At 58.1% G+C, this 60,948-nt stretch overlaps 1 protein-coding gene across 1 annotated transcript; it reads left to right on the forward strand.

Moving 5' to 3' along the window:
* Positions 1-9,673: 9,673 nt before the first annotated feature.
* Positions 9,674-53,586, forward strand: C2CD2 (C2 calcium dependent domain containing 2). Its single transcript, XM_058661255.1, has 15 exons — positions 9,674-9,697; positions 10,225-11,127; positions 19,034-19,135; positions 28,322-28,435; positions 29,902-30,006; positions 31,925-32,047; positions 34,209-34,332; positions 36,285-36,393; positions 38,884-38,945; positions 41,033-41,157; positions 41,490-41,664; positions 44,541-44,654; positions 45,469-45,596; positions 46,359-46,716; positions 53,301-53,586. The coding sequence occupies exons 1-15, from the start codon at positions 9,674-9,676 to the stop codon at positions 53,531-53,533; spliced, it is 2,799 nt and encodes a 932-aa protein (XP_058517238.1). The 3' UTR covers positions 53,534-53,586.
* The last annotated feature ends 7,362 nt before the right edge of the window (positions 53,587-60,948 follow it).

The raw sequence follows: 60,948 nt of genomic DNA on the forward strand, positions 1-60,948 counted from the left end.
GTGCCACGGATTTGCTCACCTGGCTGGGAGGGTGGGCCCACCGGGGAAGCTCAGAGGCTTCTCACACCTCCTTGTGGCCAATGTCCACAGTGGCCAGGGCACGTTCAAACTCAACCCTGCCCACAGGCCTGGATGGGTGCAGGACTCTGCATTCCCAACCAGCTCCCAGGCCAGGCCCAGCTGCCCAAGGCAGGGGGATGGTTTGGAAAAGGGGGCGTTAAACCTTCATTGCAGTCCCTGGGAGGGCCTGGCAACTTGCATTTTGCAGGACCAGACAATCCCAGCATGCATTGGCATGCCATGGAATTCCTCTAACTTTGCCAGTGGCTTGGTCCCAGCAGGGGGAAGAAGGCAGTGCTGGTTATGGGGTGCTCACTAGGAGACCCTCAGGTAGGAACTGGGAAATGGAAAGACCCCCATTTTCCCTGGCATCCAGAAAGTTCTGTTGCGTAGATGTGGCAGAGCCCCGGGGTTCCAGGTCTCCCACGTGGGTGCAGGGAGGGGCTCACACACTTGGATTGTGCTTCACTGCTTTCCCAGCTGCATTAGCAGGGAGCTGGATCAGAAGTGGAGTTGCCGGGGCTCCACCTTGCGCCCCACTCTGGGATGCCAGCACTTCAGGTGGCAGCTCAGCTGGCTGCATCACACACGGCGCCCCCGACCCTGTGTTGCCAGGTGTGGCTTCCAGATCGACTTACAGAAGGATTCCTCTTCAGGAAAAACTAGATCCCGCCTTCGTTTCAAAACCCATCTCAGCCCCGCCCAGCTGCACATGTCCAGTGCTCCTCCTACGCCCACTGGAACAGCTCCTTTCATTTCTTGGCCTAGAAGGTTCCACCCCCACCACCTCTTCCTGTGCAGCCTGGCTTTTTTTGGGTTCAGCCTTCCTCTGACCTGCCCCCTCGCCTGCAGCGTGGGACTGACTGCGGGAAGCACCCCCTGGTTGCATTCCCCATGAGGTCACCTCCTTACTGCGGCTGCCACTCATGCAGTCGCAGGGCTGTGGTATTTCCCGTGGCTGGAGCGTGTTCCTTGTGGCTTGTGTGGGCACCAGTGCAGGCTGGGAGGAGTGAAACAGGGAACAAGCATCACTGCGCTACCTGGGCTGCCAGCAACAGGTGTCCTCCTGCGGAGCCCATGGGAAGCCCTTGGGAGAAGGCAAAGGCAGCTTCCGTTGGTGGTCCTGCCTTCCCTGTCACCCACTCATCAGGGATGTCGGTCCGTGCAAGGCAGACCTAATGTCCTGTGGGGCACCTGTGCCCAGCAGGTGCAGAGCAGGCCTGAGGCCGCAGGTGTGTGCGGGGAGGAGACAAGAGGCAGGGCCACAAGCATCAGACATCAGCTGAATGCCTGGCTGAGGGCTGTGCCCCAGGGGCTGCTGGCTGGCTGACCAAGTGTATGGATATTCTGAATGAGAGAATCAGGCTGGGCCCTGAGAGCTCAACTGGCTAATCCTCCACCTGCACATGCCAGCATCCTGTATGGGTGCCGGTTTACGGGCTGGCTGGTCCACTTCCCATCCAGCTCCCTGCTTGTGGCCCGGGAAAGCAGTCGAGGATGGCTCAAAGCCTTGGGACCCTGCACCCGTGTGAGAAACCCAGTAAAAGCTCCGGGCTCCTGGCTTCAGATCGGCTCAGCTCCAGCTGATTCTCCCACTTAGGGAGTGAACCAGCGGATGGAAGATCTGTGTGTCTGTTGCTCCTCTCCATAAATCTACCTTTCCAATAAAAACAAAGAAGCAAATAAAAATAAAAACATAAGATCTAATGCTAAGTAGGTCCTGTACTATCTGCACCCTAAACCAAGCCCCAGCCACGCCCGGAAACCCACATGCTGAGGTGGCTGGCATGCGCTCACTCACAAGTCTGTTCTGCCTGTGCCGTCCGCCTCTTCCATGCTGGGATGCAAGCAGGCCAGGACAGGGAGCTCATGGCCTGAGCCATGAGGGGAAGACAGTGCTGGGAGGGCTGGGTGGGCCGAGGCGAGCCCGAGACGCAGCGCGCACCCTGCAGCCCATCCTGCCTGCTGGCTGCTCAGTCCTCTTGGAAACTCTGAGGACATAGGTACCCTCATCAGCCCATTTCAAGGATGGGAAAGTAAAATGATTTCCCTAAAATCACGGGAGGCAGAATTTGAACCCAGACCTGCGGACCCGGAGCTGGAGGTTTTAACCTGCCGTTGGGGAACTTCCTTTGGAACAAAGTGGAGGAAGACTGCAGGGGTGCCTCAGCCATCAGGAATCCCCTGGCCCCTGGAGACCAGGGGGACCTTGTGACAGTGGGACCTGGCCTTGCAGTCCCTAAGCTGGACTCAGCCTCCAAGCCAAGGAGTTCGACAAACGCCTCTGTGCCACAGAGAGGACTCCTGCCCCCACCCGTGTCCATGGGGAAAGCTGGGGACAGGACCATGGCCAGACAGACTACTCAGCTGCAGGGAGCAGCACCTGGACCGAGTCCATCATGCACTCAGTGGCCTTACATCTACTGCAGTGTGAGACTGGGCCCCCACTTCCCAGCAGCCCAGGACGCCTCTGAAATCCCGCAGCCTCCTGGGGAGGGGATTCAGGGGGCCTGCGCCTGAGCCTGCAGCATGAGGAACTCGGGTCCAGCCAGGGAGGCAGACACACATGGAAAAGTATATGTGGGTGAGGGGCCCGTCACCGCTCAGTACAGCAAGGGGGTCTCTGGATAGTACCGAAGGAGAGTTCAGCAAGCAGCTGTAGGCGGGCAGGTGGCCGTGGGCAGGCAAGTGGCAGTAGACGGGCTGATGGCTGTGGGCAGGCAGGTGGCCATGGGCAAGCAGGAGACCATGGGTGGGAAGTTAGCTGTGGCCAGGCAGGAGGCCGTGGGTGGGCAGGTGACCATGGGGGGCAGGTGGCCGTGGGCGGGCAGGAGGCCATGGGTGGGAAGGTAGCTGTGGGCAGGCAGGAGACCGTGGGCAGGCAGGTGACCATGGGTGGGCAGGTGGCCGTGGGCGGGCAGGTGGCAGTAGGCGGGCTGATGGCTGTGGGCAGGCAGGAGGCCATGGGTGGGAAGGTAGCTGTGGGTGGGCAGGGGGCCATTGGTGGGCAGGTGGCCATGGCAGGTGGCAGTGGAGGTACAGGTGGCTGTAGGCGGGCTAGTGGCTGTGGGCAGGCAGGTGGCTGATCCGTGAGCTGTGGTGACTGGGGCAGGCGCTAGTCAGACAGAAGAGACAATGTAATAGCCAGCACAGGCTGAGGAGGAAGGCTCAGGGCATGGAGCGTGGGTGTGGACAACCACGGACATGGAGGAGACATCAGGGAGCTCCCAGCACCCACACTTAACCCCGATGGCCCAGGGAGCTATGGACAATTGCCAAGGGAGGCAGGACCGAGGAGCCTTGCTTCCTGTGTGGGTCGCACGGGGCAGCAGACACAGGCTGCTGGGGCTTTGGCTGTGCCCTGGCCGGCATGCTGCAGGAGGAAAAGGAGTTGTCCATGGCCCCGCCCCCCGGCTCTCACCATCTGCTCTGCTGCGTTGGGCAGGGCGGTGTGACTGAGAATGCGGCTGCCCTGCCAGCCCAAGGCAGGCAAGGGACGCAGGGTGGTCTCTGATGTCGTAGAAGTGGTGTCAGTTGTGTGTGTTGCTGCCCTGACACCCACAGAGGGTACCAGGCCAATCCGTGCATATGGGTCCCGCTCATAGCCTGCAGGAAGGACTGAGTTCCTGTTTGCTTTCGCTGAGCCCCTGATTAGTGCACTTGAAGTTGACTCAGTTCTCTCATCTCTCAGATCAGTTGCCAGAGTACCTGTCTGTACTGCTCACAGGCTCCTGCTGGCTGCCTTGGGGGCTCACGGTCCCTGCAGCCCCCACAGGGGCCCCTGTGCACAGGGGAGGGGGGACAGCGCCAGTGCCCTCCTCACCTCAGGGTCGTGGGCGCCTGAGGGTGGCTCAGGGCAGCCCAGGGCAGCTCCACTTCAGCCCGAGGGACAATCATACAGTGGTCTCCTCTGGGTGGTCCCTGTTGGCTCTGCTCCAAGATGCGTGCCCAGAGTAAGAGGCAGAGAGAGAGTCTGAGGTGTCTGGAGTAGCCCTAGGTGCCTTCGGTTTTGCCCGTGACCCTAGCACGCAGTGGCCAGCAGGTGGAGCTGGTCCAAGGTAGGATTTGGCCGCTCGCTGGGTTCCCCCTCAGAGGCCATAGCCCCACACTATGCACACCACTGGTAACCACAGAACTTCAATTGTTGCATCAGATTTGCATAAAATTTCTGGGTCACTGAAAACGAAGGTGAACTCCTCATCACCATCACTGTCACCATCGGCAGCGTGGTGGATTACTCCGCTCAAGCCGCTAGGCACTCGGGAGGTGCCCATGCCCGCTGCATGGGAGCTCCGGGAAGGAAGCAGCTGGTCTGGGTGGGGGTGTGCTGCAAACTGGAAGCTGTCCCCCAGGGACATCTCCTGGGGTCCCTGGGCCCACACACCCCTGCCCCCGCCACGTGACGGCACGAGGAGGAGGGACTTCAATGAAGTGCTTGAGGGCCAAGGTATCGCCTCACACGGGATGTCCCTGGTGTGGAAGGTCCAGCCAGGTCAGACCTGCACCCTCTTCCTGCCCAGCAAGGGTCCCCGCCAGCCCCCTGACCCTGAGCTCAAACCGCCAGCTTCCAGAACACAGAGAAAGTGCTTCCTGCTGTCCGTGCCACCCGACTGCTGGGAGTGTCCATGTGGAACTTTCGGGAACATTCTTTCTGGCTTCCCTCCGAAGAGCTCTGTTCAGTGGCAATGAGCTGGCTGCTCACCTGCGCCTTGTGGCCTCCCTGTGGAGAGGAGAGGTCACCAGTTCTGGCCAGCCTGACCTGGCCAGCAAGGACAGGTGCACAAGCATCCTGCGCTTGAGGGGGAGGCAGTGTTGACACCGTTCTGTGTCAAGAGCCTGGCTGTGGCTCCAGTGCGGGCAGCTCACCTAAATGGGGTGAGGGGGGACATCCAGGACCTAGCAGGGCACACAGCGTCGGTGAGCAGTGGGCAGCAGCACCTCACCCGGGCCTTCGGCGGCCACAGGGAGAACCCAGAGGGAGACATGGGGCCCTTCCTTCCTGCCCTTCTCTCAGCTGCTCCTTACCCCCAGGGGCATGAGGGTGACCCGGGCAAGGAGATGTTGGGATCACTGGAAGCCACTGATATGCCGTGCAGGTGACCAGCAAGGCTCGTCCTTCCCCTGGGGCCACATTCCAGAAGGTGACTTTTGAGGGAAACATCTCCCGCGACCTCAGGAATGCACAGGGACAGATGCCGAGCCCGTTCAAAGTCACATGGGGACAAGGTGACATCAGTGGAACTGGGGGAAAATGAGACAGCGTAGTAACTCCATGTGGGTGCTGCTCCATGAGGAACTACTCTGTTTAAGATTGCATTGTTGATTGGCAAGGCCAAGTTACAGCGAGAGAAGGAGAGAGAAATTGAGATTGCCATCTGCCGGCCACAGTGGGTCAGACTATAGCCAGGAGCCAGGAGCTTCTTCTGCGTCTCCCATATGGGTGCAGGGGCCCAAGCACTTGGACTGTCCCAAGCACAGCAGAGGCAGCTGGGGCTCGAACTGGCACCCCATGGGATGCCAGCATTACACGCAACAGATTTTACCACTACACCATGGCACTGGCCCCAGAGCTACTCTCCTTATTCTACAGGAGCCCCACCTGGACTTGCTGCATCAGACGACAGGACCCACTGAGCAGGAACACCTGCAGTGCAGGTCTGGCTTCCCGCTCTCGGCCACGTGGGCCCTGGGAGCCCAGGAGCACCTCCGGGGTTGCACCCCTTTATCATGCATGTTCCTGCATTCACTGCAGAGCCGGGAAAGGGCGCAATTGAATCCCCCCCGCCTGCAATGTTGTTCTCTTTGTCCTCCTGGACTCTGTGGGGGGCCAGCAGAAAAAAATCCTACTCCAAAGTGTCAAGTGTGTTCATTATCTGTAGACAAGCAGAGACTCCTGGGATGTGTCAGAAAGCGCTCTAATTACAACTTTCACCTCTGAAAGAGACTAAATATCTGCCTCCGAGTGATGTCATCGACTCTATTCCTGCTGCCAATAAGTCTTAAAAAAATAAAATAACATAAGGACAGGCACAGTGACGCAGTTAGCTGAGCGATGGAATGAGCCAGAGCATTCCATGGGGAGCACTGGGTTGAATCCCGGCTGCCCTGCTTCCTTGCCAGCTTCCCGGTAAGGCCCCTGGGAGGACGGCGGAGCACTCAAGCGCTTCGGGCCCTGCCACCCGTGTGGGAGATGAGCTCCTGACTTCTAGCTTCGGCCTGGCCCAGCTCCGGCTAGTGCAGCCACTTGAAGGATCCTTCTCTGTCTTTTATTTTGATTTTCAATATGTATATTAATAGCACCAAGTGGAACTTCAGACCAGAGCACAGGCAACGCATTCGTTACAAAGGAGGAGAATCGCTTTCCTACGTCTGGCAAGGCTAGCCAGGCGTGGCTTCCCCCCAGCACGGCCACTTGCAGGGAAGGCCCACAGATCCAGCCCGGTCACCCTGGGGGGATGCTGGTGAGGGGCCACAACAGCAGATACTGGGCACGGCAGGTGCCTTAGAATGCTTTTGGGCCAGGCTCCCCCGCCTCCGGGCTGACACCCAGGGTGAGGAGGCCACGGCCTGCAGTTGAAGAGGGTGCAGGCCGCTTCGGGTAGGCCTCGTCACCCGAAGGTGTCTGTCCCTGAGGCCGGCTCTAGCCCTGGGTCCAGGCACCATGCCCAGGCAGTCCCTCGTCTTACCCAAGCCACTAGCAGCTGACCTGGGGGCTGTCATCTGGGTCACATTCCTCAGCCCACACTAGGTGTGCAGAGTCCAGTCCGAGGGTGAGCTGCCCAGGTGCCCGGGGCGGGCTCTTGGCAGCCCAGGCTGGCAGGCTCTGCCCCAATGCATGACTCAGGGTCCTAGACAGACAGGTTGTGGCCCAGGGACAGCGGTAGTGGGTGGTGGATGTGGGGATGTGGACTCGTGGGTGTGTGGGAGACGGCAGGCTAGCCCTTCTCTGAAGGTATGCTGACCACTGGGAAATTATCAAGTTGGTTACCCAGTTGCCTGCCTGTCTCCACGGCAGGTGCAAAGGCTCAGAGAAGGCCTGGAGCCTTGCAGACCCCACAGGGCCTGCACTTCACCGTATTTTTAATTTTTTTAAAGATTTACTTATTTTTGTTGGAAAGTCAGATATACAGAGAGGAAGAGAGACAGAGAGGAAGATCTTCTGTCCGATGGTTCACTCCTCAAGCAGCCGCAACAGCTGGAGCTGAGCCACTCCAAAGCCAAGAGCCAGGAGCTTCTTCCTGGTCTCCCACGCGGGTGCAGTGGCCCAAGCACTGGGCTGTCCTCGACTACTTTCCCAGGCCACAAGCAGGGAGCTGGATGGGAAGTGGGGCAGCTGGAATTAGAACCGGAACCCATATGGGATCCCGGTGCGTTCAAGGTGAGGACTTTAACCAGTACGCTATCTCACCGGGTCCACTGCATTTATTTTTTTTTAAAAATAGAACTTGTTTGCAGAAACTGTCTGCAAATTGAGGTTCACTTGTCGGGGGGGAGAGGGGGCACCTTTGGCAGAGGGGGGCCAGTTCAAGATGTGGTCACTATGAGTCAGTCTCGCGGGGGGAAGGGGCGGCTGGCCCGTGCTGTACTCACCTCCTCCAGAGTTGCCGCAACCTCTGCGGCTACTGGCCGGGCTCTAGTCGGCCCATTTCCACCCAGGAAAGCATGGAAGGAAGTGAGGATTGATAAACCCTGGACCGGATCACTGGAATTCCAGGCCCTGACAGGGAGGTGGGTGTGTCCGGGGGGACCAGGTCGTGTCTGCTTTTGCCAGTTTACAGCACCAAGGCCTCAGGCACAACAGGAAACACCCCCAGCCTGGCCACTGGACTGTGGAAATGACCTGGGGAGGCCTGAGCCCAGTGTCTCCCCTCCCCCGTCACTGCTGAGCCAGGGATTAAAAGCCCTTGGCTAAAGAGAATTCTCGGAACATCTTCCTGTAAGTGCCACCAAGCTGAGCTCTGCCAGTGGCCGTTGCAGGGCACCAGGCTCCAAGAGGCTGGCTCCTACCGGTCTCAATGATTGTGGGGGCTGGGTCCTTTTCCACTTAGGGACAAATCGAACCCCTCCCCCAGTAACACCCACCCCCTGCCATTTCCTTTGCCTTCTAGAAACTTCACATAAACTGGACATGTATGAAAAGCTCTCATGGTGGGGGAACAACACCCATGAGAATATCTGGCATGGTGGGGCTTTGTGCCAGGCTTAGGCACAGGGTGCTGCAGCAAGGCGTGGAGAGGGCACCCTACACACACCCTTTAGGGTAACTCAGCAGTCTTGGGGAGCACCTGCCAAGCCAAGAGCCTGCCGGGAGAGGGATTTGGAAAACCAGGTTTCTGAGACTTCCACCCTTCTCGTGGATAAAGACATAAGCTGAGTCAGGTCTTCCTGATGGCAGACAGGGGGCCGACTGTGCCTGTAGTATCCTGTGGGCTGTTGGCGTGTGTGTGTGTGCGAGAGAGAGAGACAGAGAGAGAGAGAGAGAGAGAGAGAGAGAGAGCGCATGAACAACATTCTCCCCACACCATCCCTGCACCCCTGTGAGGGGGTATGGCATGTCCTCAACCACAGAGCCTTCCTTTGGTCAGTGCTTAGCAACACACTTGTGCTGCAGAGCCCAGTGGAGCACCCCCACGCATCTGAGCGCTCACAGGGGACTGGCTCCCTGGCCAGAGCTGCCCTCAGCATCCTGGAGCAGAAGGGAGCTGCTGTGCAGGGAGGAGGGCAGGCTCTGGGCTAGGGACCTGCACGGTCGGCCAGGGGGCTCCTGCTCCAGCAACCTCAGTGCCCTCCCTGCACTGGGCGAGGAGCCGGCTCGGAAGTAAGCGGTTCTGGTTCTTTTTCACAGATTCAGTTCTTGTTGCAGGTCCTGGCTGTGCCTGCGTGGGCCTGCATGCCTGCCAGAGTTCTCTGAACACAAGCAAATATTGACCTTGTCTTGGCAAAAAAACACACACGGGCAGGGGCGACACCTGCCAAGCCATGGGAGGCTGCTGTTTACCGGAGCGACAAGCCTGTCAACAAGGCAGTGGGGTGAACACGTGTTGCCTCCAAGACACGTCTGGAGGAACGCGACCGGTGCGACCAGTTGCACTGGATGGGAGGCTCCGCACAGGGAGCCCCGGCTGGGCCGCCACGTGCGCCCTCAGAAGTTTCTGGCATTATCCTGGCAAGGGGACCAGCATGGCTTGAATGATTGCTGGGATGTGCGTCAGGACACCAGGGGAGTCTCCTCTAAGGAAGGAGAGTGGAGACCTAGATTCCCCAGTGCTCCGGAGGGCTGAGTGGAGGGCGAGGGTCTGGGGGGGGGCGGGGTTTCTTGTCCAGAAGCAGCCCTGCCCCACACCTGTCCGTCCTCTTACTCACCCACCTGGGCACCTCCTCCTCTAGGGAAACCAGGGCCCAGTGGAGTCCCTGCTGATGTGACCAACTCCCACCTGCACACCCCTGCTCGGGCTAAGGCCAAGGGCATGGTCTGTCAGAGACAAACACACACACACACACACAACCCAGCAGTGCCTTCTTCCCTCCCCCCCTCCGCCCGCCCCACCACAGGCTTCCTCTCCCCTGCTGAGGCCTGGAGCGCCAGCTGGAGGCTTCTGGGACCCTTCCCGAGATGGGTGTTCGTGTGCAAGGCAAGGTCAGGAGTCTAACACACACACTTACTACCATATCACACACCACACATGCACATGTCGTTACACACATGTCATACACACCACACAGCACGCACAGCCACCAGACAACATTCCACAGGCACTACAGAATATATCACACATCCACCACACACACGTGCTACATGTCATACACACCACCTACCACGCACATCTGTCACACACTGCATGATAAAACAGCACACTGTCTAGAAGGGGGTCACCTGCAGACCCCTCGGAGGTGGGCCAGAGGCCATCTGTGAGGGCCAGTCCTCGTGGATTTCCAGGGACTTTCCAAGGACTTAACCCCACACCTGCTGGCGCTGCCTGGCAAGAGGCTACCTAGGACTCTCCCTCAAACTGCCTAGTTCACACGCAAATCCACTCGCACACACACTCAGCTGCGTGTTACTGCAGGTGCAGACACTCAGGCACACGTGCACACACGCGCACACGGGTTGTGCCCCGCGGCCATACAGCAGTCCCGGAGATCAGGCTGGTTCAGCGCCCACAGCCGCGTCCCCACGCCGGGCCTGTCCGCTCGCGCGAGGGGGAAGCCCGATTGCCGCGCCCAGGGGTAGTCGCAGCACGGGGCGTGCGGTGCGCGCACGTGGAAGGCCAGGGGCCAGGCCTGGCGCGGGAAGGGCGCGGGGCCTTTAAGGGGGCGGGGAGGGCGGGCCCTGGAGCGCGGGGCCGCCCCGGGCACCCGCCCCTCGCGCCCCGCCCCGCGGCTCGCGCCTCTTGCGGCCACTGCTGGGCCGCGGGCGGGACGCCCGGGGCGGCGCGCCCAGGAGGAAGCGCGTCCCGGCCGCGGTCCCGGGAGCTGGCAGACGCTGGAGTCAGGAGCGCCGGCCACAGGGTCATCTCGCACGGATCCCCAGGTGTGCTGGGCTCCCGGCGCTCTCCCGCACGCTGTGGCCACCGTGCGCCCGCCGGCATTTCCTCTCCCTCTGGCTCTCCCGGACTCCAGCCTCTGGATCCTGCGCGCCGCGCCCCCTCCACGCCCCCTCCAGCTCCCGGCAGGCCGCCAGCGGATGTCCTGAGCTCGCCACTCTCTAGCTGCGCGCGTCCCGGCCGGCCCCAGAGCTGCTCGGAGAAGTCGGGACCGGGCGGGGCATGCGCCATCACCATGGCCCGGCTGGGCTCGTGGCTCGGTGAGGTACAGTGGCTGGTCTTGGTGTCGCTTTTCGTCGCTGCCCTGGTCACGGTGGGACTGTACCTGGCGCAGTGGGCGCTGGCGCGGGCACGCCCTGCATCTAGGCGGCGGGCGGAGGCAGCAGTGGCTGCGCACTCTGGCAAGGCGCATCTCCCGGAGCCCGACGCGTTGCTCTCCTGGATCCTGACGTTGAGCAGCTGGAGACGCCAGTGGCAGACGGCCTGGGTGACCGCCCTGAACGCCGAGGCCCAGAGGAAAGGGGTGAGTTCCCGAAACCCAGGCTGGCGGGAGGGGGCGTCGGGGGCGCCTGGCGTTCTGGAGGCGTGGCCACCGCCCTCATCCTGAGGGAGCATCCTTCAAAGTTGGGAGGGCAATCGGTGGGGAGCCCGGACTGCAAACCTCTGAGTGCAACCCCCAGGCTCCAGGCTGCCAGGGACAGCTTGCCTGTTCGCAGGTCCCTGTGAGAGGGTCCCCGGGTCCGGGTCATTTCGTACCTGCTGGACTGCAGGACCCAGCTGAGAAAGGCGTGCGTGGGACCCACCGCTGACCTGGCCCTGGGTGGCTGTCTGTGGTGCTCAACCTTGGCGTTGTGGCTTGGTGCTGTGGCCTTGGCACCCACGGCCATGGAATGAAAAAGCGAAAGAGCACAGTGTGTAAACCAACATAAATCTGGCAGCTTGGGAGGCTTCCCTCCCAGAAGTAACCATGCCTTCGATTGAAAAAGCCTTCAAGGTCAGCTAGTTGACCCACGTCCGCATTGGCCTTGGAGCCTTGGCTGGGGGCCCCCTCAACTGCACAGGTGATGGTGGGGGGCGGCCAGCCGGCTCGGGCAAGCAGCCCTCGCTCCCCAGAGCAAGCAGATTTTGCTGCATCTGACCCCTGGTTGACCTGATGTCACAGGCCTGCATTTTGGCACTGAACTCGCTGCAGGCTGATGGCTGGAGCCTTGCCACAGGCTCCCTAGCAGGATGGGAGCTGCTGGGGGGTGTGATCTGTGGTGGCCCCCCTCACACGCCAGGCTGGACCTCCTGTCCACATGCCCAGCTCCCTGCGGGTTGGGGGTGGTCCTCATCTCCCCGCTTCTGCTCTCTTGCCTGACACTTCTTGATGGACTCCCCCCAAAACGCCACTCCTTTGCCTCAGTGCTTCCCAGTTGCCACACGCCTAGAAGGATGAGAGAGAAAGGGAAGGAAGGCCCTCCTCTCTGGCTAAGTTTGGGGTTGGGGTCAAGTTCAGTCAAGTGTCTGAGGGTCTGTGTGGGGACCAGAAGGGTGATGGATGCAGTGGTTAGAGGCAGCGCCCAGCCGGGCTGTTTTTGGGGTCACGCCACGCACTCCTGGACCCGAATGTGCACTGAACTCTGCCTGGCAGAAGCCATCATGGTCATGGTTCAAGTCCAAACTGCCTGTGAGACCCTGTGTGGGCTGGCTCTGGGTGGGGTCACTGGTGGGGAGGGGAGAGCGTCTTGTTGTACCTGCTGGGTTAGAATTCAAATGGAGGCTTTTGTGGGTGATGGAATTTGGGGTAACCCAGCTCCCTACTCTGGCATGGCCATCCTGTCGGTGACAGCAGGGAGCGTGTGGGTGAGCAGGTGTGTGTGTTTGTGTTCCTGGGTGCCCGGGCAGCAGCTGCCCTTCCTCTCGGCCCTCCCCCACCCCCAGGCCCACTAATCCTGGATTAAGGCTGATGGCTGCAGGCCTGGAGAGTCCAGCTCACGGCCCTGCCCCCACCCTGTCCTGGCCAGTGAGGACCGGGCGACACTGCTGATCTATTTCCAGCGTCTTCCTTGAAATGCGATGCTTCCTGTCCAGAGGAGACCCCTCTAGGCCTCTGTGCCCTCCTAGCCTTGCCTTTTTAACATGCAAAGAGACCCTGAGCTCTTCTTGCCAGAGGGGAGACCCGGGCCCAGGTTCAACCCACTGACTGGCATGTCTTGGTCCTTCTCTGGCTACAGCCATGCCCCCTGCAGAAGACTTTTTTTTTTTTTTTAAGATTTGTTTATTTTTATTGGAAAGGGAGATTTTCAGAGAGAAGGAGTGACAGAAAGATTTTCTGTCTGCTGGTTTACTCCCCAAGTGGCCACAACGGCTGGAGCTGAGCTGATCCGAAGCCAAGGAGCCAGCAACTTCTTCCAGGTCTCCCATGTGGATGCAGGGTCCCCAAAACTTGGGCCATTCTTTGCTGCTTTCCCAGGCCATCAACAGGGAGTTGGATCAAAAGTGGATCTTCTGGAACCTGAACTGGTACCCATATGGGATGCCAGCATTGCAGGCAGAGATTTAGCCTACTAGGCCATGACATTAGCCCCTTCCAAGAAGTGTTTGAGGTTCCATCCTGGCGTTATACATACAGGACCAGGTATTGCTCAGACACAAGGGGAAGTCATGGTTGATCTGAGGTCGGACACAGGGCACTGGGAATCACCCGGGAGCTGGGCAGTGCTGGGTGTGCCTACTGCCTGCCACCTGCCCACTGCTAAGCAGGGGTATGTGAGCACTCTGGAATTTTCCCAGGTTCCTCAGGCACTTCCCCTGGGTGGAGAAGGACTTGTGAGAAGATGCCAGCCCCAAGCCTGCTGTCGGGCAGAGCCCCTCGCCCCACAGCAACTTCACGTGGTGATTTGACCTCTGGCTCCTGCATCTCCTGGTGCTGCAGGTGCTGTGGCCACAGACCAAGGACATTCCCTGCACCTGCACAGTGGCCACTCCGGCTGCTCCCGCCCAGCTGCCTGTCAGCCCGGCTTTCCCTGTTGCTGGCCTACTTAGAGGGGAACATTTGCAAAACACGTGTGACTATAACCTGTCATGCCAGGAACGCTTCCTGCCTGCCACCCACCTTGGGGTGTGGAGAGAGTTGTCGCCATCATCACAGCTTCACCGCCCCTGTGTGCTAGCAGCCATGCAGCCGCGTGCCAGCAGCAGCCCTGGGCCTGGAGCTGGCGTTGTGTTCATGGAGCCTGCCAGACAAAGCCCTCTGCCACATCATGAAGGTCCCCCGCCAACCCCGTTGGCTGCTGGCTCTTCCTTGGCCTAAGCCCGGGTTCTAAGTGCGGATGATTGACACTGTTGGGTGTTTTGGCGTCGTTGTTTGAAAAGAGCTGCTCTGTTGGGGCTGGCACTGTGGTGCAGCATGTTAAGCCTCCGATTGTGTGTAAGCATCCCATATGGGCGCGGGTTGGAATCCAGCAGCTCTACTTCCTGATCCAGCTTCTGCTAACGTGCCTGGGAAAGCAATGGAGGACAGCCCAAAGCCTTGGACCCCTGCACCCACATGGGAGACCTGGAAGAAGCTCCTGGCTCCTAGTTTTGGATGAGCTCAGCTTCAGCCATTGGGGCCATTCGGGGAGTGAATGAGCAGGCAGATCTCTCTCCCCTCTCTTTCTCTGTAACAATGTCTTCCAAATACAATTTTTTAAAAGAATGCTATGTGTACTAGAACGCGTTATGCACAGCCATGACTTGTATACCTGTGTCAGCTACAGGGTAAACATGGGGCCACCAACCCAGCCTCCGTGGAACACTCAACTCCTTTCTCCTGTTTCACACCTCCAAGGTTTTTTTTCAATCTTTTTTTGTTATATCTTTGACAATCTTTACATAGTTAATTAGGGTAAAAAATGTTCAAGGGATATAGGAACAAAAGTGGGTAAGACTATTATTTCCATATTGTTTCCTTCATGTTTAAAGGGGGGTATTAAGGGAGAAGGCCCACCCAATTTCCCACCCACCCCAGGTCCTGGATGTAGGGCATGCTCCGAGGTTCTTGCTCAAGCGGTGTTGATACTTCACCAGTTATGAATCGCTGCCAATCTTGCCACTCCAAGCACGATGAGGTCTTTGAAGAATCCACTGATTGACATAGTCCATCATAGAGTCTTCATTTGGCCTGTATTTCGCTGCCAACATATGGCTGAGATGGTTGATTGACCTGTTTTGTCTTCTGTCTTGTCTTGGTTAGGGTTCTGAGTCCAGCATTTCGACTGGGGAGATCTCCAGAGAAACTTTGTCTGAGGTGTTCCCAGACCAGACCAAGTTTTTTAAATGTGATTTATTTCTTTGTTGGAAAGGCAGAGAGTATGAGAGTCCCTCCGTCTCCTGGCTCACTCCCCAGATACCTGCAGTGGCCAGAGCTGGGTCACAGCTGAGGCTGGGGGTCAAGGGCAGCTTTCATCCCAGTGGCTTTTAGGAACCCTGTTACCTGAGCCATCACCGTCACTGCTGCCTCCCAGGTCTGCAATACAAGGAGCGGGGCTGGAGCCTGGGCCCCAGGATGGCGGGTGGGCCCCCCGCATGCCCAGCTAAGTGTCTGCTCCAGGTGGGTCTTGGCTCACAGGTCCCCGATCCAGCTGCGCTGTGATGGTGCTGCCTCACCGCCACGCCAGCGGCTGCTCGGTGCACGTGAGCCTGGGCAGGGACCAGAGGAAGCAGGGCCAGCCAGAGCTGTCCTCACCGTGGGGCAGCCGGGAGGAGAAGGCAGGGGCCCAAACATGGCAGCCCTAGGGCCCGGCCGTGGGTGCACTTGCTGCTGCCATGTGCCTGCTGCGCCAGCTGGGCCCTTGCAGCTGTCGAGGCTCAATCCTGAAAGCAAAGTCCTCACAGTTGACATGGCAGTCACGTGGCCCCACGGGGGATGAGTCAGCAAAGCCGGGCTGCTTGCATCAAGTGTCCTTGTTTATTAACGCATTGATCTCTTCAGTAAAGATTGGTTGTGTTTTGAAAGCATTATAGAAAGATAGAGAGGGTCTGTTCACTCCCCAGATGGCAGAAACAGCCAGCACCTGGGTCAGGCTGGGTCAGGAAGCTCCAGGAGCCAGGGGCTTCTTCTGGGTCCCCCACATGGGTGCAGGGGCCCAAACACTTGGGCTGTTCTCTGCTGCTTTCCCAGGCGCATTAGTAGTGAGGTGGATGGGAAGTAGAACAATCGGGACTTGAACCGATGCCCCAGGATGCGATGGTGGTGTCCCAGGAGGTGGCTTAACGTGCTGTACTCAGTCCCATCTCGCCCCTAGGGAGTGGGGTTGGGGCGTACTCCTCCGGCCGCCCCTCCATCTCCTCCTCGCTGACCACTGCCTCCCTCAGTGCGTCTGGTCTGCCCGTGGCTTCCGTGGCATCTGCTCAGGGCTGGCTCTCTTTTCCTGCTGACTGGCCGTCCCCACTGCAGGCCACAGCCACCGCCTCCACCAGTCAGGATGGGTGTACTGTGCTCCACGGGGCAGAATACTACTGCTGCCTCCTTCATGGCGCCCTGGCTGCCGTGTGGCAGTCACAGGCCCTCCACTGGCAGCCAGCTGGGAACCTCGTCAAGCCCGTCACCAACTCCACCCCCGTCCGCAGCCCCGTGTGTGCACCTCGCTCTCTCTCTGTCTCTCTCTGTCTCTGTCTCTTGTACTCTGTCCTACGAGCACCTGTATGCACCTCTCTCTCTGTCTCTCTCTCTCTGTGTCTCTCTCTCTCTGCCCTACGAGCCCCTGTGTGCACCTGCTCTCTGAGTTCCCCTGGTACCTTGACCGTGAGCTGATGCCCTGAATTGGGTCCCATGGCGCAGCTTGCTTCCCATGCCTTGGTTTTTTTTCTCACCAGCAGGGACTTTGTAGTCGTTAGGTTGCAGGCGACATTCCACTAGATTCTTGGGCGGCCGGTCCTCCTCAGCCTGTTGGACTGTCTCACCTGCTGCTGGTGGCATCCCCAGAACTAATGCCTGCTCTAGAAAGCTCCACGGGTCTTCCTCCTTCACACGTGGCCATCCTCACCATTGCCTCCTTCCTGGGAGAGGCTCCACCTCGGCAAGCGCACTCTGTGTGTTTCTTGGTGCTGGGGGATGGCAGTCTGCCACCAGTTTTTCCCTCCCCCGTCACGGCTCCGTCGTCTTCAGATGCGCTGTGACCTGCAGGCTCTGAGCATCCTGAGTCTTCCATAGCTGTGTGCACAGAAACTGCAAAGCCTGCCCCCATCGGTGGTGCCCAGTGGGCATCTGTTGCCTCGGGCACATGGGGCACATTTTCCCACGGACAGGATCCCTGCTGTGGAGGTTCGGCCACAGCGCGAGTTGGCACAATGCCACAACATCGTGCTGCAGATGTGCTGGGTGGAAGCCACGAGCCAGGCGGCCCGCCCAGGCAGACACGTGGCTCCTCACATTCTTGTGGCTTGAGCTTTCCCAGTATTCTTTCCCTGGCTCGTGGCAAGTACTCCTGCACCCACACCAGTCTTAGGGAGAGCGAGTGAGGGTCTTCCTATCCTTGCTTCCATTTCATACCTACTTTTAAAAATGTTATTTAAACATTTTTAAACAAGGTTGTTGAATTTGGACAATGGGATGCCGGACTCTATGTATGGTAAATGCTTGCAATGAGGGAATCCCAGCAGAACTTGAGCTGTGGCCATGCATCAGGATGGAGGAATCCACCGGGGGGGAGGGTTTGGGGTGAAGGGGGGAGAATCCCAGTACCTATGAAATTGTGTCGCGTAATACATTGTAATTAATGGGAAAAAATAATAAAATTTTTTAAAAAACAAAAATAAATGAAATAAAGGGAAAGAGAAAAAAAAATGTTATTTACTGATTTGACGGAGATCTTCCATCTTCTAGTTCACTTCCCGATGACTATAGCGGCCATAGCTGAGCTAATCCAGAGCCAGGAGCCAGGAGTTTCCTCTAGGTCTCCCACGCAGCTGCAGGGGCCCAGGCACTTGCACATCTTCCACTGCTTTCCCAGGTGTATTAGCAGGGAGCTGGCTCCAAAGTGGAGCGACCAAGACTCAAACCAGCATCCATGTCTGAGGCTGTGGCTTTTCCCACTGTGACACAGCACTGGCCCCTCCACTTACTGCTTCTAATGAGCAATGTATTTGCTTTGCAAGAGGACTCAGGGGGCATTGCAGTGCCCAGCCAGGGCTGGTCATGGATGTCACTCAGGTGGTCCGCCAGAGCAGGGGCCAAAAGCCGTAGAGTGTGTGTTTGCCAGGGAGGTGGGGCAGTGTCTTGCTGGAGCCCCATTGTGCTGCAAGTGGGCGTCAGTGCCGGCCAGCTGCTGTTTGCAGGGCGGTGGCATGGGTGTGAGCTCTCAGCCTGGCTTCTGGGACCCTGACTTCATCCTTCCCGAGAACGAGGGGTCATTCTCCCTGGCTGCGCGATGGGGGGTGAGGTCAATGTTGCTGGAACAGGGTGTGGCTGCAAGCTTGTTGCCTTTTTCTCAGTCACTGGGAATTCTTAAGACGTTACTACAGCATCTCTGCTGCTTGCTGAGCTGCAGGGCACTTGCCTAGTGTTTTTAGTATGTTATTTATTGGTAAGATGGAGAGATGGATATCTTACATCCACTGCTTGGCTCCCCAAATGCCCACAGCAGCCAGGGCTGGGCCAGGCCAGTGCCAGGAGCCAGGATCACCATCTGGGTCTACCCGTGGGTGGCAGGGTCACTGTCCTCCTGCCAACAAGCTGGTGCTCCCCACCGCCAGGTGCCCACACTGGACAGGACTGTGTCAGCACCTGCTCAGGGTTCACGCAGACACCCTGTGCTGTCCTCAGCGTGTCGGGATAGAGCCAGAATTTCTGTCCACAGAGATTGGGCCTCTTGGAAGGACAGGCTTGGTATGTGTCAGAGCCCACTGTGTGCCTTATATCGTAGCTCCTGCTTTGAGAGTTCTGGTTGCCAGATGCAGTAGGGGGCTTCCAGTAGGACCTGCAGCAGCCGCAGCCCCTGGCACTGGCTTTTCAGGAGCAGCTCCCTGAAAAGTTAATGGGAATGTAGAGGTTGAGGGCAGGAGCTGGGTTGCACCTGTGGGGCATGAGGCTGGGGCCGCAGGAACCCCTGTGCTGGCACCGCCCAGGGAACAAAGTTGGGGGTTGGGAGACTCATTTCCATCCCAGGGATCTCGTCCATCTCCTCGGGATCCAGGGGTCTCTCATTGGGTCATGAGGACTGTCCTGGGCCGACAGAGCCCCGGTGGTTTGGGGGGCGGCCCGGCCCTCACCGAGAGTCCAGCATGCTGAGCTGGTCGCTGTCACTCCGTCAGCAGCGGCTTTCTTTCCTCTGTCCTCTCCCCTGACCGAATCCCCCGCCAGGAAGTGGTTGTTGCAGCCCAGAGCTTTGTAGGGACCCAGGTTCTGAAGAGCTGCCCGGCCCTCCTGTGCCCCCGGCCTCACTGTTCTTCTCTTGCTCTTACAGGGCCAGCTGCTCCTGGACTTCCAGCAGGACCTGCAGCAGCAGCAGCCCCTGGCACTGGCGGTGCAGGAGGTCTCCAGCGTGCTCAGGTCGCCCCAGGAGAAGGTAAGCGGTGCTTGGTCCCCTGTGGTGGCTGGGTGAGGCCCCCCAACCCTGGGGCAGGGGGCGTCGCCTGCCTGGGAGCCCGTGAATGGCTGGAAGGAGTGTAGTCCTCAGGCGCGCTGCTCCACGGATACCCCTGGGGGACGCCACCCCACATCCAAAAAGCCACCCAGCAGGCGGTGCCTCCTGACCCAGCAAACTCAGATAAGACACGCGAGACAGCGAAGAGGCTGGGTGGCCAGGGCCTGGGTTAGAAGTGGAGCAGGCCTGAGCGATGGGTGTCGGGTTTTTCCTTTAACACGTATTTATCTGGTTTTTATTTGAAAGGTAGGGTTAAAAGAGAGAATGACAGAACAAGAGAGATCTTCCATCTGCTGGTTCACTCCCCGGTGGCTGTAAAGGTCGGGCTGGGCCAGACCAAAGCCAGGAGCCAGCAGCTGTCTCCGGGTCTCCCACATGGGTGCAGGGGCCCATGCACTTGACCATCCGCTGCTGCTGCTTTCCCGGGTGTGTTAACTGGGAACTAACACTCAGTGGGATGTTGACTTCCCAGGGGGCAGCTTAACCTGCAGTCGAGGACTGGGTCTCTTGTTGGGTGACACAGCGGGGTGCTGGTTGCACACCCATGACCATGTTGAAAGCCCACAGCTGAAAGATAGAAGCAAGGACCTGCGCTGTGGTGCAGCAGGTTAAAGCATTCCACGTGGGCACTGGTTCAAGTCCCAGCTCTCTACTGATGTGCCTGGAATAACAGGGGCGGAGGGCTCCAGTGCTTGGTACCCTGCCCCCGCCCCTGGCTTTGGCCCAGCTGTGGCCCTGGTGGCCATGTGGGGGCAGTGCACGAGTAGACGGAAATGCTCTGTCCAAACACCCTTGCTTTGTGCCGCTTCTGTGGGTGAACTATACAGCATGGAAGGCTGTCTTGTAAGGGTCATGGCTGCACACATGATCTCTTAGGTGATAGATGTGGGGTTGCCAGGGATGGAGGGGAAGTGGATGGGGGTGTCTGGTAGTGGGGCTGAGGAAGCAGTCCTGCCCACGCTGGCGGTGCTGGCTGAACCTCAACAAGGGCCCTGGCCCACATCCTGGCTGGCATGCCGGGCCATGGGTGGGATGCCACATTTTGTGGGGTGTTGTGTTTACCACAATGGTAAACATCTGAACTTAGTGAAGTGGTTTTATTTTCCCACATAACACTTGCCGCACCCCACTGGGTGGTCGGCAAGTGCGGGCAGCCGCAGGCATGAACACGGCCGGCTGGGGGTTGCCTACCTGGCTTGTAGCCCACACACAGGGGTCCTGACAACTGCATTAAGTCAGCATGAGGTCCTGGTGGCTTGCGAGACGCCCTGTGTCGTTGGGTGTGGTGGGCCTTTTGCGTGTTTCACGTGCTTCCGCGTCCGTCTGCCTGCTGCTTTGCGTCTTCCTTAATCTGTTGTTGTTGGAATTCTCCAGAGATCCTATCCACAAGGAAGGCGGAGCCTCGCCCTCTAGCCCTTCCTCCGGCAGCAGCTGTGGCCGGTGACTGGAGGGGGCCTGCCCAAGCCCCAGGCCTGCCCTGGCCTGCTCCGTTCTCCACTCCCTGTCAGTACTGAAGGGACCCTCCCTCCCCAGCCCCCAGCCCCAGGCTGGTGCTGCCCTCAGGCCGTGCCACTCTGCCTCTGCTGTCCCTGTCGGCACCTGTTCTTTACTCACTCTTCCTAGAAGGGCAGGTACTTACGGAAGAACAGGGACATGACTTGGGGGCTTGCCCGATGGCCAAGAGGCAGCATTAGGAACGGGGCGGGTGGGGCCTGGACTGTGCACAGCATGTGCTCATGAAAAAGAAACAGGAAGGAACGCAGCAGCTTTTTAGCAGCCAGGTGGGCCCCCAGCGCTTCCTGCCAGGCTGGTGTCCTCTTCCTCGGGTTCCTGGAAGCCGCGGGCAGTGCACAGTGCACATTCCAGCTTTGTTTTACGAGAATATTTCCCCTGGTCGTGTGGCTGCTGGGTCGTGGCCACGGCCAGGGCGTCCTCTGAGTGGGGTGAGTGGACAGCTCCCTCTTCTGCTGAAGCCACGCCGTGATCTCCCACCATGCTGATCTGGTGGCAGGTGTGAGAGCAGTGGGCTTGCTGGTCCTTGGAGCATCACAGTACCCAGCCCAGGCCTGGCTCCCCTGCAGCGGGGCCCTGCTGGGGTCTGGCTAGGCCCCTGGAGAGGTGAGTGGGAGCAGGCGCCCTCCTAGCCCCCCTCCTCCTATTGCTGTCAGCCTCCCCACAGCCTTTGCCATCCCTGGGGCAGATGTGACACACTCATTTTTTTAAAAAGATTTTTTTTTTTAATTGGAAAGTCAGATGTATAGAGAGGAAGATCCTCTGTCCAATGGTTCACTCCCCAAGTGACCGGATAGCCGGTGCTGCGTTGATCCAAAGCCAGGAGCCAGGAACTTCCTTCTGGGTCTCCCACACGGGTGCAGGGGCCCAATGCTCTGGGCCGTCCTTGACTGCTTTCTCAGGCCACAAGCAGGGAGCTGGATGGGAAGTGGAACAGCCAGGACTCGAACTGATGCCTCAAGCCCCAGTCCTAGTCCCAAAGCACCCATTTTGGGGAGAAACCAGGCAGGCCCTCAGAGCTTCTCCTGACACCGTGTCCTGGGCAGAACACTGCACAGCACCATGTGTGCAGGGAGGTCAGTGAGACACGGAGGCTCCGTTTGGGTGCCACCCAGGGGCTGGTGCCGGGCATGGCCATGCAGGCCTGGGGGGCCAGTGCTGCACAGCGTCCACCGTGCTCACCACTCGGCCCCACCCCAGCACACAGGCCTCAGGCCACCTTGTCGGGCGTCCTTCCAGCTGTGTCTATTTCCTTTCTAAACGAAGAAATCATGGATTGACTTTTTGTTTTATTTGAAAGACGGGGGGGAGAGAGACAGCTCTTCCATCTGACTGTTCCCCAAGTGCCTGGTGGCTGGGACCGGCTGAAGCCATGAGCCAGGCCCTGTGCTGGTGGCGTGCTGCGGCCACCTGCTTGCTGCCTCCTGTCTGGCCCCTCCAGCTGCCTGGACGTCCCCAGCCCCCACTCACCTCATTAGTATACAAAAGCAATCTTATCTCCGGGGATTCCTAGTACCTGGAACCCAGGACAAAGGACAAACATTTGTCACTGGGCAAGGTCACCCTGCCAGGGCGTGTCATTTCCCTATGGGTATTCTCCAGGGTGACAAGCAATCTCTTCGGCACAGCACCCCCACATGGCTGGGCATGCCCTGACCCCTACAAGGCGTCCCCAGGGGCCACTCTGCATGCTGGCTGGCCACCCCCCACCCCGCTTGTTCAGTATCCATTCCCAGATTCCCCAGGAGTACCTAGTTCAGTCTTTGTGCTTGGGAGCCCAGTCCATGCAGCAGGCAGTGGGGGCTGACCCTGGCGCTGGACACTAATGTGTGATTGGCCCCTGTGGAGGCTGACCTTGAGCCAGGGCCTGGGGCTGTGCCAAGGAAGTAGTCCCTACAGGAAGTGTCTGCCAGCACAGTCGGTCTGAAGGCAGGTGACTGCCCAGGGGTCGGGGGTCCCTGGAGGAGCCCCTGTTCTCCATGCTGTTTCCACATGAGTGGCAGCAGCCAGTAAAGGGTGTGAAGCTGCAATCCACAGCTTGGAAGCGAAGGTGGACCAGCGTCCTCCGGATCCAGCCGGAGGCTGGATGCCCACCTTCTGGACCTGTGTCTGCTGGGTTCACACGCCTCCCCGACAAGGCTGGAGGGGAATAGGAGGTGTGCAGTGCCCTGTCCATCACCTGCCTGGACATTATAGTTCATGACAGCATCAGGTGCCAGCAGGCCGGCGTCGAGTAGACATGTGTGCCGTGTGCAACATCTGTGGTCGTTGACCTGTGGACTCCACCTGGCCTTCCCCCTCCTCCTCCCCCTCCCTCACCATCCCCCAGACCCACCTGATTAGTTCCACTCAATCGCAGACTCCCAACTTTGCAGGGCTTGAATTCCAGGTGTCTCATTCACCTTCTGTTTAGGTCACAGTGAGAAAAGGTTGTGAAATTGTTTGCAACTGGGTCTTCCCAGAGTGCAGGGCGTGGAGGTTCCCAGGAGGGGGCCATGTCCCCTGGGATCCCCTGTCCAGCCAGAACAGGAGAAGTGCCTCCCATGCGCTCACCTGTTTGCGTGAGTGCGGCTGAGTTGGCCGTCTGGGGAACAGCTTCACCCTGGGTTGGAGGAGATGAGGCAGGAAAGGCCCTTGAGGTGTACCCAGATTTAGTTTGTTAGGTTATGGAGCGCAAATGTTTGGAGTGTGTGCCAATCTGGCCGTACACCGGAAGCTGCCTGCAGCCCGGGATGGACCTGGGAGTTCCTGTCTGGATCTGGAGTGTGTGGGAGAACGGGACGCGTGCAGATGGAGTGGGACCAAGGATGCACGCGTTGGGGTGTGAGCGCTACAGCACCCCTTGCAGGATCCAAACCCCATGTGGGTGCCGGTTGGCATCCCCACTGCTTCACATCCAGTTCAGCTCCCTGCTAATGCACACACCTGGGAAAGCAGCAGAACATGGCCCCAAGTGCTTGAGCCCTGCCTCCCACATGGGAGCCCAGATGGCGCTCCCAGCTCGTGGCCTCAGCCTGACCCAGCCTGGACGGCTGCAGCCATCTGGGGAGTGAACCAAGGGATGGGAGATCTCTCTCTGCCACTCTCACCTTAAATGAGTAACCACAGGGAGCCCTCTGTGGTCCACAAGGGAAGCCAAAACATCCATCCAGCAGCCCTTAGGTTTGTCCACCATTTTATTTCCAGCATTTTCCATCCCGACTTCCAGGAGCATCCTGTGGCAGCAGATGATGTCAGCTGTGCAGACATTGTGGCTGTCATTGAGTGCTCAGGGGTTTGGCTTTGGACTGAAGCATCTCTGTTCCAGAAAGCCACTGAGCAGGCTGCGGAGTGGGGCAGACACTCGAGCAGGAAGCACGTTTTCCCAAAGGGTCTTTGCTTCCGCTGTCCTCTGGGATTCTTCCCTCCGGGCATTGTCTGGGGTGAGTGCTGTGAGACACAGTGAAGCCCCAGGAGGCCTTTGGGGTGTGTTGTCTCAGCTGTGTTCCTGGTCCATTTCTCTAGAATGTTCGAGAGCATTCTAGGACAAGCTTCATGAAGAAGGGAAGAGGAAGCAGGCAGGGAAAGATCAGGGCGCTGCTTGTGGAGCTCCCTGGGGACCAAACAAAAGACCGGGGTAGCAGGATCAGAGCTGTGGGCCTGGGTCTGTGGCCGAGCTAGAGAGGTGCAGGAAAGGTGAGGGAAGGCTTGTTGCCCTCTGCCACCAGTGGGGGTCCTCTGAAGCCTGCCCCTGCCCTTTAAAAAATATACACTTTTATTGCGAAGGCTGAGTTGCAGAGAGCGGGAGAGACAGAGAAAGATGTTGCATACTCCGGTTCACTTCTCAGATGGCCACAACAGCTAGAGCTGAGTTAATCAGAAGCCAGGAGCCAGGAGCTTCTTCCAGGTCTCCCACGTGGGATGCAGGGGCCCAAGCACTTGGACCATCCTTCACGGCTTTCTTAGGTGCATCAGCAGGAAGCTGGATGGGAAGCGGAGCAGCCAGGACTTGAACCGGCACCCATCTGGGATACTGGCGCTGTGGACATAGGCTTAACATCCTACACCATTGTGCCGGCCCCGCTTTATGGAATTGAGAAGTTCTTTGCTTTCTTTGCCGGGGGCGGGGAAAGAGTATCCAGAAGTAAGCGGCCTGACCCGGGGCTGCTGGTTTTCCAGGTAACAGGTGGCTGTGGGCTCCATGGAGTCCTGCTCCAGGAGATGGGGCAAAGAGGGAGGCATTATCACCATCAGAGGTGCCAGATCCCCAGAACCCGAGGTGGGTCAGCATTTCCCAAGTGTGAACTTGGGAACCCGTGAAGGTTTGGGGCAGAGAGACTCCAGCGCCCCCTCCAGGTGTCTGCTCACCCTGGGCATTCTGGCCACGTGGGAAGGCACCATGCCTCTTGCAGGAGGTGACCCCCACTCCACCCCGGGCAGTAGTACCGGCTTTGCTTCTGTTGGCAGGCACCGGTGGCACGCATTTAAGCCTCATTGTGTGGATAACACCTTAAAAGAAGATCATGTATTTCTAAACTCTTCTTTCCATTTGGTTCCCATCCATTTGGCAAATGGGGGCTTCATGATTGACAGGGTGGTGCAGGCTGAGGTTGGTGGGGGGCGGGGTGGCTGGTGGGGGGTGGAGAGAGCGGCCCTCATGGATCTTGGGGAGGCCAAGAGAGGGTTGGTTCCTGCTGCCCATTTTTCTTTTCTTCTTCTTCTTCTTCTTTTAATTTAAAAACTTACTTATTTAAAAGGGTAAGCGGGAGACACAGAGACTAAGAGAGATCTTCCATCTACTGCGTCACTCCCCAAGTGGCCTCAACAGCCAGAGCCAAGCCAATCCAAAGCCAGGGGCCAGGAACTTCCAACAGGTGTCCCACACGGGTGCAGGGTCCCAAAGCCTTGAGCCATCCTCCACTGCTTTCCCAGGTCTATTAGCAGGGAGCTGGACAAATAGTGGAGCAGCCAGGACTTGAACTGGCACCCACACTGGATGCTGGCTTTGCAGGGGTGGCTTGACCCACTGTGCCATGACTCCAGCTCCTGCTGGTCTTTCTTTGGGCTGCAGCAGGTGTCCTAGGAGAGCCAGGTCTTGGCCCTGACCCCACTTCCTTGGCCTGTGGACCTAGAAAAGGTCATTGCAACGTTTTGCATTTTTTGCAATGCTTGGGATCTCTGTGTCCAGGAACGGGGTGGGGACAGGAAATGAGAGTTCACCTGCCCCGGGCCAGAGTGTGGTTTCTCAGGAAGTCAAATCAGGTAGGGCTGGAGTGGTTGTGTAGTAACTAAAGTCTCCACCTGTGACGCCACTCTCCCATGTGGGTACAGATTCAAATCCTGGCTGCTCCACTTCTGATCCAGCTCCCTGATAACGCACCTGGGAGAGCAGCAGAGAATGGCCCAAGTGCCTGGGCCCTTCATACCCACATCCTGGCTTCATGCCACTCATGCGGGAGACTCAGATGAAGTTCCCAACTCCCAGCCCACTGCAGCCTGTCATTGTAGGAACTTGGCGGGTTGAAGAGCTAGCAAATGGAAGCTCTGTGTGTGTGGGTGGGGGGAATATATGTGTGTGTGTGTCTTTGCTTCTCAAATAATCTTTTAAGGCAAGGGGGTGAGGCTGGTGCTGCGGTGTAACAAATGAACTTTCATCCCCTATGGACGTTGGTTCTAGCTGTCCCCCTTCTGGCCCAGCTGCTGCTAATAGCCTGGGAAAGCAATAGAGGACGGCCCAAGTCCTTGCACCCCTGCACCCTTGTGGGAGACCCTGAGGAAGCTCCTGGCTTTGGATCAGCTTAGCTCTGGCTGTTGTGGCCACTTGGGGCATGAAGCAGTGGGTGGAAGATTCTCTCTCTGTTGAGTCTGCTCTGGTTAATTTGAGAGATGCCAGAGAAACAGCACAGCGCACACCAGGTGCGTGCCTGCTTGGTTCTGGGTTTTGGCCGCTGCCTGGGCTATTGCAACAAAGGCAGTAGCTTCTCTCTGTGTCCCAGTGTCTCTTCCAGGGTTGTTGGTGAGGAGCTTGTTTAACCTGAGCAGGTGCTGTCTGCGTGTTCTGCCCAGCCTTCTGTGGCCTAGGGGGAGGCTGCTGAGGCCCGAGTGACCCCTGGCCAGCCAGCAGTGGAGAGTGACCCCAGGGACTGCTCCTTGTCCAGATCCATGCTAGCCAGATTTTTGTCCTGCCAAGAGTCGGGGGAGGGTGACCTCTGGGGAGTGCTCCGTGGGCAAGCTGGGGGAGGGGCTGCTGACCTGGGCCGTGGGTTGGCTGGTGGTGCCCATGGTGGGGGTGGATTGCCCTGGAGGTGAGGAGGAAGAAGACCATGCCCGAGCCTTGAACCCAGCTCAGGGCAGGCTCTGGCCACCGGCTTGTTTGGATAATCTTTCCACTTTGGTTATTTTGGATTCTGGGAAATGCCTTGGAGGGTTAAGGAATGTTCTCTTCCTCTCCTGCCATGGGGTCAGCGAGGGGCCCCTGGGAAGCGGGGAGGGGCGGCTGACATGTACCCTCCTTCGCCTCCCCCGACCTCCACCCGCACCCCGCCCCCAGCCGGGCACACCTAGCCGTGCCTGTGTCGGCCCACGCTGGCCTGGCACACTGCCCTGGGCCGGCTGACCGGCTGGGAGGTCCAGGAGGTGGACACATCGCTGGGCGGGATGGCCGTGAGCGTCACCCCTCGGAAATGCGGCCGAGTGCTCCCCACCGTGTGGTTGAAGCCTGGTGATGTCACTGTGTGACCCTGACTCGGAGCCCCCATGAGCTTATGCTGTCCTGTTTCGGTCACGGCTGCATTCTTGGGGAACTGTCTCATTGCCCATACATCCCTGTGACTTCTTCGTTTCTTTATAAACACGGATAGTTAGAGGTGACTGAAGTACAAGCAACTCCTTACACCCGAGTTCAACCCTTTAATGTGCTATTTGTGTCAATTATTTTCTTTCTTTCTAAGGCTAACTTTTAGAAAGAGAAAGGATGGCTAATGAAATTTTAAAAAAAGATTTATTTATTTTTATTGGAAAGGCAGATTTACAGAGAGAAGGAGAGACAGAGAGATCTTCCATCCGTTGGTTTACTCCCCATATGGTTGGAGCTGGGCCAGACCGAAGCTAGGAGCCAGAATCTTCTAACAGGTCTCTCATGTGGGTGCAGGGGCCCAAGCACTTGGACCATCCTCCACTGCCTTTTCCAGGTCATAGGCAGGGAGCTGGATTGAAAGTGGAGCAGCCAGGACACAAACCAGAACCCATATGGCATGCCGGCATCACAGGCGGAGGAGTAGCATACTACACCACAGTGCCGTGAAAATGGATTTTGAATTCAGTTCAATTCTGAGGATTTTAAAATTGGTTGTTTTAAGGAAACAAAGCCAAACATGTGTTTCTAGAAGTTGGTGACGGGACAGACTGCATGGCTGGTCCTGGCCAGGCCGACTGAGCTCCTGGGAGACCCCTCAAGGAGCTGGAGTCAACTCCCTCTCTTGGTTGGCAAGCACTGGGTACCCGGGAGCAGGTGAAGCTAGCTGGCCACATAGCTGAGCCGTGTCCTGGCTCACACAGCAGCAGACACTGGTGCCATTCCTCGTCTGTGACCTCTCACCTTCGCCCTGTGCCCTGCAGGTGGTGACCTGTCGCGCCGTGGCCCAGGCTGTGCAGTTCTCCGTCGGCGCGGGGCCCGCCGAGGGCTCAGGATGCGGCCTGTACGACGTGCGGCTCACCCCGCTTCACTTGCAGGTGGGAAAACCAACTTGGAACCTTGGGGCTGGCGTGGTGGGCGTGGAGGCTGTGGTGGAGGCTGTGGCGTGGGCGTGGAGGCTGTGGCGTGGGTGTGGAGGCTGGGGCGTGGGCGTGGAGGCTGTGGCGTGGGCGTGGAGGCTGTGGCGTGGGCGTGGAGGGATGTGGCGCGGGCATGGAGGCTGTGGCGCGGGCGTGGAGGCTGTGGCGCGGGCGTGAAGGCTGTGGCGTGGGCGTGGAGGCTGTGGCGCGGGCGTGGAGGCTGTGGCGTGGGCGTGGAGGCTGTGGCACGGGCGTGAGGGATGTGGCGTGGGCGTGGAGGCCGTGGCACGGGCGTGAGGGATGTGGTGTGGGCGTGGAGGCTGTGGCGCGGGCGTGAGGGATGTGGAGGAGCGCCATCGGGTGGTAGTTTACAATCGTGAGCTTATGCAGCATCTGGTCTGTGTGGAAAATCCACGGGAGACACCTCTCCACACACACACACAGCACATGTACATGCAGACACACACATACACAGAGACACATAATACATGCACACATGTGCACACTCATATACCTGCACATATACACACATATGTGCATGTACACAAATGCATGCTTGCTTATTCACATAATGCACACATGGACACAATACACACATGTGTAGATGCACCCGCGTGTGAGTACATACATGTGTGTGCACATACATGTAAATGCCCTCACGCACCCATGTGTGTACAGCAACATGCACACATGTGCAGGTACATGCCTGCAGAGTGAGGCACACACAGGCACATACACGCACGTATACAGGCACCTGGCTGGCTGGGCGCTGCTCTCGCCCAGAGAACCCGGGGAGGCTCCAGTCCTGGCCGCAGCCACACCCACAGCTGTCCTTTACTGGGTGAGGTACCACACAGCCGGGCTCCCGGGAAAAGAGTGTGGGCGCAGTAGGGGGCTGTCACTCTGTCTCCCAGAGATGGTGGGCTGGGAAGAGGGACCGTCAGACACAGGAGGAAGGCAGCAGGGTGCCGTCACCTGTGGGTACCGTCTCCAGGGCATGTGGGCCTGGCTGGGGAGGAGGCCCCTGGGTCCCTCCTCCTCCTGCTCTTGGCTGAGCCCCTCCAGTGACAGAGACCCCAGGGTGTGGCAGTGTCTGTTACACCCTGAGGGAGGATAGGGTCCCCTTCCCACTGTGACAGCCCACGGTGGGCCCAGGGACAAGCCGGGCAGCTGTCCCTATAAATAAATACACAGATACAATGCACACGTGTGTACGTACATGTGGGCCTGGTAAATGACTATGCGTATAGCATGCATGTATGTGGGGCATCTAATAAACACACATACTGCGCATGTTGCACACATATGAACACACGTGATCATCACATACATACATGTGCGCACGTGCATGGCCCTCAGAACTGCTTGAAACTGCTTGAGAGGGCTGTTCCACATTAATCCTTTTTTTCCCTTTTTTTTGCTAGCTGGAGTTCCGCCTGGAGGACCAGCGCGAGGACATCCAGGTCACGTGGTCCCTCCTCAGGGTGCCCGAGATGGCCATTGACGTGCAGCCCCGAGCTCCAGAAGAGGTGGGTTCCTTGCTGAGGCTCCCCCAGCCAGTGGGTGTGTGTGAGCCACATGCACAGGAGCACTGGGACCGTGGCTTGAGTCTCACGCCTCGGACACCCACTGCTCACTTCCTCCCAGCTCTCAGGCAGTGAAGGGGGAGAGACAGGATGTCCCATCTGCTTCACTCCCCACGTGGCTGTGACAGCTGGGTAGACCAGGCTGAAGTCAGAAGCCTGAAACTCCACCGGTGTCTCCCGCACGAGTGGCAAGGGTCCAAGCAGTGGGTGGGCCATCTCCCTTCCCTTTTGCAGGGAGGTCCCAGCTCTGGCCCGTGTGCCACCTGCCACCTGCCCGGTGCCCTGCCACCCCCTACATGGGACGTGGGACACTCCTGCCCAGCCCGAGGCCTGCCCACCTGCCTGCTGGTCGCTGGGGCACTGCCCGCCCAGGTGTCCTGGGCACGGCCTCCTAGGGGTCAGAGGCTGTCGCGGCCCCCTGCTGGGCAGGAATGGCCTTGGGGGCAGGGACTGGCAGGCCAGAGAAGGAACTGGGAAGAGAGGTTGTCCTGGCAACTGCGGGGCCCATGTGTGAAACCTGACACCTGTGAGGGCAGGGCCTGACCTTTCACCCTTGGTTTCCTCCTCTGAAGCAGGAAGCTGTCAGAAAAAAAAAGTGGATAAACAGACAACTTTGCTTGCTAGGACAGCTGCTACGCTTGCCACCCAGCTCCTGCTCACGTCTGGGAAAGCTGAGGGACAGCCTACCTGCCTGTGGGAGACCCGCAAGGGAGTTTAGGCGCCTGAGTTCAGCTGGCCCGGCCTCTGCAGCCGCCTGGGTAGCGAGCCAGCACTGGAGGAACAGATGGGCTCCCAAGCTGCTCCTCCGGGCAGTGCGAGGGCTAAATGGAGGAACACAGACATGTACAGAGGGGTGGCGTCGGCTGGAGAGTGCTCTATGGCAGAGCAGTCCTGGCAGGGTGCAGCCCAGCCAGCCGGCCCTCCTCGCAGCAGCATGGACAGCCCCTGCTCTGGCCTCGCCTGCAGACCCCCACCTGCCCGCCAGCCCTGGCCTCCCGCTGCGTGAGGCCAGCCGCAGGTGCCTCGGTCGTGACGCCGACTCCTCACATGGGGTTTCTGCAGGGTGGATGGAGGTTGGCTTGTCCCGGCTCAAGCTTGGACCAGTCACGCCATCCTCCGGGTCGGGGCTGGGCAGTGTCCCTTTCTGAAGTGCAGGCCCCCTTCCCAGGCGCACGTGGCTGTGGGCGACACTCGGGCCCTGACTCCTGGCTGGTGGCTGCTTGGCAGCCGCTCACTGCCCATGAAGGCTGGCCTCTCTTAGGCTGGCAAGGGGCCTCTTGGTCCAAGTGGATCCTGTGCTTAGTAACCAGTAGCCTGCTGGTGTGTCACGTACAGTACTTCCAGAGCTGGGCTGGCCAGAATCCCGGAGCCAGGAGCTTCTTCTGGTCTCCCACATGGGTGCAGGGGCTTAGGCACTTGGGTGATCCTTGATTGCTTTCCCAGGCAGTTAGCAGGGGGCTGGATGGGAAGTGGAGCAGCTGGGACTCGAACCAGCGCCCATATGGGATGCCGGCATTGCAGGTGTCAGCTTTACCTGCTTTACGTGCTACCCCACAGCTCCAGGCCCACGAATCTCACCTAAAGCCCCACCTTCCTGCTTCATCATCTCCCAAAGGTCCTGCATTGCAACCCCCTCCACTGGGTGATTGAGCTTTCAGCAGAGACATTCTGGAAGCTTCCAGACAGGTACCCATCATCAGCTGCCCCCAGGAGCACATCGGCTGGGCGCCCACGCAGCTAGCGCCACCAGTGCTGGCACCCCTGTCCCCCATTGTTGTCTGTGGTGTGCTGCCCTTCAGTGTGGACTGACAGGATTTCTTCAGTGTAAGACTATCAGACTGTGTGCGTCCTCTCTCAGCAGGACCTGGTGCTGGACACGGAAGCAGTGTCTGCGCTGCTCCGCGACATCCTGAAGGACCTGGTCAGCTCTGCCTCTCCGTCCCTGGTCCTGAGCGCCAGGCCAGCCGAGGTGCAGGACCTCCAGGTAAACCCTCCTGCCGGCAGTGGCTGCTTCTGAGCCCTGGTTAGGAGGAGTTGCTTCCAGCATTGCTGGGGCCCCTCGTGCATGTGCACTGTGAGGCCATGGTGTGAAAGTTGGGTCGGCCCCCTCCCCCAGCAGACGCTGGGGCTCTGCCTTGCCTGAGCCCAAGCTTGTCACCGTCCCATCCCCTGACAACCACCATCTGGGCAGGGGGTGGCGCCAGAGACCCTGGGACATGGCACAGATGCCAGCTGGGCACAGGGATGGGTGCTGAGTCACCCAGGGGTGGGCAGACCGGCAGAGGGCAGCAGTGAGTATCAGAGGGGTTCACTCCTGCTGCCCAGGGCGTGAGGCCGGGGGAGGGGCGGCTCAGCAGGGTCAGCCCACATTCCCAGGAGGAGAGCGGAGCCCTGGCCACCGTGGCTGTCCTCAGCCGCCTTGAGGCAGATGAAGGCCTGGTTGTCTGGAACACGACAATACATTTCTGATGTCACAATCTGAGATAATAACACACCTTCAGGACCTACAGATTAAGAAACCAAGAGAACCCAAAGTGGCATAGATCTAATCATACTTGTTTTTGAAAGACTTATTTGTTTATTTGAGAGGCAGTGCCGCAGAATCGCTGGTTCGCCACTCCCACCTGCATGACTGAAACAGCCTATGCTAGGTCACACCTGAGCAGGGCCACGCCAGGAGCCTGGAACCTCAGCCGGGTCTCCCACTTGGGTGCAGGGGCCCGAGCACTTGAGCCGTGTTTCGCTGCTCTCCCAGGCGTATTAGCAGGGAGCTGCACTGAGGGTGGAGCAGCCACAGAACTAATGAAACTAGCTGAGCAGAACCCTCAGAGCATGCTTGGGGACCCTGGGATGACACTGGGTGGCCGTTCCCATCCCCGGGTACTGAGGGGAGGCTGGGCGTATTATTTCCTATTGTTTGTATCCTGCTCTGCTCCAGATACAGGAAGAAGGAAAAGCAAATGTGGAAACAATAGTCTTGCCCACTTTCCCCTGATCCTTGGCCCTTCCCACCCTGATCAACTATGTAAACCATCATCAAAAATAAAATTTTTTTAAAAAGTGTGGCAGCTGGGACTTGAACCAGTGCTTGTGTGGGATGCCAGCATCACAGGCAGTGGCTTAACTGGCTTGAGATCTGATTATGCTTGTAAGCAAACGTGTAGGTTACCACCTGCAGTGCTGGCATGGCACACGAGTGCCACTTCAGGTCCTGGTTGCTGCATTTGCGACCCAGCTCCCTTGCCCGGGACGCAGCAGAGGATGGACCATGTGCCCGGGAGACCTGGATGAGGCTCTTGGCTTCCGACCGGCCTAATCCCAGCCATTGTGGTTATTTGGGGGAGTGAACCAGCGGATGGGAGATTCTCTAACTCTGCCTTTCAAATAAATAAGTAAATCTTCAGAAGTAAATGAGGAGTTTGGAGAACCAGCACCCCCAGTGTACTGGGGAGACTTCTCCAAGAAGCCTGAGTGTGCACGCATGTCTGCTACGAGGCATTGGCTCATGTGTGGAGACGAGGGGGTACAGCGCTGGGGTCATACCTGAGGGTCCCCAGTACTCCAGGGGGGCTCCTGTACCCTGTGTGCTGATTCAGGTGTTCATGTAGCCACACGCTTCCCACGCTCACCTGGCAGGGTGTTTGGCCTAAGACCTGGGCGCCCATAGTCCAGTAGCACTGACCACAACTGGGAAGATACCCCATCCCTGTGCCAGGCCCATGGTGGCTGAAGCCCAGAGGCCTATGCAGGCATTTCCGCTTTGTCACTTCCGGTGTCCACCAGCTCCCAGCTGGGAGGTGCCTCAGGCACACCGTTTTCTGGGTGGTCCTCTTGAGAGCATCACAGACCCCCAAAGAATCATTCTGGGCCAGATCAGCATTCAGGGCTTTGCCTGGAACAGTCTGGCCACACAGTCCCAGGAAGCCAGCCTGGTGAGCCGAGCTGGGCAGGCTGGGTGGTTCCCTGGTGGTACTGCTGTGGGGCTGCCCTGGCGCCCCCTTGAGGATGGGGTAGGAATGTTGTTGGTGCACCTGCTCCTGTCCCTTTCTGTAGAAGATGCTCTCATGTGGACCAGCAGGTGTGTGGTAGCCAAACCTCTGTCCCATGTCCCCGGTGCCTCTGCTCCATGTGTCTCTTTCTCACAGAGCCCCCAGCACGCCCCACCCACAGCCCAGGAGCCCTGCCCTCGCAAGCCACCCCGGGCTCACGACCTGAAACTGCTGGTGAGGAACGTGCGAGTTTCGCTGCTGAGCCACCCTGGTGCCCTGGGTGAGTCGAGTCCCTGGCCGCAGGGGGTGTGGGGCTGGAGAGCGGCACCCCGCTCTTGGGGGGAGTGGCCTGAGACATCTCCAGGGCACCTCTGCTTGGTTCTGCGCTGTGAGCCGTGTGATAGCAGGAGGGCGAGGCCTGCAGCCCCGTATGCGTGGCAGTCTGTCCCCAGCCTGGGAGTGTTTAGGCAGTGTCAGTGCCACCGACCCTGCTCTGATGAGCTGCTTACACTGCTGCCCCTGCCCCCACAGAAGGCAGCGGGGCAGCATCTTGGAAGCCCCGTCTGCACTCCCCGATGCCAGGAAAGAGAGGACCGGGCTCTTTTTACTTGCCCTGTTTATTTAGTGGTTCTTTTCTCTTTTTTAAATTTATTAACTTATTTGAAAGGTAGAGTGACAGAGAGAGGGGAAGACAGAGAAGCTCTTCCAGCCACTGGTTCACCTCCTAAATGGCTGCAGTGGCTGGAGTTGAGCTGATCTGAAGCCAGGAGTTTCTCTCCGATCTCCCACAGGGACCTGGGTCAGAAGTCAAGCAGCCTAAACTTGAACCAGTGCCCATATGGTGCCAGCATGGCAGGCAGCAGCTTTATGCACTGTACCACGGCACCAGCCCCTTGCTCTTTTCCTGAGTCAGCCTGTCACTCCCTCACCCCGCCCTCTCCCCCGTGGAGCCATCAGCTCACAGTTGACACCCTCACTGGTGTGCAACTTCTGCCTTCCTAAAAGGTTGGGGTGGGAGTGTGGTTTGCAAGCATGATTGATGGATGTCTGGGGCCTGTGGCTCCCTAGGGACTCCTTGGTGCTGGGGGATAGGCTGCTGTCATGGTGAACGCAGAAGCCCTGGGTGGCCCTGACTCTTGGTCCTTGGGATGCACACATTCGTCCCCTGCAACTCCATTTTTCTGGAAACAGGAACCAGTTCTTTGAAGGAACTCTCAGGGAACATGGGCCTTCCTGATCTTCATTCTAGGGGTCTCCAACCTGCAGCTAAGCGCATGCCAAAGCACCTGTGGCTGTCCCAGCCCGTGCTGCTCTGTGGCTGGGTGGGCTCCCCAGGCACCCTGGGCAGGTTTGTGTCCCTGAGCAGCCTGCACCTGCTGTGAAAACACACCCACTCCTCACCCTCCCTGCTAGGTGGTCCCTTCTCTCCAGGTCACAGTCTGTCCCAGGAATGTAACCTGTGTGTAGCATGCTTGACCTGGTGCGTGGTACAGGGCAAACATGGTAGAAGCTGAAGTAGCCTGGCACCTTGGCAGCCTGACTGGTGTAATCAGCAGGACTTGCCACGAGCCCTCTGCATGCTGGGAGCTGGGAGGTGGATTCTGTGATGTGTGGCTCCCTGTGCAGAGCCTTCCCATGCTCAAGTTCAGACTTGAAGCTCAGCCTCTCTGCGACGAGCTGTTAGCGTTGTCCTCCAGTGTTCCACACCCAGCCCAGCTTCCTGCTGCTATGCATGGTGGGAGGCAGCAGGGGAAGGCAGAGGTAGTCAGGTGCGTGTCGCCTGCCGAGTTCCCTGGCCCTGGCAGCCGTCCAGCGCAGCCTCGGTCACTGCCTGTATCTGGGGTGTGAACAGTGTCTTGGAACGTGTTCGCTTTCTCTCCCACCTCCTTCTCTCTTTGCCTTGCAAACATATAAAATTAGAGAAAGTAAAAGTGGGGACCACCTGTGAGGAAGGGTTCCCCCGCCTGGGGGTCCCACCTGAAGCCAGGACCTAGGGCAGGACCGAGGCTTTGGGGGTCAGCCTGGGGCAGTTAGGGTCAAGGCCAGGAAGAAATTCTTCAGGGGCCTCACAGTCCGGGACTTTGAGTGTTTGTAAATGCTGCACCAACGCTGGACAGCAGCCGAGGCTCACCGGGGCAGCTGCGTCATGGGACCTCTCCTCCATGCGTACAGGGTTCCCCGGGTCAGCAGACCCTGCAGGCTGATGCTTGTGTGCCTTCCGCTCCGTTGCAGGCTCCGCTTGTGCTGTGTGCACAGCTCAGCTGAACGACCCGGCACAGAGCTTCTCCAGCTCCCTCGCAAGGAACACGACTGAGCTCGTATGGGGAGAAGAGTTCACCTTGTGAGTCTGGCCAGGGCAGCTCAGAGATGGCCCATGGGCCTTGAGGTCATCGGGCAGTACCCGGGATTGCAAAATGAACAGCACCATGTTGGCATCTGAAGGCCAACCTGCTATTTTTATTGTTATTTGAAAGGCGCGCGCACACACACATACACACACACACCTGCTGGTTCACCCCCCACCAAAGGTCTACAAGAGCTGGAGCCGGACCAAGAGCCGAGAAAGCCACCCAGGTCTCCACGTGAATGATGTGGGGGACAGAGGCTCCTGTTGTGGTGAACGCAGAAGCCCTGGGTGGCCCGGCGCTTGGTCCTTGGGACGCTGTGGGGTGTGCCAAGCCAGCCACCTGCCCAGGCTTCTCTGTAAAGGCAGCTGTGGGGTCAGTTTGTCCGTGTGCCTGGCTGTGACAAGGTCACGTCGCCTATGGTTACCTCCCTTCCAGAACAGGAGAGAAGGGCATGTGTGATAGACTCCAAGACTGGATAGTGAGAATAGAAAGAGGGAGATAGAATACTCAGAAATCAGGGTGCAAGAATCTTCTAGAAAACGTTATACAGTATAGACGGGGCCAGAGGCAGGTGCCTGGGTCGCATGCCTGAGGACCTATGTTCAAGTGCTACCTCGATTTCTTTCTTTTCTCAAAGAAAAAAAAAAGCTTTTTATTTTGAGAGAGAGCGCTCGTTCAGCTGCAGATTCACTTCCCGGATGGCCACCTTGAGCAGCCCAGGTTGAAGCCAGGAGCTTCTTTCAGTACAGGGCGCCCAGGCCTTGGCCCATCCTCCTCTGCTTTCCCAGGTGCACCAGCAGGGAGCTGGGTGGGAAGTGGAGCAGCCGGGACTAGAACCAGCGCCCCTAGGGAATGCTGACACCCCACGTAGCGGGTTCACACACTACGCCCCAGTGCCGGCCACGCTGCCTCCGTTTCTGATTCTGTTTCCTGTTAAGGTGCACTGGAGGGCCAGCAGAGAACAACCGAGAGCTTGGGCCCTCTCCAGCCACGGGGGAGCGGCAGGCGGAGCTCCTGGCTCCTGGTGTGGGTGTTTGGGGCATGACCTGGCGAATGAGCGAGCTCTCTGTCAGTTTTGCTGTGGACTCTTTGCCTTTCCAATAACACAAATACAGGCATGGTTAACGAACATCGGAACACTCCCTTAGCAAACTGACAAACTTCCAGACTAAGGATGGCTACGAGCTTCTAGGAAGATGTTCCACTTGAGAAATAAGGAATACAAACTGGAGCTAGATGTTGGGCTTTGTGGTTGAACACTCATAGCGACACTCAGCTTGTGACAGTTAGTGAACACTGAACGTTAGCAACCTGTTGTTACGGGTTAGTGAGTAGGGATGTAGCTAAGTAAAGCACCAGAAACCAGAGGGCTACACAGCAAAAAATCTGATGCCTGCTAAAAATGGTGTTGCTCTTTTAAAAAAAAAATGGTTTGAATCAAGGAGCTGTTTCAGATCTGCCACAAGGGCTCAGGGACTTGCACCACCTTCTGCTGCTGTCCCAGGCCATTCGCTGGAGCCAGCTTGGAAGCGGAGTAGCCGGGACTCAAACCTGATATGAGACGCCGACATTGCAGGCAGTGGCTTTACCTGCCATGCCACAGCGCCAACCCCTCAGTAGGAGACTAGCATTGTGACATTGTGAGTTAAGCCTCTGAATGTAGTGCTGGCTTCCCATATGAGTACCCGTTCAAGTCCCAGCCGCTCCACCTCCAATCCAGCTCCCTGCTGAAGCACCTGGGAAGGCAGCAGAAGACGTCCCAAGCGCTTGGGCCCTGCACCCACGTGGGAGACCCAAGTGAAGCTTCTGGCCCAGCCCAGGCTGTTGTGGCCATCCGGGGAGTGGCCAGCAGGTAGAAGATCTGTCTTTGTGTCTCCCCTGCTCTGGCACTCTGCCTTTCAAATCAGCAAAATCTTTTTTTTTTTTTAATTTGAAATCGTTGTATAGCTTTTTCATTGTTTTAATTTGGAAGGCATTTAAAAATATTTATTTTTATTGGAAAGTCAGATATACAAAGAGGAGGAGAGACAGAGAGGAAGATCTTTCATCTGTTGATTTATTGCCCAAGTGGCCACTCTGGCCAGAGCTGTGTCGATCCAAAGCCAGGACCCAGGAGCTCCTCTGTGTCTCCCACGCAGGTGCAGGGTCCCAAGGCTTTGGGCTATCTTCCACTGCTTTCCCAGGCCACAAGCAGGGAGCTGGATGGGAAGCAGGGCTGCTGGAATTAGAACTGGCGCCCATATGGGATCCTGGTGCGTGCTAGATGAGGACTTTAGCCACTAGGCTACCATGCTGGGCCCTCAAATAAGCAACATCTTAAAAAAAAAAGTTCCTTTGAAACCCATGCAAGCCTTTCCCTCATGCATGTTTCGTGAAATTATGCGTGGCACCCTGGCATAGCACGCAAACTGCCAGCTGCGGGCAGCAAAACGAAACACACCACTGCCTTGTGAAGGATTCCTGGCTTCTCCCCCTTCTTGCAGTGAGCTGAATGCCAAATCCAAGGAGTTGCACCTGCGGATCTCGGAGGACGGGCAGCCCTCAGGTGAGTGACGGGTAGCTGGCCTCGGAAGGGACAGGTGGGAGGCCCCTGCGAGGTGGCCTGCCCCTCGCCTGACGCACTCCAGGTTTCCTGGGAGGTGTGCTGGGGCAAAGGCAGTTTGTGTTGCTAACGCTGAGCCAGAGGGGAATAGTGGATCATGGCGTGGGAGATGCTGATCACGGCACCGGGCATTCCGGCTCGTTCTCCATCACACCCGTCTTTTTTCCTCCTATTGGAAAACCCGTTCCTTCATTTTGGGAAGATGTTCAACTGGTTTGTTTGTTGAGAAGGATTCAGGGAGTGGGTGCTTGGCCATCAGTTTAGATGGCCACATCCTGTAGCAAAGTGCCTGAGTTCCATTCCCATCCCAGTGTCCAGCTTCCTGCAAGTGTAGACCTGCCTGCGAGGCCGCGGGGATGGCCCCGGTCCCTGGGCTGTGGCCTCCTGTCTGTGAGGCCATGGGGACAGCCAGCCCGGTCCCTGGGCTGTGGCCTCCCACCTGCGAGGCCGCAGGGATGGCCCCGGTCCCTGGGCTGTGGCCTCCTGTCTGCAAGGCCATGGGGACAGCCGGCCCAGTCCTTGGGCTGTGGCCTCCCACCCACAAGGCCTGGATGGCACTCCTGGCTTTGGCCCTGGCCCAGCCCTGGCTGTTGTGGGCATTTGGGAAGTGAGCCAGCGCACTCACCACTGCTTCAGTCATGGCGCAGCTGTCTCCCTGCCTCCCCCATCCATCTCCAGAATTGTTTTAGTTTTCCAGGCTGAACCTGTGCTGCCTTAGTTCCTGACTTGCTCTGTCTTCCTCCTCTCAATCTCTGGCTCTGCTTCCCATCGCCTGGCCTTGCTCTGTAGAGTCAGTCACAGAGGCTTAGCTGGGACACAAGAAAGCACCAGCCTCGGTCGTGGTCATTCCAGTGTGCGGGGGCCTGTGTGCACCTGAGGATGAACCTGCAGCTTCCGGCTCTGCCCAGTGCTCTCAGAGTCCCCTGGCACAGGTGGAGAAGTGGGGATCCCATGCTTGGCTCACCCAGCTGTGACACCAAGCCATTGGTGATCGCTCCGATCTTGCGGGTCCTGCCCAGGACTAGGTGATCCGAAGCCACTGCCGCTTGAGTCACCCAGTCCCCAGAGGGCACAGGAAGGATGCCCAGTCCCAAGCGCCCAGCATGCTCCTTCAGGGCTCTCCAGCACAGCCCTATGGTATCCACATGTCAGACTGCAGGGCGCAGTGCACAGGACACCCCTGCAGCCCTCTGCTCCGTCCCTGTAACTTGGCCCAGTTGTTCTGCATCGGTTTGTGCTCACGCACTCGGTCACTCCCTCCCTCTGTCTTGCTCTCTGTTCACATACAAACACATACACACCCCACATGCGTGTACACGTGTGTGCATTCACGCCAGTGCTCCCATGCATACCACATACACATGCATGCATTTGTGCAATATAACCACAGACACAGCATGGGCACACACCACAGGCACTGCTGTGTGTGCTCACACGTGAACGTGAACTGCACAGGGACCATGCATTGCACGCATCAGGCGAGCGGGGCTGCTCCCTGTTGCACACACCTGCACACACCTGCACACACCTGCACACACCTGCACACACCTGCAGTCCTGCTTCCTAACTTAGGTGGCTGGGCTGCTCAGCAGCCGGGTCCCAGCAGGAGGGCCCCGACAGAGGTCAGAGCCCCCTCTGGCCCTTCCTGGTGCCTCGGCCTCCAGCCTCCTTGGCCCTCTCTGTTCCCTCAGCCCCTCTGAATTTCCTGGCATTGACCTTTAGACATTCCAACCCAAGAGACAGTTACAGAGAAAGGGAAAACGGAGATCTTCTATCTGTTGGCTCACTTCCCAAGGGGCCACGTGGCTGGAGCTGAACCAATCCCAAGCCAGTAGCTTCTTCAAGGCCTCCTGTGTGGATGCAGGGGCCCAGGTCCTTGGGCCATCTTCTGTTCTCCCGGGAAATTAGCAGGAAGCTGGATGGGAAGTGGAGCAGCCAGGATTTGAACTGGCAGCCATAGGGAATGCTGGTGCTAAGGCAGTGGCTTTATGCACTACGCCTCAGCACCGGCCCCACTCCTGTCTTTGCAGGTTGGCTGGCAGTGGCCACAGTCCCGTTAGATTTATTTAAGAAGCAGCCTTCTGGGCCCCAGAGCTTTGCGCTAGCCAGCGGTTCCGCATTCAGTGGCCCCGTGTTGGGCTCCGTCACTGCTGAGGTAGGTTCGTGGCCCGGCCTCTCCCTGGGTCCAGTCCTGCTGTGCCCACTGCTGGAAGGAGCCTGGTAACCTTGTTCCCAGGTGGCACAGCAGGCGGCTCGTGACCTGTGCAGTCCATCCCATGGGTGGTCATGGTCTCGGCTGTGGCAAGTTTGCGCTTTGCCCCCAGGGGGCTGACGCCAGAAAGCCTGCTTGGTCCCCCAGCTTTTATTCCCACCGTTTTGGGTGGAGGCGACTGTGTCTGGGCCTCCTGGTTTGCTGTCCACCCCTTCACAGCAGGGATGGAGCATGGTTGGGACTTAGTCCTCCAGTGACCACTCCCTTTTCTGCAGTTTTTTTATGTAGAACCTGGTGAGTCCAAGGGCTGGCAGGCCCCGCTCCCTACACCTGCGACGAAGATAGAAAAGGATCGCACGGTGATGCCGTGTGGCACCGTGGTTACCACCGTCACCGCTGTGAAGACCAAGCCTCGATTTGACGTGGGCAGGGCCTCCCCGCTGAGTTCCGGTGAGACCCCCAGCACTGTCCCACCTGTAGGCCCTGTCAGGGTCAGCCTCTGGTTTAAGATGTGTTTGTTTGACTGGCAGAATGGCCAAGAGAGGGAGGGAGGAGCGGAAAGAAACAGGGAGGTCTGCTTTCGGCTAGTTCACTCCCCAAGTGTCCATGATGGCCAGACCCAAGGCTTGTTCCCCCACAGCCACGATGGCCGGACCCAGGAGCTCACTCCCCCATGGCCACAGTGGGGACCTAGCTCACGCCCCCATGGCCACAGTGGAGACCAGGGGCTCACTCCCCGATGGCCACGATGGGGACCTAGCTCACTCCCCAATGGCCATGATGGGGACCTAGCTCACTCCCCCATGGCCATGATGGCGACCTAGCTTACTCCCCCATGGCCACAGTGGGGAACAGGGACTCACTCCCCCTGGCCACGATGGGGACCAGGGGCTCACTCCCCGATGGCCACGATGGGGACCTAGCTCACTCCCCCACAGCCACAATGGGGACCTAGCTCACTCCCCCATGGCCACGGTGGGGTACAGGAGCTCACTCCCCCATGGCCACGGTGGGGACCAGGAGCTCACTCCCCCATGGCCACGATGGGGACCAGGGGCTCACTCCCCCTCGGCCACAGTGGGGACCAGGAGCTCACTCCCCCATGGCCACGATGGGGACCTAGCTCAGTCTCCCACGGCCACAGTGGGGACCTAGCTCACTCCCCGATGGCCACAATGGGGACCTAGCTCACTCCCCCACGGCCACGGTGGGGACCAGTGGCTCACTCCACCATGGCCATGGTGGGGATCCAGGAGCTCACTCTCCGATGGCCAAGTGGGGACCTAGCTCACTCCCCCACGGCCACGATGAGGACCAGTGGCTCACTCCCCCATGGCCACAATGGGGACCTAGCTCATGCCCCCATGGCCACGGTGGGGACCTAGCTCACTCCCGATGGCCACGGTGGGGATCCAGGAGCTCACTCCCCCACGGCCACAGTGGGGACCTAGCTCACTCCCCCACGACCACGGTGGGGACCAGTGGCTCACTCCCCCAAGGCCACGATGGGGACCTAGCTCACTCCCCCACGGCCACGGTGGGGACCCGTGGCTCACTCCCCCATGGCCACGATGGGGACCTAGCTCACTCCCCCACAGCCACGATGGCCGGACCCAGGAGCTCACTCCCCCATGGCCACAGTGGGGACCTAGCTCACTACCTGATGGCCATAATGGGGATCTAGCTCACTCCCCCATGGCCACAGTGGGGACCAGGAGCTCACTCCCCCACGGCCACGATGGGGACCTAGCTCACTCCCCCATGGCCACGGTGGGGACCTAGCTCACTCCACTATGGCCACAGTGGGGACCAGGAGCTCACTCCCCCATGGCCACAATGGGACCAGTGGCTCACTCCCCCACGGCCACGATGGGGGCCTAGCTCACTCCCCCACGGCCACGGTGGGGAGCCAGGAGCTCCCTGTACGTCTCCCGGGTAGGTGCAGGAACCCCAGTACTTGAGCCATCTTGCCCTCTCCTCTCCAGTGGATAAGAAGCAGAACAGCCAGGACAAACCTGTGCTCCAGTGTCACACGCAGTGACTTCACCACTGCGCCCCAGCACCAAGTGTCTCTCTCTCTCTTTTTTTTTTTTTTTTTTTTTGAGATTTATTTTTATTAGAAAGGCAGATTTGCAGAGAGGAGAGACAGAAAGAGCTTCCATCCACTGGCTTACTCCCCAGATGGCTGCATTGGCCAGAACTGACCTAATATGAGACCAGGAACCAGGAGCTTCTTCCAGGTCTCCTACATGGGTGCAGGATACCTATGTACCCTGTTGCTTTCTCAGGCCACAGGCAGGGAGCTGGATGGGAAGCAGACAACCCTGACACGAACCAGGGCCCATCTGAGATGCTGGTGCTGGGAGATGGATTAGCCAGTTGAGCCAACACGCTGGTCCTACCACCAAGTGCTCTTAAGAACATCTCAGAGCTGGCACCATGGCACAGCAGGCTAAGCTTCCACCTGTGGCCATGGCATCCCACATGGGCACTGGTTCAAGTCCTGACTGCTCCACGTCTGAACCAGCTTCTTGTTTATGACCTGGGAAAGCAATGAAGAATGGCTCAAATCCTTGGGACCCTGCACTCACGTCGGGGATCTGAAGGAAGCTCCTGGCTCCCAGCTTCAGTCTGGCACAGCTCCAGCCATTGGAGCCATTTGGAGAGTGAAACAGCAGATGGAAGAGCTCTCTCTCTCTGCTTCTCCTCTGCAATTCTGCCTTTCCAAAAAATTTAAAATAATAAGGAAATAAATCTTAAAGAACCAAAACCAACCCACAGCCCAGGAGGACAGGTCCTGGGCAAGACTGGCCTGTCTTGTTGTTGGGTGGTGACCTTGGGGGTCATGGGGAGCTGTAGCCTGGCACCCATTCATGCACGGACACTCTGCGGCCACACTTGGCTCAGGTTCCCCACCCTGTGTCATCCACCAGGGCCAATGCAGTCCATGGCCCTGGGTGACCAAGGTCTCCCCTGCAGAGTCGCCCACCGGGGCCACTGCCACCCATGGCCCTGGGTGACCAAGGTCTCCCCGCAGAGTCACCCACCAGGGCCACCGCCACCCATGGCCCTGGGTGACCAAGGTCCCCTTGCAGAGTCACCCACCAGGGCCACCACCACCCATGGCCCTGGGTGACCAAGGTCCCCTTGCAGAGTCACCCACCAGGGCCACCACCACCCATGGCCCTGGGTGACCAAGGTCCCCCCGCAGAGTCGCCCACCGGGGCCACCACCACCCACGGCCCTGGTGACCAAGGTCTCCCCTGCAGAGTCACCCACCAGGGCCACCACCACCCATGGCCCTGGTGACCAAAGTCTCCCCGCAGAGTCGCCCGTGAGGACGCCCGTCAAGGTGAAGCTCATTGAGAAGGACATCTCCATCCAAGCCATCCCCTGCCACGGCGCGCCCGTCAGCAAAGCCTTCTCGGCCTCTGACACAGGTAGCCCGCGCCTGGCCTGGGCCCCTAGTGCTCCGTGTGCTCCGTGGCTCTAGCCTCGGAGGTGGCCGCTGCAGAGTTTGGGAAAACCAGTCTCTTCTCCTTCCTACCCTTCCCCTCCTCTCCCCTACCCCTTCCTCTCTCTTCCCCTCTCCCCCCTTTCTTCCCCATACCGCTCCCTTCTCATTCTGCTCTCCCCTCCAGGCCTCCGCTGCGGGGGGACTTGGCCCAGCACCCCGGCTGCCTGACACTTTGGCTGTGTGTGGATGCGCTTTTCCGGTCCAGGCTCTGCTGCTTGTTTTCCTGTCCTTGAGAGGCAGAATGAGACAGAGAGGATCTCCCGCCCGCCCGCTGGCTCACTCCCCAGGTGGCTGCCATGGCCAGAGCTGAGCTGGTCCAAAGCCAGGAGCCTGGAGCTTCCTCAGGGTCTCCCATGTGGGCAAAGGGACCCAAGGCTTTGGGCCGTCCTCCACTGCTTTCCCAGGCCACAAGCAGGGAGCTGGATGGGAAGTGGAGCAGCCAGGACTCGAGCCAGTGTGAGGCTTTTCCTGCTAGGCCACACTCACCAACCCCAGTGTGTGAAGTTTCAGTGAACTCGTCATTGAGCATCCCGTAACCACATTGGCAGTCATGTTGTAGACCCCAGTCAGCAAACTGTGGCCAACAGACTGCGCCTTGGCTGTCACTTGCAGTAAAGTTTCATTGGAACCCAGCTGTATGGTGACATGTAGCTCCTGGCTACGTTCAGGCTTGGAGGCTGCCAACTGTGTGCACGTGAGCTCACTGCCCTGTTTCCCACCCCACCCCACCCCTGCAGAGCTGCTGATGCTGAACGGCCTGGACCCTGTGGCCGAGGTAGCCATCCGGCAGCTCAGTGAGTCCTCCAAGCTGAAGCTCAAGTCACCCCGGAAGAAGAGCACCATCATCATATCGGGGATCTCCAAGGTATAGCACTGGGGGCTTCCAGAAAGTTCCACTTCTGGTCACCACCCAGTTGGGCAGCTGCCCTGTATTTGGGGGATACAGCAAACACAGGTTCCTGGGGATAGGGGCAACTGTGTGTTCAGAGGGTGGCGTGAGGTTGCACCCTGGCTTGGTCATGGTCACTCCACCTTGCAGAGCACTTTATTTAGTTAGTTTTGCCGTGAGTGTGTACTTCTGTGACTGGAGAAAAGCAAGGATGGTTGCAAACAATGTCCGTCACCTGGTTTCTCTCCCCGCCCTCAGCTGCTGGAGGGATAAGCCCCCTACCTGCCATGCCCTGCTCAGGGGATGCTGGGAGCTTCTGCTTATGTCTGAGAGGGAAGCTGGGAAGCCTGTGGAGTGGGGGGAAGCAAGAGGCAGGAAGGAGTGTGCTGGCAGTGGGCTCCTAGGAGGGGCCCAGAAGGGCCCGGCAGGTGCTGCAGGTGAGCTGGGAGCTTTGCCGCGGCCCCCAGGGTGTGTCACCTTGAGCGCTGTCAGGCTCCTGCATGCAGCTCCTGTGGCCACCAGGAGGGGGCGATGTCTGAATTCGTGGATGGGCTGCAGCAGCAGGAATGCGCCTGTTACTGCTGCTGGAGGCTCTGCGCCCTGGGCTGCACGGAGAGCTGCCCAGCCCCGCTGCAGCAGACACACCTTGTTAGGGGGCAGGCTGCCAACTTCGCAGCTCTGTCCCCCGCAGCTGGCTGACTTTTCCGCTCACCCTGATGGTGCCTTCTGCTGCCACAGACCTCACTGACTCAGGACCACGACGCTGCCCTGATGTTGGACTATGCAGCCTCCATGAACAGTACCCGCCAGGAGGACGTGCCGGCCGCCCTCTCCTGCCCCGAGGAGGTGGCCTCCGCCTCGGCCCCGCCTGCTGAAGATGAGCCTACCCAGGTCCAGGTCCCAGCCGCAGCTGCTGTTGCTGCTGCCGCCGCCAGGCCCCAGGAGGATGAGCTGGAGTCCTGGGACTCAGAGAAGGAGTCCACACAGGGGGCAGCCTGGAGCAGCCAGACCCCGCAGGAGCCTGATGGGGACGCACTGTCTGAAAGTTCCCTTAGTGTGTCGGAGCTGGAACCTGGTACAGTCAAGAAGCAAAGAGGTACACGCATCCCAGCCCTCCCCGTGGCTCAGTTCCCACGCTTGCCGCAGGCTCCAGGTCCCCTATGCTCACCTTCTTTCCCTTGGTTTTATCGCCTCCCACGCCATCCCGACGTGCCCCAGGTACCTGGTGCTGAATGTGTGAGCCCTGGAATGGGGCTGCATCGGGGTCCTTGCTTGGGTGCAGGCTGGGTCAGCCCTGCGATGAACGAGCGTTGGTTTCTGCCTGAGCTCCTCTGGTGTGAGTAGAAGCCACCAGGAGCCTCCACGGCGTCCGCAGAGCCGCTTCTGGTGCCGACCAAATTGTGGAGCAAAGCCAGGCAGGCAGAGCCTGGGGGAGTTGTGCCTCTCCAGTGTGCCTGACAGTCTGTGGGAACTGCTACCCCCAGCCCAGCCAGGCAGCTCCGTACAGGGTCAGGGTCCCTCACCCAGGATGCGTAGCTCGAAACGCTTGAGACTTGGATTCTGGGATCTGGGTGTCAGCATGGAATGGGGTGTGTGTGTGTGTGTGTGTGTGTGTCACAGACCCCACATGCATGCCAGCTCAGGTGTTGGCAGCTAGAGTTTTTAATGTGTCTTCTTCCTTGCCCCATCCCATGGGGTCAGATGTGCAATCTCCCACTCTTGGGGTCCCATAGGTGCTCAGGAAATGGGGTATCAGAGCCCCTGGGGTATTGGGGTTGTACACCAGGACTGCTGAGCCTGTGTGTAGGGGTGCCATCGTTACCTTCCTGTGAGAACAAGTTGGTCACTTTTCTCAGCTTGAACCAGTGCCTTGGTTGGACTGCACAGAGGCCGTGGTTTGACCCACATGGCTCCTTGTGAGATGGCCACTGCAGGTGGCCTCAACATGAGACCATTACAAGCCGAGGACCTTGGGAGCTCAGTACCGGAAGCCCCCGTGTCCAGTGGGGTGCACAAGCCGAGCTGTGCTCTGAGCCATGGGTGACCCTAGGTGTGGATTCGCACTGAGGCACTCCGGGCTGGACCCAGGAACCAGGCTGTTGGCATTGGGGAGCAGGGGTAGGGCTAACGCTGCGGCTGGCCGTCCCAGGGGGAGACCACACCCCTGTCTGACGCAGCCTTGCCAGGGACTTTGTCTGTCCTCACTCCCCATCTTGCCTGCTGCCTGCTTCCTAGACCTGCCCCTTACCTGGCTGAAGCAGGACCAGGCCGGGGCAGAGCTGGGTGTCAGGAGAGGAGGAGAGAAAGAGAGGAGGAAGGAGGGAGGGGCAGGACTTTCCTGCACCGTTTCCAGGCCACCTGGTCTCTGCCACTGCAGGTGCCTGGGAGGGTTTGCGGCCACCTGCCCAGTGGGGACTTGGGTGGCTGTGATGCGCTCATTGGTGAGGAGTCTTGGACCAAATGACACCCAGGTGGTCGGGCTGCAGTCACCACCCACCCGCCCTACATGCTTAGACATACCATGGGCATACACTGGGGTCACCACACACACCTATGCACACAGCACATGTGTGTACATACAAACATGCCCACACATGCAGCGTCAGGGACCCTGGGTATTCAGGTAGTGAGAGGCGCGAGGGCGTGCTTTCCCCTTGGGTGCAGACCCTCCTGCCACACCACGCCAAGTCTCCCGCAGGCCTTCATCCCAGCCCTGCCTAGTGAACCTTCCAGATCTCTCCCTTGGCTCCCAGCCTGGCTGGGTCCTGACCATCATGTGTGTCCCCTTCCAGCCACCTGCATGGGCACCTTTTGCGAGAGAAGAGTCTGGTGTTGGGAACCCCAGGGACTGCTTCCTCTCCGAGCCTGAGCCCCAGCCCTCAGTCTGCGTACTCTGTCCACTAATTCCATAGTGTTATAAATTGTTGCTGATATTATGTTGGGGCTTTTAATTGATCGGGATGACACTCTACTGGCTCTACCTTCAGACCAGAGATGGTCTCCCCAAGAAGCTGTTGAATTTATCTGGACAATAAGATGCTGGACTTTATGCTTGGTATATGCTTGCAATGAAAGAATCTCAACTGAACTTGAACTGTGGCAATGCAGCAAGGTGGAGGAATCCACCATGGGAGGAGGGTCTGGGGAGGGGTGGGGTGAATCCCAGTACCTATAAAACTGTGTCACATAATGCAATGTAATAATGGTTAAAAAAAAAAAAAAAAAAAAAAAAAAAAAGACCCACAGGTCGGCCTGCAATGCGTCCCCAGTGTCTCCAGGAGGTGCTGTCGAGCCTCAGGCAATGCCGGGCTAGGGGACCCCCTGGCATTTCTCTTTTGTCAACTAAGAGGGCTCCTCTCCGTGGTCACCAAAGCTTAGCCCACCTGTGTCCTCCATCATGACTGGCTGTGTTTATAACTGTCCTGTGTGTGTCTGCTTATTGGACAGTGCACGTGGGAGGTGGTGGCAACAGTTTCCCATCTTGGGAAGTGTTGCCACAGCTGCCCAGCCAAGGGAGGGACTGGACTGCCACGTCCTGTGCCTGCAGGGCAGTAGGATGGCATGTGTGCACGGTGCATGCTTTATCATGAGCTGAGATCGGGCGGGCATGTGTGGAGGATCCAGGGCTGGGGACAGGGGCCGCATGGGCAGGAGCTGGGCTGGCCGTGTGCCACGAGGGCTCGGGGCTCGCCATCCTGCGTTCTGATGCTGCTGTCACACCTTTTTATTTTCGCTTCTTGCTTCTCTGCGTCTGGTGCTCTCTCCCTTTAACCTAAGAGGACGGCCGTGGCAGCCAGAGCTAACCGCCTGCACAGTAAGTGTCCTCTCTCTCTCTATGTACGTGGCCTCGCTGTGCGGGAGGTGTGGAATCACACAGGGAATGCACCTGCCTTCCCGCCCCTTCCCTCCCCCCCAGGTTGCCCCTTTGCCCTGTGTTTCCTGCTCTAAGATGCTGCAGCTGAAGTGATCATAGGAGTTTTAGAAAGTGCTCGGAGGACGAGACTTGAAAGATCGATTGGTTTGGGTGGAAAGCGATTTTGAAATCCATGGGTCCCAGGATCTTAAAAAAAAAAAAAAAAGTTTGTGACTAGGAGCATGGTGGGTTCCAAAAATATTTTGGCAACAAAATAACCTTATCCCACCTTCTCCCGGAAACTGCTTCCAGTTCCCGCAAGCACCGCCTTCATCCCAACCTGAGGGTCAGGTGTGGACGCCGCCTGACGCCTGCCGAAGGTGTAGCTGCCCTCGAGCAGGCCCCTGTGCAGGGGGAGCAGGCGCTCTGGCCCTTGGCTGGCTGCAACTTCCCCCTGTTTTTCTCCCCCCGGTTTTTCTGCCTGCTGCTAACACGCCTGCCAGGGGGATGCACTTGGGAATACTTGCAACAGGAAAACTTTTAACTGAACAGAATTATTTTTCGTTCCTTCCCATGGGCCTTCAGCTTTCTTGGAGATTCCTTTGAAACGTGGCTTGGACGCTTTTTCTCCATCTTGCTGCCCATGTAAACGTCTCGGTTACCGGCCCCAGAGTTCACATGACCTCTGGCCAGTTGTTGCACAAGGACGTTGGAAGGTTGAGGCTGAGCCCAGCCATGCAGCACAGGGCGCTAAGCCACTGCCTGAGACTCTGGCACCCCAAGTGCATGCTGGTCCAAGTCCCGGCTGCTCCACTTCACATGCAGCTTCCTGCTAATCACCTGGGAAGGCAGCATAAGACGGCCCGAGGGCTGGGGCTCCGTACATACGAGAGAGACCTAGAGGGAGCTCCTGGCTCCTGGTTTCTGCCTGTGGCAGCCCCTGAACTAACAGGTGCACACGCACTCCTGTCTCTGCCTCACACTCCCCGTCATTCTGCTTTTCAAATAAGTAACTCAATCTTTTAAAAGGGTGAAAGGTTGTGGCTGAGGTCTAAACCTACCCCCTGCCTGTGGGCGACGTGAGGTGGCCTGGAACCCAGGGGTCGCCCCACTCTTGGGTTGTGGGTGTGGCCTTCTCCCAGACTGCCAGTCCCTGCCTCTGTCCTCCTCCTCCCCAGGTTTGCAGGCCAGGCAAGGTTGAGAGCTCTGTGGGGCGGCAGGAGGCCTGGGCAGTGCCCAGTGCTGCCCACGGGGGACAAGAGCTGTTAGTGTCGTCTGGAGAGTACCAGGCCCAGGGCACAGTGTCCTCCACTTCAGGTCAGCCCATTGTCATCATGGGCCAGTGGACACGACACCTGCGAGGCGGTGCTTCCAGACAGGCACAGCAGCAGAAGGGGGAGGGCTGGGGCTGCAGCAGGACTGCCGTCTCCCAGCTCGGAAAGCTCCAACCCAGGAATCCCAGCCATGTGTGAGCCTCAGCCTCCTCATGGGCCAGGGTCAAGACCTCTGTCCTCTGCTCCTGCCCAGGACTGGCAGGGGGACACAGGGCGCAGCCCCTCCCCCATCATGCAGGACACTGCTGCCGAACCCATCCACGGAGGCCAGGCTAGGTCAAGTCCAGCCAGGGGAAGTGTGTGTGGAGTGCAGGGCAGGCCTGGAGCTCACTACCAGCAGAAGGCATCACTCCAGCTGGGCAGCGTTCACCCTGTGGGATGAACCGCGGCCAGCAGGAGGGTCCAGGGCAGTGCCAGCCATGGTCTGTCCCACTTGGCAGTGTCACATGCAGGAGGAGCACCCCAGAGAGCCCAGCTGCATGGGCAGGAGTGGGTTATCGGCTGCCTGGGTGCTGACAAACTACGGCAGTCTCTCCAAACGCTGTAGATCCCCCCACCTCTTTCTTAAGAGAAAGAAGATCTTCCATCACCGGTTCATTCCCAGGTGGCTACAGTGCCCAGAGCTGAGCCGGTCCGAAGCCAGGAGCCCCGGCATGTGCTCTTCAGACCCTGACATGGGACATTGTCTGGGGGCACCTGAGCCTGCATGTGGGTAGATTTCAGAGTGTCCCACTCAGGTCCTTGAGTGGCTACCAGAATCCCAAGGACCCAACACAAGAAGCTGTGGTGTAAAGCTAGATATGTCCTCCCCTTTCCTGCCTCTGGAAATCCCAGGGGAAGCATGAGCAGGGCACACACAGGTCTCTGCCAGCTGCTGGGCTAGTGGCCATCTTGGTAGGCAGGGGTTGGGGGTTCATAGAAGCAGAGGTGGTCTCCGCCTCCATCACTCCATGTTGTCCTGTGTGCTCACCCAGCACCTGTGCCTGAGCCCTCAGGGATTCCGCTGTGACACGTTCCAGAGAACTGGTCAGCCATGACACTCCCCAAGTAAGGCCAGGTGCTGAGCAGTCGGCTGACACTCTGGCACAGCCATGTGGGGGCTCACGGCTCAGCCCGTGGTACCACAGCTGGACCACAGCTCCAGCCAGGGACTGGGCTGCCACACAGTGAGCCGGGGAGTGGGCCTGGGAGGGGGCGGGGCAGTGGGCTACTCACACATGATGACCCTCTGGGTTTGGGTTCCAATTCTGCTCCCCATCCCGGCCTGCCTGCTGAGGCACATCCTAGAAGCAGCAGGTGCCTGGGACCCGCATGGGAGCCCTGGATGGAGTTGGGGGCTTCCTGCATTTGCCTGCCTTGGCCTTGGACTGTTGTGGACATTTGAGGGGATGAAGTGGTGGATGGGGGCTCGTTCTCTCTCCCTCTCTCTGTGTGTTTTAAGTAGAAGGAACATTTTATAAAAGGGTTGCCTGCCAGATGCTGCCCTTACCAACCCCCACCCTGGAGCCCCCATCAGCAGGTCCAAGGCATTCCCCAGAGATGCCCTTTGCCACAAGGGGTCACAGCCAGCCCATGGTCATTGTTCAGCACCCCAGCCATGGCTTCCCTTTCTGAGGGAGGGGAGCCCAGGACACTTCCTTTCTTATCCCTGCTTGTCCTACAACCCTGGATGGGGTGCCCACCCTTCACAGCACAGGTGTGCCGTGCAAGGCTTCGTGCCAGTGATCTTTGTCTGCTTGAGTACATCAGTGCACGAACTTGGCTGTGGGCTCTCACAGTCATCACGGCTGCCCGCGGGTGACCAAGAGGGTCACGGGCCAGCCTGGCCAGTGCTAGAATGCTGAGCCGCTTTGTGCAAAGGCAGATGAATGGTTCGTGGCGGCCCCACCATGTGATCTTGAATTGACCTTGATGGGTTCCTGGTGGATGGCTACTCAACTTCTTCCCTCTGCCTGTGCTGCTGGGTTGCCCCGTAGGAAACCAAACGTTGGTAGGTTGCAAACAGGCAAGTGACGGATGTCCCATAGATACTGCAGGAGCCGGACTTATTTTCCAGGCAATGCTCCCGATAGAACAAATACTCCTTCCGCATTCCTAAGAACATGCGTGTCCCCAGGGTCTTTGCTTTGGTTTTCTGCATGTGATCCTCCCTTCTGGGGATGTGGTATGGCTTGGCCATTTTCTTAAGGAAGGGAACTTGGTGTGACCAGGGTGACACCCACCACATGTTAACATCATTGGCCGAAGTCCCTTCCATGGGTGTGGCGGCCCAGGCTCCGTGCTTCCACCCCAGGCAGTCTCTGGCTGCATTTTACCGTCAACGTTCAAGCGAGCTCTGTACCAGCCACCGGCCTCTCTCTCCTGGTCCCCCTAAGTTGCGGTTCCTTGAGCAGTTAATCGGCTGTTAGAGGCGCCCCAGCGTGGGCCTGCCCTGTCCTGCCCCGAGCCCCTCAGCACCCCTGACCAGCTGTCTTCCCTGTGCTTGACTTCCAGGGGGCTTTTTAAGGAAAGGTGCCAAGCTGTTCTTCCGCCGGCGGCATCCGCAGAAGGACCCGGGCCTGAGCCAGTCGCACAATGACCTCGTATTCCTGCAACAGCCAGAGAGCGCCCGGAGGAAAGGGGCCACCCTCACGGGGATGCTGAACAGAAAACTGCGTGCCAGACACCGGAACAAGATGACTGTGAACGGCGAGCCCACAGAGCCACAAGGCCACGGCCTGTGTTAGGACCCCTCGCCCGCCTGGAGGGACACACAGGCATACGCTGCACCTGCCTCCCCATCACTGTCTCTCCAGGCAGGATGCTTCCCTGCCCCCTCAGGGAGGACTGGCCAAGCTGGCTGATGCCAGGTGTGACCCAAAGGCTGGTGCTGGGCTCCAAGCTCAGCGTCAGGGCTGACCACCAGCAAGCAACCAAGGATGTGAGCGGAAGCTCAGAGCCCAGTGGGCTGCAGGGACGGTTGTAGGGGTCCCTGTGTTCCCCATGAGTCCTGCAGCAGGTGGGTGGGCCACCTCTCTCTATGTGCTGCTTAAAATTAAGACTGTGCAGGGAGGCGGGGCAGACAGGGTTCCTCACTGGTGGAGAAGTTAGGGAAGTGGTCATGTTGCGAGACTTTGCCTTCCTGTTAGCCCTAGACCTGGAGCTTGTCCGCAGGGGACCCGCAACACTTTACTAACTTCCCGTGGAGCTCACCTGCAGGTGGGAGAGCCCTCAGTTCTCATGTGCTCTTCCTGTCTCCTCGGCAGCCATAGGGGCAGTGGGTGGCGAGTAGAACAGCCACAACACGAATATTGGCTTTTTGCCCAATCTTGCCAATAGCCCGAATGACCTAGGGAGAGAGTGGAGTTACTTTCTGTCTCAGGGGTGCAGCTCCAGGAAGTGGAACAACACCTTAAATGGGTTCGCCTTCCCAGCTCTCCAAAGGCGCAGCTGCCTCTGAGAGTCCTTGTTTCGGTTTCCATGGGAACAGTTGCCAACCGGGCAATGTGCTTTTACCCTGTGGCTTTGGAGCCACGTTCTGACTCAGGATTTTCCCAGCTGGGCCACTGTGTTTCCAGGCTGCCCGCCCCTCTCCTTGCCCGGATGCAATACCTCCAACCGCCGCAAGGCTCGTGGAAAGTGAGTATGTGGACAGTTCATGAAGGTCACTCCCCCACTCCCCTGAAGGCCATTCTAGACACCTGACACGTCACAGAGGTGACGGCAGCCTCATCCTCATCTGCTAACCCTGGAGCCTAGTTGAGAGCCACGATGGCAGGAAGCCTGGGCAGGGAAAAGCCCCCAGAGCAGGCTGTACTCCCTGTGCATCTTTGAAAGAGATCTGAAAACTGTATTAGGGAATTTCAACTACATGTTCAAATAATAATAACACTATGTTCCGAGAATGAACGATGAAGTGACCGCAGAATGAAGTTTGCACTTTGCCTAAAAGATGCTGCCCCGCTGTCAGTCATTCCAAATAGCACCTGTTCCAAAATGCAAACACGGGAGACCCCGATAGTTCCCAAGGGTGCGTTCCCCACGTGGGTGCCTTGAGAGGAGCGGGGTCACAGCCCCCTGAGGATGCATCTGCTGCCTGCCTAAGGCATGGACGGAGCCTGGGAGGGGTCGGTGTGACCTCCCTGGGGTCATCGCTAGTGGCTGAGTGGAAGCTATTCACCCAGGTTGAGTGTTCCCTAGACGATGTTCTGGAAGCTTCCGGCTTCAGAATTTGGGGATTTAAGATCTGGCCTTACTTTGTGGGTCGAGCGTCCCTCATCTGAGAATCCAAAGTGCTCCCAGAGCTTAGAATTTGAGTGTCCTGTGGGTGTTTGGGTGCAAGATCAGTTGAGGCTTCCCAATGAGGGCTTTGTCACCTGTGTGGGCTTTGCGGGTTGTTCAGTTTGAAAGCTCCAGGCGGGCTTCTGTGTGTTTACATGTGACGGCACCAACGTCCTGGGCTAGCCTTTCTCCCTCCGGGTCCATGTGACACTGTCCCATGGCCAAGTTAACCCCGGAGCCTTGGGTGTGCCACGTGGTGTCCATGCCCAGTGTGCCACTGCCAGCAGATGCACTCCTGGTGTGTCCAGCTCACAGTGGTTCCCAAAAGTGGCAGAGAACTCGCTTGTGGCAGGGAGTTTAACTGCAAAGAAATGGAAATGAGAGAGGGAGAGTCAGGGTGCCTCCGTACTTGTACTTGAATATTCCACACCTTCTGATCCAGGTGCACGCGGGCATTTATATTAAAACCATTAAAGATCCAATCCAGTTTGACACCAGACACCAAATATGTGAATCCCTTACCTCTTCTGTCGCCCTTGGTGGTTCGATTCTGTTTTTGTTCTTTGATGGGAGTGATTTGCAGGAGCTTGTGGTCAAAGCAACTCCTGCCTGGACTCACAGACCCCTCTCACGGCTGTGTGCTCTGGAGCTGGAGTGAGCTAGCAGCCCTTCCCGGGGTGCTGGGGGGGGGGGGTTTCATTGTAGCAATAAGTAACAAAGCAGCCATCTCCTGATCCCAGTTGAAAAGCTGCTGTGAGAATGGGACTTGGAGACTTTCATTTTCATCAGGCTTCAAGTTCAAGTTCAGAACCAGCCCGTGCAGCCCTGAGGTGGCATCTAGGTTAGTGACACATTTCATTGTCTGCCTGAATCTCGCACCCGGGGAGGACAGATGCAGTTTCTTGGCTAAAAAGCTAAGTGATGTATGGCCACTGTCCTCCTAAGCAGGTGCTTTTGGGGGCTGGACTGATTCTTGGGACTAAAGCCTCAGCCTGTGAGCCCGTGGACACTGGCGGTCACAAGGGACATCTCTATTGGATATGTCTCCGTTCTGGGTGCCCTCTCCATGGTCCGGGTCTGGCCAGGACGTGGTTACCAAGGCAACCTGCAGGGGGGAGGGCGCTGATGAGTTTAGCCATGCATAGACAGATTTATGATGGGTCATTGTTCTTTTGTATTTTGAACATTTATTTTTATTGGAAGGTCAGATTTATGGAGAGAAGGAGAGACAGAGAGAGTTTCCATCTGCTGGTTCACTCCCCAAGTGGCCTCAATGGCTGGAGCCGAGCTGATCCAAAGCCGGGAGCTTCTTCCAGGTCTCCCATGTGGGTGCAGGGTCCCAAGGCTTTGGGCCGTCTACTGCTTTTCCCCAGCTCAAGCAGGGAGCTGGAAGGGAAGTGGAGCAGCCACGACATGAGCTGGTGCCCTTATGGGATCCCTGCAGTTGCAAGGTGAAGGTTTGGTCTTTAAGCTATTGCCACTGGGGCACTTCTTTTTTTTAAGAAACAATTTTTTTTTAAAGATTTATTTATTTTTATTGCAAAGTCAGATATACAGAGAGGAAGAGAGACAGAGAGGAAGATCTTCCATCTGATGATTCACTCCCCAAGTGACGGCAACAACCGGTGCTGTGCCCATCTGAAGCCAGGACCCAGGAACTTCCTCAAGGTCTCCCACATGGGTGCAGGGTCCCAAAGCTCTGGGCCGTCCTCACCTGCTTTCCCAGGCCACAAGCAGAGAGCTGGATGGGAAGTGGAGCAGCCGGGATTAGAACCGGCGCCCATATGGGATCCCGGTGTGTTCAGGGCGAGAACTTTAGCCGCTAGGCCATGGCGCCAGGCCCTGGGGCCCTATTTTTAACAGTACTTTGCTTGTATCTGGCACTCAGACCTGGGCAGCTGACTGGTTGGGTTTCTGCCTCCTCAGTGTTGCTGAGAACCTTCCTCGAGAAAGGAGAGGAAATTACTAAGGTGTCCAGGGAAGCGGATGCGCAGCCATGGTCTCCATGCAGGACGGCTGTCACCTGGAATCCGGGCCTGGAGCCCGGCAGGCTCCCCTGCAAGTGTGGCCTCCTGTGAGGGCGACCCGTGAAGGAAATGGAGGTGCGCAGGGATTAGCCCGCCCCGCACTGTGTGCAGTAGCCCCACCCCACTCCCGAGGGAACCTCAGGCTGTTCTCCCTCCTTCCCCAGGCACGTTCGCAGAGAGCCGAATCGGCAGTGGAGCAGCCGGACTTGAACCCCATTTCAGCGCATCCCCAGACGCCACCCCACCCTGTCCTAATGCCAGACCCAGCCCTGCCTTCTCCATAAAGTGACTAGAGGGTGCCCAGGGCACCTGTGTCCACTCGTGAACCCCACTCACTCCCCCATGAGGAAGTCACATCCTGTCTGCTCTGGGGTCTGCCATGGTGTGACAGGATCAGTCTACAGCCCCTGTGTGGGGACACAGACAAGTGTTGCTGCTGCCCATCCTGAGCTCCGGACCTGGGACCCAGTGCTGGGGACAGAGCAGGATGCCGGAGGGGGACGTATGGCGTGGGCTCAGCATCCCTGCACATGCATAGTACTACATGTGCATCTGTGTCAACAAATCGGTCACTTAAAAAAAAGATTTGTTTTTATTGGAAAGACAAATTTACAAAGAGAAGGAAAAACAGAAAGATCTTCTGTCTGTTGGTTCACTCACCAAGTGACCACAATGGCTGGAGCAGAGCTGATCCAAAGTTAGGAGCCAGGAGCCTCCTCCTCCGGGTCTCCCATGCAGGTGCAGGGTCCTAAGGTTTTGGGTCATCCTCTACTGCTTTCCCAGGCTACAAGCGTGGGAGCTGGATGGGAAGTGGAGCATCTGGGACATGAACCTGTGCCCATATGGGATGTCTGTGCCTGGAGGTGGAGGATTAGCCGGTTGAGCCAATGCACTTGTCCCCAGATCGGTCACTCTTACACACAAGTACAGGTGGCTATCAGAAGACAGACTCCATCTCCTTCCCTCCCAGTGATGACATGGCATGTGACCTTGCCTATATCCCTGTGGCTGTGCACACATGGCTGCCATCAGTGCTTACCACACTGCATCCTCCCCTCCGTGGGTGTCCTTCTGGGGCTGTCAGCAGGTGTCCATACTTGCCATGGCAGGCAGGGCACTATGATGAGCCAGGCGTTTCTCTTCAAGCCTGGGTAGCAAGCACTGTTCCTCACGACAGCCACTTGAGGTCACATTGTCTCCTGGGCCAGTGTGGCAGGGTGGGGATGGGGAAGGAGATTGGCCAGAGTCCACCTCCAGCCGAGTTCAGAATGAGAGAAGGGTGGTGGAGTAGACGCAGAGGCAAGAAATGGACCACTACGGTTTCATGATCACAATGGACCATGCAAGGAAGCTGTCCCTTTGTTTATACAGAAGCAGTCACAAGCTCTGGCACGACCTTTCACGTCATGGTCAAGTGGGTGTTCCTAAGGATAGTTCTGCCAATTGTCTCACCTTGAGGCAGGATATCAGCCATCCTAATCCTGTCGTCAGGAAGCTCTCAACCAGTAACACATTCCTACTACAATCCTCATTCTACACCTTAGTCTTAAATCAGTTAAGGGAGGAAGTGCATCACAGAAGGAGGGACCTAAAGATCAAGGACAGAAGGAAAGAACCCTAAGCATAGATTCCTGCTACACCCAGGGACTTAACGCCCTTGATTAGCATATGGTCGATGAGGGCAGCCAAGACAGCATGAACAATAAAAGGCCCTTTTGCCAAGATGTTATCAACAACATCAGCTTCCAACTCTGCAGAGGCAGACAATGGCTAAATAGATTACGGAAATCTCAGCGGGTTGCTCGGTGTCCATGCAAAGGGAGGTGGAAATGCCTTCAGGTGGTTGCAGGGACATCCGATGGGCCTTGCCATGCAGCGGGAAATTCCTTGCGGCCCTGCCTGCAATGGAACAGTTCTCACACCTTCATGTCCTCCACACCCACTGCACGGACCCCAGCAGAGGTTTGTTTTGGATCATGGCTTGGAGAGTCCCAGATGGATGCTGTTAGCACCAGCATTTGCTGGAGCTGCCAGGATGGTGGTGGATGGTCATGGTCCCACGGTGAGTGCTGGTCTCTCCTGATGCCTGAGACGCTGCTCTTGGGAGGAACAGGTGGTTTCAGCGTGGACTCCGGAGGCTTCTGGTTCCAGGTCAGATGGTCCTATCATCCTGGTGTCTGAGGAGGCAGTTGCTGGTGGGGCAGAAGGAGGGCATGGTGAGACAGGAAACAGGCTAAATGTGGCTCCAGTGCCCTTGCAAGAACCCCTTTCCCAGAGCCAGTGCTGTGGCATAGTAGGTTGTCTCATATTGCCACCAGTTCAAATCCTGGCTACTCGACTTCTGATCCAGCTCCCTGCTAATGCACCTAGGAAAGTAACAAAGGATGACCCAAGTGCTTGGGCCCCTGCACACACATGGGAGATGCAGAAGAAGCTCCTAGAGTCCCGGCCAGGTCTCCTGTGTGGAGAACAGAGAGCCAAGGCTTTGGGCCATCGTCCACTGCTTTCCTGGGCACACTAGCAGGGCGCTGGATGGGAAGCAGAGCAGCCGGGACTTGGCCTCGCCTCAGTACTGGCCTCTGCATGTCCTCATGTGGAGGAACTTGTGTCTGCTCTGTTGTGTCCCAGCTTCACAGCTCAGCACATAGAAGAACTTAGAGCTTATGCCACCTGTCAAGGTCAAATAACTGAGATGTGGCAAGACCACAGTTGGCACCGGGCTGTGTGGGAGCTCACGATGCCAGCCAAAGTCTCCAGCTGTGTCCGAGTCATGGGGGTTGCTATCTGGGGCCAGGGCCTTCCCGCCAGGGAGCTGTGTGGAGCTGGCCTTGGCACGTGCTTGCTGACTAGACCTCCTCTGGTCAGACTGCTCAGACTAACAGGGAGAAGCCACAAGTGGAGAGGCGGCAGGAGGCACGTGATGCCTCCTACGGAGCAGGTGAACCTGCCCTATGTGGCATCCCATAATGTCACTGGTTCAAGTCCTGGCTGCTCCACTTCTACTCCAGCTGCTTGCTAATATGCCTGGGGATGCAGAATGTGGCTCAGGTCCCTGCACCTCTGTGGGAGACCTGTAGAAACTCCTGGCTCCTGGCTGGGGCTGGCCCAGCTCTGGTTGTCGTGGCCATTTGGTGAGTGAACCAGCAGATGGAAGATCTCTCTCCTCCGTCTCTCTCTGTCAAACGATACCTTTCAAATAAATAAACAAAGAATTTTCCATTTGCTAGTGTGTGGTAGAGGCCCACACATTTAGACCATCTTCTGCTGCTTTCCCGGGCCTGTGAGCAGGAAGCTGGATTGGAAACAAAGCAGTTAGGATTCCAGTATGGGGTGCTGCCAAAACACGTGGCAAGTTAACCTGCTGCGCCGCAATGCCAGCCCCTTCTCCATGTTTTTAACTAATGAAATTTCATTTTATTTGAAAGGTGAGGCGACAGAGAGAGACAAGGATTTTTCATTTGGTAGTTTACTCCCAGATGCCCGTAACAGCTGGGGCGGCTGGGCCAGGGCAAAGCAGAGCTTGGAATGTCATCCAGGTCTCCTTCGTGAGTGGCAGGGCCCCAAGCACTGGAGCCAGCGCTCCCTGTCCCTCCGTCTGCATCCAGAGCTGGAATGTACCTTAACGGCTCTGCAGAGCGCCTGCCCCAGGAACTCTCTTTAGAGACTGATTGGCCTGAAGGGCAGAATGGCGGCGATGAGGGGCAAGGGGAGAGATCTCCCACCTGCTGGCTGGCTCACTCCCCAGACGCCTGAAACAGCCCAGGGGTGGGCCAGGCTGAACACAGGAGCCAGGTGAACTCTGTCCACTGTCCTCCCACGCCCTGTGGGCTGCTGAGACTCAAGTACTGGAGCCA

The sequence above is a fragment of the Ochotona princeps genome, chromosome 3 (assembly GCF_030435755.1).
Source record: "Ochotona princeps isolate mOchPri1 chromosome 3, mOchPri1.hap1, whole genome shotgun sequence".
NCBI classification, from domain to species: Eukaryota; Metazoa; Chordata; class Mammalia; order Lagomorpha; family Ochotonidae; genus Ochotona; species Ochotona princeps.

Coding starts and splice junctions, on each gene's coding strand:
- C2CD2 (XM_058661255.1), top strand. CDS start 9,674: ATGGGTGTTCGTGTGCAAGGCAAG. Junction 28,436..29,901: donor TCACCCCGCTTCACTTGCAG/GTGGGAAAACCA, acceptor TTTTTTTGCTAG/CTGGAGTTCCGCCTGGAGGA. Junction 41,665..44,540: donor GGCCTCCCCGCTGAGTTCCG/GTGAGACCCCCA, acceptor GTCTCCCCGCAG/AGTCGCCCGTGAGGACGCCC.